We start from the raw sequence: 63,187 nt of genomic DNA on the forward strand, positions 1-63,187 counted from the left end.
AGTCACACTTTTCCTCTCTCTGTAAGTGCCAGTCCCCTTTATATCAGTGGATGAGAATCAAGGCAATACTACCATGATCCTATGGACCACAGTTTGTAAAGGACACTCGGAAAGCAGGGAAAGAAATGTTCCACCTCTGTTCTGGAGCACAAAATAATCTCTGATGCAGCATAGAGACAGAAAATTACATGCCGTTCAGATCCAAGCTTCACTGAAACTGGGGTGGCATCATATTCCCTCCTCTTGAGTACAATGCCCAGTGTTGGGCCCTGATCCTACAAACAGCGAAGCATGTGAGTAGATCCATTGACTGCAATGGGCCGACGGCGTGTGCGTCACGTGAAGCTTCTGAAAAGGGCAAAGACCTGGAGGTCTAGCGGATGAGGCTGCGACAAAACAGCCTGAAGATCCAGCTTGGAATGGAGGTTTGATGGCAGCGCTGTGAAAACGTTTACTGTGGCTGAGTACAGGCGCACAACGCAATGAAAAGGCAGGGAAGGAACGCGATTTATAGTTAACCGGCCATTTGAGATTACAGCCGCAGTCTGTGGGCCTTTTCTTCCATAAGGAATTGAGCTTTCTATGACCAGTAATCCCATTTGCAGCTCTGCACGTTAGGACAGTGATAAGGGTAATCAAGCTGTCACACTTTAATATAGATGGAGACCCTGCTGGAGTCCGATAGGGATTCCTCTTTTCCTTGTGCTGCACATTATTCATATTTATTCTCTCTATCACCGTAGCACTGCACACCCCAATCAAGCATCAGGGCCTCATTGTGCTAAGTGCTGCACAGGGAAATAACAAAGGAGACACTCCCTGCCCCAGGGAGCTGATACACAGGGTCATACAACTGGCTGGGTGAATCCTACTGACTGGTTTTATTTGCCTGCCTTCCTCTCAAGTGTCAGGTTTTGGCTACTGCAGGAGAGAGGATCCTGGGCCAGGCAGCCCGCATGGCAAAGCCTGGGCTGTCTCCCACCACTAAGGCCTGTAACGTTTTTAGTCATGCAGAAACTACAAATTAATAGAGATCAAAAACAAAAACAGCCAGCCAAAGGAGAGGGACTGTAGTTGGCGCGGGGGAGATTTCTTACCAGGGTGTGAGTGTGGGAAGGATAAAATCCCTCCTCTTAAAAGCAGAGCCGGCAGGCTTTGTGCAGAGCATTGAGCAGGCATGTGTACACCGCAGCTCAAGGGCAGACCATGGGGCTGCAGCTCAGCCCTGCTCTGGCTGCCCACTGAGCTGGAATGGTGGATGCGGCTTGTCCGAACCTACAAGGAGAGATCCGGTTCACTGGGTCCCATGCCACCTTCCCTGCCCCCGGGTCTCCTCCCCATGCACTGACTGACTGACTGGAGGCAGGTCAGAGTTGCTCTCCTTGTCGGACACAGCATGCAGGCTGCTTTGCCAGCAGTGCTCCTTGCGACTGGGCTGGGGTGATACTCTCCACCGCAGGGCGAATGTCACATGGGGCGATTGACTATACAGAGCAGGCTGTGAAATGCAACCACAGCGAACCTATTCTTAATGGAGTTAGACAAGCGTTTCGAGGGACTAGTTACAGGATACAAAATGCTGGACAGATGGGTGGATGGACCCAGCTGGCCTCCTTCCTTTTCTGCAGGGCTGAGGCAATGAAAGGAGAATGCTTTAGAGTCAAGGAGTCCCCGTTTCTTTTAAATTAAGGATACAAATAATTGACAGGCAGGAGAGCGGGAGTTAGGCACTGAAATACCTTTGAGGAGCTGGGCCTTCTGCGTACATCTATTCTGCAGCTGGTCGGGTGCTTTCCTGGCTGGGAAGGTTGACAGGTGCTAGCTCTAAAATAGCAGCATGCCAGTGACAGCATGGATCTCGGCTTGGGCTAGCTGCCTGAGAACAAAACCGTCCGACCCCCTGGGCACACACTTGGGTGGCTGGCTGGAACCGCTGCAGCCACATCGCTCTGTTTAGCAGGCTAGCTCGAGCACAGCAAGTGCGTGTCTGTCTTCCCACGCTGGGAAGCGCCCGACATGCTGCTGCGTCGCGTACCCCCGCTGCCTGAGCCCTCATCTGTTCAGTGAATGAGGACAATAGCCCTGGCCTGCCCTGCCTCCCAGGCTGCTAGCTTTGGTGAAGGCTGTGAGCTGCACCGATCCTGCGGTCGGAAGGGCAGAGTGGAGGTTTTTAAGAACAGGTAGACTTGGTCCTGCCTCAGTGCAGGGGGATGGACTTGATGACCTCTCCAGGTCCCTTTCAGCCCGACATTTCTATGATACAAGGATGTAGGATCATGAGCTGTCTTAGGGTAACTCTGTCCTTCTGATCCATTATTCAGGAATTATTTTCCCCACTGTGCTAGGCGCTGTAAAAAAACAGAACAAAAAAGAGTCTCTGTCCCAAAGAACTTCCAATATAAATATACCAGCTCCTCTCCAGCCCATTGCTTCATCACGACTCGTCTCTCTCTCTCTCTCTCCCTCTCTTTCTTTAGACATCTTTTGATAACTTCCTTTCTCCTGCTGTCAGCTCCTCCCTCACCTGTGATGTGCATGGCCATGCCAACCTGCTGCTTCTGCGCTCAGCCTTGTTTTCTTGGCGTTGCAAGGTCACTTCAACCCAACCCCGTCTCTTTGTCCACAGCCAAAACCTTTATTCTGACAAATATCCCACTGATCCTATTTCTTTAGCTTTAAATAACAATAAAGATCCACCCATAAAAAAAGAAGCTCTAAGTGCTCTGATAGTTAATGAGGTTTATGATTCTAAAAGTCACTGTCCAGCACTGAAAAATAATTACGTGGAAATAACGAATTAGCACAGCAAGCCAATAAATCCAAGCAGCAAAACAGTCCCCTTAACCTGCAGGTCCGTACCTCCACTGTCCCCCAGCCCCTGGTAAATACATAGCTTCTGCAGCATGCCTGAAAGTCCATCAAATAAAGCGTTTCAAATCTAGCATGGAACTGCGCGCACGCCATGCTGTGAAAGATTGGCTGTCACAACCAAGCATCTGTAAAGAGGAGGTGATGCATGCACAGTTCCCATCAGAAACCCACAGTGTCATCTAAGATGGCTGAATGAAATATTTCCCTCTATTCTTGTGAACCCCCCTTCACCTCCATTTATTACCCTTGAAAGTTAAGTTGTCAAAAAATGAACAATGGGAAAACGTACACTGTTCCACAAAGGAGACGATAAACCAAAAACCTTTGAAATGTTGGTTATTTACGCAAATGTGGGCACCACTAATGTGAAATATGTGGGGAAATATTGAATGGTTCTAGAGAACGCAGTAGAATCCTCTTCGTTGCACACCCCAGTGGATATCTTTCACCCTCATTAAGACCTCTTTGCATGAGGAATGCTGCAGGCTGAGGAGCTGCAGAAGCCATTGCATTATTGGAGTTGGAGGAGACATTATCTGCAGAGGGACAGGGCTGGAGTGAACCTGCTGCCTACCTAGCACTGCTCTGCAACTGTGGGGCCTCCTTCTGTTCCTCTGTCCGATCACGTCTCTGAGCAGAGCTCCTCTGGGCCACGTCCACTGACTCCTTGGCTACCGTCACGGAGCAGTGGGCGCTGTTTGGGGTTCTCTGCTCAGTGTCCCCTTCAGGTTCCCTTTGTTTAGCCCTTTGACCTCCACACCCATCCTCATTTTTTCATTCGTTGTCCCCTGTAATTAGTTGAGTCCATGTCCCATAGCTCCTCCCCTTAGGCTGGGGGCGGGGCTTTTAGCAGTGGGCAGCCTTGTGCCTGCCCACATCCTGATACTCAAATAGTACTGGCGCCAGCAGCAGCTACCAGACCCAGCCTGGCAGCTCAGCATGTGTAAGATGTTGGGGAAGGAGAACAAGCAGCGGTGAAGCAATTCCTAACACTTACCCAGCAAAACATGTATGGAGGGGATGAAAGGGCAGAGGCACAGACACACAGAAGCAGGATGAAAGAGACCTAAGCATCTTTAAATGATCAAAGGCATCCCCAGGAAGTGGAATTACCGTGCCCATTAAACATTAGACATTACCATTGACTGAAAAGTGACCCCAGTCCTGATTGTTACTCCTTCAGCTGTCAGATCCCCATAGTAAAATCCACATTGCAGTGGAGGAAGATTCGGATTGAATTCCACTGTCCCACACGTGCAGAAATTGACAATGGGAACTTAACTTTTAGAACATTGTGATCAAAACAGAGGGTCAAATTCTGCTCTCATTTACACGTGTGCAACTCCACTTACTTTAATAAGGTTGCCCCAGTGTACACAAGATTTGCCCTACAGATTGCACTTAAAACTTTGATGGTAGATCTGACTGCACTTCTACTGAGCACTGGATCATAGTGTTCATGCTGCACTACTCCCCAGGGAGCACCCAGAACTTCAGGGCATGTGCATGCTCCTACAGCACTTTATGGATGCAGATTACTTCTCACCCCCCATGCATCTAATGGGTCTGCTGGCCCACAAAGAGTCACAGCCTCACTTCCTCTGTCTCAGGAAATGTAGAGAAGGCGCCCTTGTACTTCTCTGAGTGCAGGAACTGGGAGTCTGCCAGGCCCTATCGGAGTTGAGCAAGTGGGAGGAAGATTTTTTTATACACCCACCACTGCTCACAGGCATGGCAAAGCAGAATCTACCCCTTGAAGTTTTAATGATGCCAGCTGTAGATTTGTGTTGTATTAGTTACGTGTCTCCTTCCGCGGAAGAAACCTGTGTCAAACCATAGGAAAAAGCCTCCCAAAATCTAAGATTAGAATAAATACAGGAGAACAGAACAATTGTCTTCCCAGGTGTGGGACAGCAAATACAGGTTTGAGGAGGCAAAGACTGCAATTTGTAACCACTCTTTTATCTTGCTATAAGAAGCAACAAAGAAACCAAAGACCTCACTGAAATCATTTCAGGGTGGCTGTTCTGTAGCCATCTGTTTACGCAGCTGGTAAGAATTGTTACAGATGGTCATAGAGATTCTAGGACATTATAAAATGACAAATCAAAGATGTTGTGGCACAAATTCTCTTGCAGATAAATCAGATACACAGGCAACCTTTACCAGTTTGCTTAACGGCTTTGCTGGCATTAGCTAAAGACAGCTGTTTATTAACCCTTTATGAAGAGCCCCTCTTCTCCGATTTCTGATACAAGAGAATTTAAATAGATCATAAAACTCTAGGTTTTCTTCTTTTGGTAAATTTATTCTGCAAATCTACCAGTTAATTTTATGAAAGTATGAACTCCTACGTTGTTACATAACACAGTCACATTACACTCTACAGAATACAAATAACTATGACAAAGTTACTTTTAGATACGATCTTGGCTAACAAGTAGAATTTGCAGTATCAAAAAAGAAAAATTGAGGTTAGGAAGAAAAGATAAAACAGCCTTCTGATTGTCAGACATTAGTTTCAGCCACGACAAAGTTTGTATCATTTACAAGGAGTTTAAAAAAAAACCCATGTACAATGTTTGAGTAACTTTTCCAAAATACATTTTAGTTCGATGTATCAAAAAAATTCAACCAGAAATAGATATTCCCATTTCATTGATAACAGATCAACCTGTTTGGAAACCGCTATGTTAGAATTCACTATTTGGAAATTATCAGTGCTACATGTCGTCATCAACATCCTGGCTCTGTGTCATAGGAATCTGTTCAATATGCTTGTTGATATCATATCAGGGTTCCAACCCCATTCCGATCAAATTCAGTGGAAACAAGATTGGGCCCTTCATTTAATAAATGCTGCTTATGTACTGAAAATCCTACAGAACAGCCTCTCTCCCAGAATTGAAATGACTTATTACTATGGCAAACTGGCCATTTGATTTTGGAATCTTTTTTTAAGCTCTCCAGCACATCATGTCTGTATTTCCAGGACTTGTTCCATTAGGCCATTCTTTCTTCTACATAGACACTACATGAAACAGATAGATCTGCACACACTGACTTGGTTTAGTAAGAACACAGTGTTATCTACATAAACTATTCAAATTAAAGAACAGATTCAGTTAAATCGGGAGCTGTTCTCTTATACTGATCTCACATAGATCCAGTGTCATTTTGTTGCATGCAAGCTGCCATTTTTGATGAGACGTTTGTCAATCATTATTGCGTATCTGCTGGTTCGGAAGCATTTAAAAGGAGCCTTGATTTTTTGGTTCCATCTCCAAATTGCATTTATAACATGAGTACAAAAACTTCAAGGATGCTGTCACCATATGTGGTTTGACAGAGGAGCACAGCCAGCTTCTCTGAAAGATAGGCATGGCGTAGTGGACACCCTATGGCCTGGGGGACGTCCAAGGTCGGACTACATGATCAGCCCTTCTGGCCTTAACGTCTTTGACCTGTGACATTCAAAATCAATCAAAGGGAATTCTTTCCCCCAGAATGCACAGTCAGCCTGTAGAATCACTGCCACTAGGAATCAGAGGCCAGCAGCTTAGCAGGATGTAAAAAAGGATTGGACATTGATATGACTAACAAGAATATCCAGAGTTATAACCGAAACTATTAAAGAAAAAACAAACAAGAGCTGAGAAAGGAATAAAAACCCTTAAAATGAAGAGGGGCATAAGCCAACCTTGGGGGTGAGGAAGAATCTATCACTAACGGCAGGTTATTCCAGAAATACCTATTGCAGGATCTATTCCTTTGAAGCACAGCCCACTGTCAGAAACAAGAGACTGGAGCAGATTGATTACTGGGCTGATCCAGTCAGCAATTCCTATTGTCCTAACAAACACAGGCCTCTCAATCTGTTATGTCGGTCTTGTGTTTGGCTTCAGACGCTTCTATGGAAAGAACTGAAAAATGCTAAAACTTTTAGTTCCCTAATACAGTCAGATAAATATGATTTATTTACACCGTTTATTACAAGGATGTATAACTGCAGATGACCCTGCTTTCTAGAATGGCACTTCTATGCCTGTTTGCCATCCACCTCCACTCCTGTAAACATAACCTTAAAACCTCTTACAAATCCTGAACGTTCCCTCCGGAAACCGCTAATTCAAGTCACCTTTGAATAACAGGAAGCAAAGAAACAGTTGTGGGAAGTTAAATGGTGTTCCTGTTGCCAAGTCGTTAAAATTCTATGGCAATATGCTTCCAGTAGTTGTAAGAAATTAATTTGTGGAGTGCTTACAAGCCTTACATATGTTTAAATCTCAACTGGATATAAAATACTATTTAAGAGATACACTTGTAAATGTTGAAGGGGAAAAAAAAGGAAAAGATCAGCACCAAAGGGTGAAACTAGGGATCAGATTCTCATCTACATTCCAGTTCCTAGGGACTGGATCTCCACAGCTGAGGAATCTCCTGGCATGGGAGAATCCCTAACCAGCACAGAGCAAGTGTGGCCAGCTCCTGTGCTACTCCTTCTTGCAGCTCTTGCAACAGGGTGCTTGCTGGTGACGGAAGGGGGCATGGCCAGAGGGCTTCTGCACTCGTGACTTGCGGCTGGCAGAATCAGAGAGCCACAACTAGTTCCTTTGTGGCCTCCCTCCCCTTCTGCACTCAGCAAATACTAGCCACAGCTAAGAATCTGCCTCCATGTTGTCCATCCCCCTACTTTTCTTGTTAATGTTGTTTAGAAACAATGGCCTGAGACATCTGATTTGTAGTTTGTTTGGTTTTTTTTTTTTTAGGGCCACCAACCACCAACTGCATAACTACCAGCCTGTCATCTTTTGCTCACAGCAATGTCAAACACACCACAAGCCTTTGGATTTTCTGCAGAGAGTAAAGTCAATAAGGTCATGGGAGAGATAATACCAGCAGTGCTGCTTTCCTGATAGGCACCTGGCAATCAGCACCATGTTTAAATGGCCAGTATTATGATTTAATTTCCCATAAGCTACAACGAAGTTTGGGTAAATTTCTGCAGAATCATGAAAAACCGAGATCCCTGGTTATTCCATAAACCGCTTTGAAACTACGACAATTAATTTAATCCAGATGCATAGTCTGGCACTATTCCTTACTCTAAGTACAGTACGTTTTGAAGGCAACACAGAAGCATAATACACAAAGCAGATTTGCCAAAGCCCACAGTTCTGACGGGCTGCACACATCAAGAGGCAGTTCAGAAAGAGCAGACATCTCAAATTGTCATGACGATAATGCGGGCAGAATTGAATCTGAAGGAATTCAGATTTCTATGTGTATATGAAGAAACAGTTCACAAAGGAAAGGATCCTATAGCAGGTGTTTGGCTTAGATTAGCCACCTCCAATACAGTAACTGAGGCAACCAAGAAATGGAGTGTGAATCATCCCCTTTGTGAAATGTTTCCAGTAGAGTACATTTGCTTTGCAAAATTGTTGCTAAGGAGTATTCCAAATGGGCTCATCTAATCAGGCTTTAAATCTTTACAGGACCACTTAGATGAGGAAAATACACAGATTTTGTAATAATTTTGGCACCTCATATTCTGGAAAAATAAATCATGATTTCTTGTGCACTTTTGGACTATGGTTCCTTTTCTCTTGATGCCCTACAGAAATCAGACGCAGCTTTCATAATTCCACCTCGCTAGATTCAGCAGACCTCTTCTTCGGAAGGTATAGAATGGCAGCTGTCATGGGACATGGTGTCAATGCTTTGTATTTCTGACTGAAGGTGGACCGATACCTGGACTGCTATTTCTTGACCCTGCTCATTCATGGAGCCATCATCCGAGTCCCCTGCTGGTGAATTACTGCGCTTGAGCTCTGGGTTGATGGGGTAGATTGCTTCTTGGGTAGTAAGGGCTTGGGTCTGTTTGGTTTCCTCACCAACTTCATCAGGATCATCAACTCGCACTGCTTCGAAGATCTCCTCCATGAATGCCCTACAGTTAAGGATTAGAGGCGGGAGCGGGATGCTTCTGGCAAGCTCTTCAATGTATCGAGCAAATTCCATGGTCTTAAACTGGGTGACTTTGGCCAGCTCTAAGGTTTTGGCAGATGTGATGATGGGAATGCGCTTGGCGATCTCAAAGGCCTTCTGAAGCTTCTCAGCCCCTTCTGTCCTGAAGAACTCATTAATGGCCTTCTCTGTCTTGCGGAGGTGGCTGCTCATCATACATAGACGGGTTATGTTTAAAATGAGGATGATCGTGAAAGCAACCAGACACACAATCATGTAGTAGATGCTCATGTCCCCCGATGTGAAGATAACCCGCAGAGTGACTGCGTAGTAGGAAGTGCCATCATGATTAGTGGCTGCACAAGTATACCGCCCGCGGTCACCAAAAGTTACACTGGTGATGTTAAGGATATTGTCAGTGATCAACCATCTTCCACCTAAAGATCAAAAAAACCCCAGAAGTACAGTAATGAAACACACATAATTAAGAAAATGTAACAAATTGTACTTACTCCTTTAGTGAGATACAGGCCTTGGCACTAAATAATGCATCTCTAGCATAATACAAAGATTCCTCAGTGATCACACCAAATGTGGTGGAGATTTCGTTCTGTAGCTCGTTTACCCAGAAAAGTACAACTCAAATGCTACACGTACTTTTCTACCATAGGTTTGCACTCACATCCCACTCTTTATTCCATTTTGTATTGTTCTGTACTGTGCTGATAGTGCCTTTAGACTGCCAGCTCTTCCAATATTTATTTAGCACATTTTACCTGCTGTATAGTGCTGTGTTTATTTCTTGCTCTCTATAATTAGAATGTCCAATTTTCCATCTGGGATTACTAAGCCAAAAGTTAAGTGACCCATGGAAAAAGTCACAGTCAGTAAGGGTATGTCTACTCTGCACACTAAGCCCGGGTCTGTGGACTTAGTGTTTCGAAATCCATTCTTGAGCATCCACATTGCACTGTAAACCTGGGTCTACAATTGCTGGCCCCGCCTCTCACAGCTGTGCTAACGCATCCATACTGCATTACGCAGACCTTCTGACTTGGGTCTGTGACTTGACCTGCATCCATACTGCAAAATGACAGGCTTTGGGCCCATGTCACAGTGGGACATGTACTCAGGCTCTGACTCCCCCTGCTCCCACAACAAGATCCTGAGTTCTTGCTGACCTGAGTCAGACTGAATTGCGTGTGGACGGGAGAAGGGCTTGGGCTCAAACCTGAGCCAGAGCCTGGGTTTAGTGTGAAATGGAGACATGCCCTAAGTGGCTCAGCCAGTGTTAGAACCCAGAGTTCCCCTGGAGATCCAGTCTTTTGCTTTAACCTACACAACTGTGCCTCTTCTACTGAGTTACAAAACTCCTGTAAAAATAATAATAAATAATAATAATAATAAGCCCGTGAAGCCAGCATTGTATTTCCTACATTTATTAAATTAGGGAGAAAACATTTGTTTTCATAACTCATTCTCTTCATTTACTCTGCTTTCAATTAATTGTTAGATGGTATCTAAAGATTATTTTAGCTGCCCATAAGTTGGCAAATACCCCAAATTAATATGCACAGCAGTAAAGAGATACTGTCAGGTAGCTCAGGTTCACAGTTTGACCTAACTTAAAACTTGTTATCTAATAGTGAATGTTCCCCACCTTCTATAAAGCAGTATTACACTTTCTCAGCCATTAAGTGTTTAATTTAAAAAAAGAAAAAGTATCTCCCTCTGTAGCAATGGTTAACTAGCAAAACCATTCCCTGAGCAGTTAAACATCCTGTTGATTTCCACAGAGCTGCTGGTGCATAAACCAAGAAGTAAATGTAATCAAATCATCCCTCTCTTTCAGAAAGGCCAAGAAGACATGAAAACACTGATGGCCAGCTAGAAAAGGTCAATTTGTGGAAAATTATTTTTTAATTCGTGCTCCTAAAGTGTAACATGCAACAAAGAGCAGGACAAAAATGAAAAATCGGTGATGTAGCCGATACTATGGTGCTTTAATTATGTACCTTGGAAACAAAACAGTTCTGCTGTACAAGATTAGGCATCACAGCAGGAAGGACAGCCCAGAAGTGAGGACTCTGGCCTGGGACTGGGGAGAGCCGGGTTCAATTCCCTGCCCCACCACAGGTTTCCTGTGTGACCTTGGGCAAAACACTTAATCTCTTTGTGCCTCAATTCCCCATGTGTAAATTGGGGATAAACATCTCATGATGGTTGTGAAGACAAATACATTAAAGACTGTGTGGTGTTCAAATACTATGATAGTGGGGGCCATAGAAGTACCTCAGATAGTAGCAGAGCTTACCTTCATCGCTTTGCTTGAGCAGCTGTGCTTTTGAATTGTACCAAAGGATAAATTCATACTGGCTGATGTTCAATTTACATTCAATTAAAACATTGGTCCCCTCCTTTGCTATTATATCATGATGTGCTGGAGAATACGCCAAGACTCGGAAGACTGGATGAAGGGAAGCATTCCTAGAAATGGATCTTGACCCAGGTGTAATTGTCCTGTTAGAAGCTACATTTTCCAATGCAAAAGCAGCAGCCAGACCAGTAGTAGTAACAATCAAAGCTAACAGGCAACAACTGAGCTTCATGGAAGATTAGAGAAAATTGTTGTTTTCATTTAACTTGGAGTGAGGAGTAGGATGCGTAAGATCAAGCGGTTTGCATTAAACCAAGATCAGTGAGGACGGTTTTGATTTGTTCATTGGCAGAAAATTTCTTGGAAAAATCTAAATCCTAGTGCACTTTCAAGGCCATCGATATTAATAGTGGAAATGGGAAATCCAACTGGAAAAAAAAAAAAAAAATTAGGTTTGTTAATAATACCAAGCCTGTGTGGTTTTTAAATCTCATTTCCAGTAAACAGATTTCAGACTAAAATAATTTAAACAGTCAGCTGAGTGGTTTGGCATCAGAGACGAGCTGAGGGCATGCCAAAGGAATGAGGGTAAGAAGGTATTAGCAATGATCAGTACTCCAGTCACTTGTCCTTCCATCCAGAATAAGACGTGTCAGGCAGGCTAGACATTAGGGGGAAAAAAGAATGTACGAAAAGGGCCAAAGTGATCAACATATTGGAAATGTGTCATTTCCACTGGGGTCAAAATGTGGATTGTGCACATGGCAGACAAAGAAAGTTTTCACAATAGAGGGAAAACAAAGGATGAAAATGTAATCTAAAAAAATAAATAATCTAAATTATTTCAAGTCCTGATTTTCCAAAGAATATCTGCTCAGCCTCTTGTTCTGCACCTACAAATAAGTGTGGGTGCATTTTATAGCACTTACGCAACTGATTTGCAGGGACAATCAGTAGTTAGAAGCCAAAGCTCTATAAAATGCACCCACAATCATTTGTGCCTGATAAACTGTATCTGCAATTATTTGTGGGCACAAATGGAAGGGCACTTCTGAAATCTGGCCCTAAAGTCTAGATGTTTTTCCCCATGGCAAATTTTCTTGCTGCCACATTTTGCTGACTCCACATTGTTTACCATAATCTGGTGCTGAAAATATTGCACTAAAGGCTACTACTATTCAGCAGTTATAGGATGTTTTGCATCTTGAAAGTGCTTTAAAAGCTATGAAGTGCCAAATTCTGCCCTGCATCTCCTAATGATGTTGGGGTGTTTTTAAAACAATTTTTAAAATTAAGGTAATGGATAAGATAATGGATGGCATTAGAATAAGAGACCAGTTTCAATGCTTTTATTATATATCAGTTTCCCCCCCCCCCCCACCAAGAAGCAAAGCAAGTCAGTAAATACACTGAACTCCAAGAATGAGTTGGCATGAGGAAGGTTAACATTTATATATAATTTTCATGAAACACGACCAGAAAATATTTTTGATCTAGTAAGTGTTCCTTGGACTCATCATTCCTTCCAGACTGTTACAGGGCATTGAAAATCAATTTCTGAAGGGAAAAAACACAAACTAAAATACTCTGTTATCTTCCTGGATATATTATTTCACCGTGTTGAATATCTGACTTCAATCTTTATCATCTGTTCTACCAATAACTAACGCCAAGAGGGTTGTATTTCACAAGTAGGACAGTACAAAGGAATAAATGATACATCTAATGCTTTTTACAAATAATGCAGCAGCACTTGATACATTTTTCTCATCATTTTGACATTACTAGTTATCACTGCTTATAGTACTTTAATATGCCACAGAGACAGATGATCACTGTACAAAGGATTACTCTATGAATGAATGCACTTGTTTCTAGCTCTTCAGATCCTTTATAGGATAGATTGATTAATCACATCCAGGATTCAGAAAATCAGTTACCATATACTATGCAGGCTAAGAAATTTTTATGAAAGATGATTTGCCCAAAGACCATTTGGATCTCTAATTTGGTGTCTGACAACTCTGTCCCTCCATTTTTGGTTGCTGTTGTTGTCAAAATCAATTAATTAGATAAAACAGTAGTGTTATTTGACCCTCCTTCAAGGTTCAACTGACTGGCATGTCTAAGCCTGAGGTAGAAGACATATAGTAAGCTCCAACTGTTCTTTGTGTGTAAATATCACTGAATGGCACCGAGCCTGTCTCTTCTCCCCATTCTTTTTTCTGCATGTTACACTTCTTGTTTTTTCCTTTAGGATGAGGACAGCAGCTGTGGAAGGAACTCAATTAGTGCCACACTGCTGAGCAGAAGCCATTTCCCACAGGCAAGCTGACAAGGAATAGAGCTTCCTAGTTAGTTGCATTCCACTAGTGGCATCTCTGCGAAAGTACTTATGCAAAGATACTGGTGCTGATCAAGTTCTGCTGCTGCTACAGCAGGTTGTCCCAGACACACTAACTGCAGAAGTACAAAAAATAAAATTAAATTAAAAAAAGGTATTTTAAGTTTGCTATTGGACAACCAAAGTCCCTCGCTTATGGACTTCTGCCTGCTGCCTTCATTCCTGAGATTTATTTTGATACAGCTAACGCCTTCCATACAGGGGAACTCAAGGGTCCTCTTTTAAGTACCAACATTCCAATGGAAATTTACCACTCCAGCAAGATATTCCGGGTACATTACTCAGTCCTGGAGGCACTTTGTCTCATGTATCTTTCATCTACAAAGTTTTTAATACCTTGGATCCTTCTTTCTACTCTCTTTCTTGTTCCCTGTGCTTTTCCCAATCATCTTGCCCTACTCTCCTTTCTCTCACCCCCCTTATCCATAGCACAATATTTCTCTGCCCCCAGGTGCACGCTCTGTTCCTTTGAATCATCCTTTTAAAGCTATTCCTTTTCCTCTTTATTCCTAATCAATAACTCCACAACCTTTATTTCCTTTACCACATTCCTGAGTTTATCTGGCATTATTGTGCTGGTAAGGCACGTGTCTTATTTATTTATGTCTCTGAAGCGCCATGTAACTTTACAACCCTATCGCTTTTATAATAAAGTAAATAAATAGTATTGTTAGCACTACAGTTAAAAATCTTATTTCTCTCTGGTCTGTATGTCAACTGAGAAACACATTCAGGGCTGAAACTTGGCAAGTAAACATATCAGTTTAGTAGTAAATTAATATAAAAATGCTTTTGGATTTTTTAAGTTGCACAACTGTAAACATATATAAATCAATGTTAGAAGTTCATGGGCTTAAGATTTTATATTTTTGTTCTTATATAACTGGAAAACTACTTTGCTTTAAAAAACGAGGCAAGCAGTTAGTCCATAATATGATCTAATCACTGTTGATATAATTTTTAAAAAATAAAGAAAAGTTGAACATGTACAAGACAAATGAAGAGTTTCAGAAGGATATTTTGCACAAACTCAATCAAGTGACATATCTGTTCTCATTTCTTGTATGACACATTTTTATAACACAGAAGTTCTGCTTTCTCTTTATACTTCCCTCTAATCCACAAGAAATAAAGTGCAATAAACTGTTGTATAAATGAAACAACAAACAGCAAGAAAATTCAAAGTTTATACGGACACACAATCCTTCACTCATGTTGTTTTGATGGGGTGAAGACAGAACAACAGTATGAATTAAATCCGAAGTGGTAACTTACACTTTGGATTTCATCTCACAACTTCAATGTTATTTCAACCTAGGGGTTGCATCATCCAACCCCTTACTCACATGAATAAGATACTTTCATAAGTAAGCATTATTCATGTGAGCCAAGTTTTACAGCATTGGGCCCCACTTTTGTTATATGAGGTCTGATTCAATCTAGTCAAAAAAGTGTGGAACATAGTTTCCGATCCTACACCTGTTTCCACATGTTCCCCTTACCAATTTTTGTGGTTTTACTATAATATTTTTTCTATATTTTAAAAGATTTCTCTCTTTTTCTTATTGCTGTGTGAAAGACTATACCCATAGGGTAGACAAATTGACTATAAAGGAGAAAACAGAGAAATTGACTATAAACAAAGTGCTGTCAAATGCCCAAAGTGTAAAAATAGGGGGAGGAACGGGGAGGAAGGAAAGACTTTTTCCCCCCTTCCTCTCTTTCACTTACATTAATCTTAGGAGCAGCTTATGAAAATTATAGCTGGAACTGTTTCAGATAAAAGTGCTCCAGGGATGAATGGTTTTGGAAAGGATGAGCAAAATCCAGACACTTATTTTTGAGTTAGGGACAAAAGATTTCTATTTTAAAAGCTTATAAGATCTGTTTTCTATGCAAGTGTAATTCAAAAACAGCCGAACAGTCCAAGGGGCACACGTCCTTCTTCCTGACAAATAACAACTTCTGCACAGACTTGCATGTGTTTCTCTTCACACACTGCAGGCCAGATTCTGCAAGACTAATGTCAGTGAGTTTTGATACTGACTTCAATGGGGGCAGCATGGGACCCTGTGAGTAATCCCACTGACTTCAACAGGACTACTCACAGTGCATAAAGTTAAACACGTGCTGTGTAAACTTTTGTATGACTGAAGCCCAGAAAGAAAAATAAAGGATAAGAAATGGGGGGGGGGAAGGGGGAAGGGAGAAGGTGGGAGGGTGTTTGGAACATGAAGAGTACAAAACATTCCCATTAACTTTTCAGTGGAATACTATTTATGTGACTATGGAATCACATCATAAATGGAAGAATCAATTTTAACGTTGAACTGCTATTTCTAGGTGTAATTCCAAAACTGACCAAGTGCTTGGACATGACACTGGAAATACGCAGCACAATCTGTTGAGTGATTGACAGTCACTCAACAGTGAAACATTAGTTATGCAGGTAAATGTAACTTTAATATACAATGGGCCCAAACCTGCCATCAGATAGATACACATTTGCAGCTCCCATTGAAGTCAAGTGGAGCTGTGTGTATCTGACATGTCTTATTTTGGTTCTGATAGGTGAAAAGGGAGCAAGCTGCAATTACATGACCAACAAGGTCTACATTTCCTCAGGTCCAAGTGTTTCAGATCCCAATCCTACAACTGCACTGCAAGTGGACACCCCTGTGCCTGCTGGATCAGAGCCTAAAATGATAACCTTACTGCAACATTAACATACATTTATGTAGTCTGTACAATATAGTTAGAGAGCAGATTTAGGGTGTATCTTCATTCCAGAATTAACTTGAGTGATTGTACATTTGAGTTAACTCCTCTTGAGTTAGCTCAGCTCGAGCAAGAGCAGTGCCGGTCACACTGCAAAATCACATTGGAGTTGCACAGAGGCATGTGTCAGCAACTGAAGAGTTGTGCTAACTTGAGATTTAGTCTAAACCCCTTCAAGATAAAAGCCCCACCACACTTGGATTAACTGTTTTGTGTGGACAGGATTTGAGTTTAAGACAGCACTCAGGTTATAACTCTAATTAACTCTGTAGTGAACACACATCCTTATTTTCCTTATTGAATCAGACACCAAGAGTAGTGTACAATGATTCAATCTAACAATCTCTTGACTAATGATGCTTTAGAGTCAGTGGAGATAAATTCACAAGAAAACTGCTGGAGATATTGTAATTTTCATTTTGAATGATTAAATTTAAACTATTAAATTTTCAAATTCTCTCAACTCTATTTCTAAACTGACATTAGAAACCTAAGTCAATTATTTCAGCACAGGAAATATCAAGCAACATTTTCCCTAAGAATGAGATAATTATCTTCAGTAATTGCATATGCTCTCCTCTATATGTTCAATGAATTTTCATTGAATTTTACCATTACATTCTTCAAGGTCTGATTTATTATAAATTATTTGTTGCATTTCTCTTTTTACAAACCCATTATTATTAAGCAGACAATCATCTTTCATTATCGACTGCTGGAAAAGAATGGTTTGCTAAATCCATATTACTCAACCATTACATTTTTGCAAAACAGCTGCTGAAGCCGATAATGGAATCAAAAAGAGGATAAAATGTGAAAAGTGCAAACATCACAAATTCTTCTAGAAAGTATTACTCAAGGCAATAGAAAGCAGTAGTAACTGGAATTCTTTATGTCTGAACTTGAACTTAAGCTCAACATACTTAACCTTTATTGAGCCATACTTAAAGAGTTGTGGAGGAATAAATATTCAAGATGCACACAATTATGAGAGTCAAGTCTTTGGCTATCAAACTGCAAAATTCACATGAGTTAACTGTCAATGAGCTTACTCATAGTAATTAAAGTTACAAACATGCATAAGTCTTTGTAAGTCAGGGACCTGACAGACAGTAAGTTATATAGCTCTATGTTCACTTGGATAAAACATCATTTCATATACCTAGATTAACGGGAATAAAAAAACCAAGATACACTTCCCAAACCCTAGACTGTCCTAACTAACTGGTGATTCTGCCAAACGATTTAGAGAATTTATTTTGGTGTGTGTATCAGTTTTAAAATATGCCAACTACATAATAACCAGCATTAGGACTATCGGATTGTAGTCTTGAACTCTGAATTTTCCTGTCTTTAAAGAATCATCTACAACAACAAAATATGTTGTCTTCACTTCACCCACAAACCTAGTTTTTCATTATTAGAAAATATTCTCTTATTATATATATCATCTTTGTATAGCCTGTCAAGTAGTTTGTTATAATATACATTTGAAAAAAATAAAGTTGGAATTAGTGTATGATAATAGAAATTTTTTCCCCACGTGATATATATTAGAATCTATAGTACATGGGATTTCAAAATAGACTTTAAGTAAATTGAAAATTGGGTCTCTCTTAGGCCCCACACACCTGCAAATATTTATGGTTTTGCTTAATTCTACTCACGTGTAGTCCTGAAATCAGTGTGACTTCTTACATGAAGGTAAGCACATACATCAATGTGCACAGTTTCAAGCCCAAAAAGCCTGATCAGAAGGCGCATTGCTTTCAGTGGGCTTTGAATTAGACCCTCCGTCAGTACCCAAAGCCCTGATTCAGGAAAGCACTTCAACATGTTCTTAAATTCACCTCAATTCAGGAAAGCACTTAAAGCCATGCTGAATTTTAAGCACGTTTGCTTGCTTTCCTGAATCAAGAATTAAGGTTTCAATTGAGCATGTCATTCACATGGACAGAGCCTAACACTTGTCACCTGGAGCTACACAGAGGACGATGGGGCTTTGCAGGATGACAAGGGCCTGGTTACACAGATCCGTTTACAGGAGTGAGGCCTAAGACTTAACCGTTATAATGTCTCTCCCTCTTACAAAACATGCAAGGGGAGAAGGCTCTAGAGACTGTACGCTGTCCTAGTGACAAGCTCACTCATCACAACCATGCTGGCAGAGTGTGAAATAAAGATATAGTGCAGCTTTTTTTTTTTTTTAATGGCAATTTAAAAGAAATCTGACCGTGGCTCTTTCTCTGTTTTAAAAGCACGTCAACGTCTCGAATGACATTTGAAAATGTAATAAAAAAAGAAGACAAAACCCACACAAATCCTCCCGGCAAAACATGAGGACCAGGACCCCGGAGGGGTCGGAATATCACCCCAGGACAGGCCGGCCAGGGGGATCGATGGCTCACGGGGATGCAGCAAGGCCTGCCCAGGCTGACGCCCCGTGACGTCACGACAGGGCACCCCCTTGCTGTGATGCAACACGTCCCGTGCGCTGCAGAGCCCCAGGCGGGAGGGGACCCCTGTGATCCAGTCTGAGCCCCCCTCTGGAGAGAGGGCGTCCCGGAGTTAACCCAGGAGGATGAGGGTTGGAAAGGTCCAAACCCCTGCTCGCGCCAGAGCCAGCCCCAATTAACTCCCGTCCGCCCCGGCGTCTCCAGGGCAACAGCCTGCAGCGCCACTGCAGAGCACGCCGCCGTGCCGTGACGTCATGGCCGGGCAGCGTGACGTCAGGCAGGGGGCAGCCCACAGCCTGCCCCGCCGCATTGAAGCCCCGAGCCGCGGCCGCGCAGCCTCCCCGCGCTGCCCGCACACAAAGCCGTGCATGTCACCAGCCTCCACCCCGATAACCCCCCATGACATCACTTCTACGTCACCGCGGTGACACGCTGTGTCGTCACGGCGCGGCGACATACCGAGGGGTGGGAGATGGGCTTGGCCGCCTACCCGGGGCCGCTCACACACCCTCGCGCTGGAAGAGACGCCGACGAACGGACCTTTTCTCCCCGCTGCCGCAGACTCCGTCCGGCCGCGGTCAACCCGGAAGTGCCTCTGAGGCGGAGCGGCAGCTTCCGGGTCAGCCCGGCGTGTCCTTCCGGGGTCAGCGGTGTGGTGCCCGTTTGCGCTGCAGTCTCTATGGTGCTGGTCCTCCAGTGGTGTGTGTGTGTGTCACGGGCCGGGGGGGGCACGGCGGAGACGTGGCGGGGCCGGGCTGTCACTGACAGAGACGGGGGAGGCCGGGCTGGGGCCTGACCTGCAGGTGAGGCCGGGGGTGCATGGGGAGATCCTGGGGGGAGGGGCAGCGTTGGGGGGTGCGAGGGGAGATCTGGGGGGGGGCAGCGTTTGGGGGGTGCGAGGGGAGATCCTGGGGGGCAGGGATGGGGGGTGCGAGGGGAGATCGGGGGGGAGGGGCAGGGATGGGGGTGCGAGGGGAGATCGGGGGGGAGGGGCAGGGATCGGGGGTGCGAGGGGAGATGATGGGGGTGCTAAATCCTGGGGGAGTGCTAGGGTTGCTCCTGGGAGGGGGTAGAGGTGGGGAGGGCTTGGGGAGATCCAGGGGAGGCAGGGATGGGGGTGGGAGTACGAAAGGCAAAGGGGAGACCCTGGAGGGGGATAGGAGTGGAGGTGCTAGTGGAGACCCTGGGGGGCAGGGGTGGGGGGCGCGAGGGCAGGGGAGACCGTGGAGGGGCGAGGGCAGGAGGCCGGGTTTGAGAAGAGAGCTAACAGGGACCATGGTGTCTCAAACCAGCCCATGTTCTAGTCACTGGGGTCACATTTGCCTTCGATTGGGCAGTGTGGATGACCAAGAGCGTGGACGTTGAGCCTTGGGAGAGTGTTGGAGCTCTATTGCTATTGTCAAGTTTTTTACGGCCTGTGTGTGATGGAGAACGTGTGTCTAAATCCCATGTGCAAGTCCTCGAGGCTGCGCATGTGTTTGTAAAATACCAGGAGTGTGGAAATGTAGGCAGGGGATGAAGAGACAGAGGGGGAAATGAGGTACATGCAGCAAGGATTTTGGAAATGTCATCTTAAATTGATGGAGTAGTGATTTGTCTCTTCTTTTCTACTAATGGAAAGGTGACCAGTGCTTTACAAGGTAACCAGCTGATCTGATTGCATCACCAGCAGACTTTCTGGGGCTTGTAAATAAATGTAAAATTCAGTGTTATTACGGTGATTTACCTGAGATATTTTAGTACACCAAAGTCAGGCTTTTTAAAGTCTGATTCCCATAGCAGCCATAAATTGGCATCCTTGTTTTGGTTGCCATGGCAGCCATAACTTTGAATTTCCAAATTGTTTGTACACTTTAGAAAAGCTCTGCTATAAATGCAGGACACTCAGATAAACAAGCTGCTGCTTATTCAACTGCCCACGTTTCTAATCATGCTATTCTTTCATATTTGGCAAACGCTTTTCAAAAACAGTCCACCAAAGCTGGGTTAGCGAGACAAACCATAGATAGAATTATGTGCACTTTCTTTGTACTTGTAGTGCACTTACAGATATTGCTCATTTCCTTTCCTACTGGGAGGGTATATCTATCAGATAGAGTGACTTGTCACATTTGGAAGTTTAAAGTCCTGTAGTACTGTTTTCTGTCCATCATGCATAGTGCATAGTTCAGACTGACTAAGAAAAAATTCTGCTTCCTTCCCAGACCTGAAGACGAGCTCTAGGTAACTTGAAAGCTTGTCCCTTCCACCAACAAAAGTTGGTCCCGTAAAAGATATTACCTCACCCACCTTGTTTCTCAAAAAATTAATTGAGGACGGGTTGGAGTGTATATATGGGGAGAGGAAGGGAATAACAATTTCTTCTCACTTCGTTGTTCAGGAGAACACTGTCGTATGTTAAAAGAATGTCACAAATATCCTGGCGGGTTGTTATCATCCTTGGAATTGCTTTGTTTTCTAGGAGATGTTCTAGTCATGTCTGAAAAAGTTGGCAGTGAAAGTCTGAAGGCAGGTGCCTCCCAGGAGGATGAGAATGGACAGAGAGCTGAGGAAGCTGGATCCGTTGAGGGCAGTGATAGGAAAAAGGGGGAACCTGAACCTGTGGCTCTGACTCGGAAAAGACCTGAAGCCAAACCCTCCAGCGAGCCTGCGGCTGCAGAAGAGCCACCGGATCAAGCCCTGAAAGTATGTTTCTGCGCTGGCTCTTTGAACATGCAGATTGGTAAATTACACGAACTTAGAACACAGCAGAATCCTGGTTGTGTTGGAAACGGTGATGAAGCCTTTTCACATTAGTCTGTAAATAGAGTTGTGGCAGACTACAGTTTCGCACTGAGCAATGCTGAAAATGCATTATTTTAAATGTCATTGGTTTGAATGGGTTTGGCATCAAACTGGCAAATGGGGCTCTGAATGTAGTCTCACCGCTCCCCACGCGTGGCATGAAGTCATGGCGTTATATTGGAATTGCACAGATTGGCTAGCTAAGAACTGGCTTTTTCCCATGGACATTTAGAAAAGAGTGGAACAAGTGACATTAGAACACTGACCATACTAGAAAGGTATGGGACAGGGACAAGGCCCTATGAACCTTTAAAAAAATATACTTTCTCTTTTCTACCTTCCTTCCTGCTCCCCTACGCCTACCTGAGACAGGATGCTGGACAAGATGGACCACAGCTCTGATGCAATGTGACGATTACTATGTTCACTTATTCTGGCCTTGTTGCAGGAGGATGAATTTAACCCTAGCTGAGTAATTGTTTGATAAGATCAAGGAGGCTGTCACTGGTGGATATGCTATAGGTGCTTATGCTGGCTGAAGTTCAGTGTTGTTACTACTATTAAACAAGAGGTTCACAAAGATACAGTTCAGAGGTCAGTCTGTCATTTTGCTGTCTTGTCTTTCATCCCTATTTCTCTAAATAAAGGTCTCTGATTCCACTGTTGCATCTCAGACAGGATGGGGATACTGGGGGAACTGGGGAAAGTCACTTCTCTCCACTGCCTCTGCCACCGTAGCGACAGTAGGTAAGGGCTGCTGGCATTTTGCTAATTTGATATCACTCTTTTTGCCATCTAAAGTCAGGCTTCAGTTTTCACGAATGTTTCCAGCTTATAATGTCTTGCTTGTCTATAAAGTGCGAGATTTCAGTTTTAGAAGCAAGAGTTGGCAAAAGTCAAGCACTCTGTTCAGAATATGGTGGGGGGGGAGGAGGAGGAAATCAAAGTGTGTCAAAAAGCAAAATGAGAGGTAGGGAGATATGTACAGCAGAATAACTTTCAGGCTTTTAAGGAGTTGGCACAAACAATGGCCAGCTGAGGTATTAAAAGACTTGACAAAATTCTGATACTTTCCAATCAGTGAGATACAGCATAAAAGGCTGCAATGTAACATGAATTCTTTATGCTGGTCAGTAAGCAAGCCAGACTGCAATTGCTTTTAGTATTGACTGGATAACAGTATGTGGTTAGTGCTTCTGTATCTCCCGTATACAGCACGTGGGGGTTAATCTTGTTTCTGATGCAATCATTGCTTTCTTGGTGGCTAAAGTGAATGCAGGTCTGCTTTAGGATTGAAGTAATAGCATTGTCTTCTCTAGGACAAGGTATTTCGAATGTCATTGAAAAAGCAGAGACGTCCCTGGGGATCCCCAGCCCTAGTGAAATCTCTTCAGAGGCCGAAGTTGTTACAGGAGGTCAGCTTTTATTATTAAAATAAGAACTGTAATGTTTGAATTTCTCCAAGTGTGGTTGGTATAAAAGGGACAGTCTAAAAATAGCACCATCTTACACTCAACAGATCTGCTCTGTATGTACTGAGATTGACATCTCTTTACTAAAATAATATTTCGGTGCTTATTTCTGTTACCTCTGCGGAGTCTTAGAGTTATGGCAGAGTGATCTTGACTCTCTTTCTGTTTCACATGCTGCGGCCCCCTCTTCTGTCTGAGATGTGTGCAGTTGCCTGCCTGAAACTGACAATATCTGTGTACAGTCTTAACTTTGTTGTTTGCGAGTTTTGAAAAATAAAACACCTCTTCCCCCTCCACTGCAGGAAGCCAGAGATCTGAAGCAAGCAGTACAGGCAGAGTCAATGATGGCAGTTCCTCGCCCATCAGTGGAGCTTTTGGAGTTTTATCCACTATCTCTACTGCTGTTCAAAGCACGGTGAGCGGGTGGGTGGGGAAGCAAGGCAATAGAGCAACTTATTTTTCCTTGACTCGGCAGCCTCATATCAACAAACCTTGATTCTACTCTTTATTTTCTCTGGCTTTTCGTGATGAAACTCTGAACAGGTTATCCTGGCCTTCAGGTCTGAAATTAGAGATATTTGAAAACACTCTTATACACAGTGGAAAATCCTTGGGTTTTTTTTTCACTTCCAACTGAGCATTAATCTGTAAGTGGGCTCCCCTTCTATTAAACTTTGATGCTGCAATGGCTCCGAACAAAGCAGCCTGAGAATGCAACCACATGGTAACATAGAGTATGTCACCCCAATGCTCTGCTCTCTTTTCTGGCTCCCTGTAGAATAACGGGCCAAATTCAAGGGCAGATTCCTTCCTGGAGTAACTCCACTAACTTCAGTGGAGTTTCTAGGGATGACTCCAGTCCTTCTCTACATAACCCTCTGTGGGATTGGCCCAAATTACTTGGGGAACCACCTCATCCTGGTGATCACAATAGCTATGTTCCAATAGGGCTCTTTACCCTCAGTGTGGAAGACGAGCATTGACCCATATCACTTCTGGTACAAACCATACTTTACTCATAAATTTGAACGGATTGTAGCTAGACAAACGGAAGTATTACTTACACGCTTTCCCTCAATTTGCAAATCTGCTTTCTAGGGGAAGAGTGTTATTAGTGGAGGTTTGGATGCCTTGGAATTCATTGGGAAGAAGACAATGGACGTGATAGCTGAAGGAGACCCTGGATTTAAGAAAACAAAGGGCTTAATGAACAGAAATTCCACACTATCACAGGTATTAGCTTCTCTCTGATGAGACTCTGATCGGTTTCTCTCTTTTATTCTTCCTTATGCTTTCCTTTTAAGGAACCTTCAGTTTTAGCATCCAATGAATGCTTCCTAAAATTGTTCACTCGGGTCTTCGCCTCCCTTCTCCAGTTTCTCTCTGCACTGGTTTGACACCTCTGCTTTTTCTTTTCAGGTCTTGCGAGAGGCAAAGGAGAAAGAAGAGCAGCGGACAGCTGCCGAGGTTACCATGGCTACAGAGAAGAAAGCCCATTATGGGTTACTCTTTGATGAGTTTCAAGGTCTTTCACATCTGGAAGCCTTGGAGATGCTTTCCAGAGAGAGTGATTCAAAGGTAATGGCTTTGAGCAATTTCCTCTCTATTTCATATGTGCAGCTGAGGAGGGAAAAGATTATATTTATACACAAAAAAACTTGTTCAAAGAACATTATGATGTTTGCAATGTCAAGCACTCAAAAGTTAGGAAATGTCAGAATTAAGGTTGATCGTGAAACCTTATTTGTCTCCCTTGTGTGTATGCATTATGATTCAGTCTGATTGCATGATCACATGTAATTAATTCGTCAGATCCATCTCCTCTCCCTCCTTTCACTCCCCCCCAGCTTCCAGCTCGGTGTGCTTGCCCAGCCAATTTCTGCACCCCTCAGATTCCTTGTCCCAAGACAGTCTTCCTCCTGTACACATGCCCAGATCCAGCCAGCCCAGAGCTGCAATTGAAAGGAAAGTCCTGCTCAGCGTTGGGTCTAGAGCATGCTTTTGTAGACGTAATTTTCAGCTAGAATTTTGCTGCTAGTATCTAAGAAGTCTCCAGTGAGCATTTGCAAACTGCAATTAAAAAAAAAATATAAAGGCTTATAATTGTCCAAATTTGGGCAGATTTCACAGAGGTGAGAATAGGCTCGCCCCGGACACAAGGCATACCCCTAACCCTTGCCATATTTCAAGTCTCTGCTCCAAAGAACAGGGGTGCTAGAGCATTTAAAAACAAAGTCACCAGAAATTTGTTAACATGGACAAAACGTATTTTTCCCTAGCCTCATTCCCAGAAATGGCTGGACCATTTGGCTGAAATCTTCTCAGAAAAATTCAGCCTAAGGCAGACACTTGGCGTGGAAAACTTCAGCCCAAGTGGCTAAAATTTGGCAAAGTTAAAAGCAACTGAAAACAGAGTCTTATTACAGGAAGTGTTGGGCTATCTTAATAATAGATGGTGCCACCAGCTCTGTCTACACTATGTTATTTTTTATGTAATTCTGATGGCTGGTGACTTCAGGTTGAGCAGAAAGCATGGGCAGGAAATGAAAAATCATGAGCACTAAGCCAAGTATGGTATGTTTAGTTCAGCCTGTAACAAAGGAGTCACTCTTCTGGTTTTTGTTTTCTTTAAATATGAATTTTCCCCAGCTATCAATTTTTCTCTTCCCAGCTGGGCCAATAAGCAGATGCTTCTTCAGTTACAGCAAATGCCTATGCTCAAGTAATTAGAGGCAGGTACAGCTCTCTAGTTTCACCTCAACCCCCAAGTCCATACAGTCAGAATATGTCATTCCTGATGCTTGTTTGGCTATTGTGTGTCCAACGAAGGGTTCGTGTGACCCAATTCTGTTCTTCCTAGGTTTTCTGGCATGTGGTTAGTGTTAGTGATATTTTTAACCTTAGTGATCCTACTAGGTTAACACAAATTGTATCCCACCTATTCAATTTTTGGCAAATATCTCTTGAAACATGAAACATTAGGAAGCCTGGTAAAGAATCAATTACTCCCTGATGGGGCATGGCAGAGAACTCTTTGTCCTAAAGGGACAGCTGCATTTGCTATCAGCATCTCATTAATACAGCTGAACTGTATCATTTCCATCTTGTTTCTCTTTCTTGTTGCATTTCTGAATCTTTTTATTGCTCTTAACTAGGTGAAGTCGGTTATAAATGCCCTCTCTGGAGAAGAGTTAGATACATTAAAAGTGGAGTTGGAACAGCTCAAAGAAGCATTTTCCTTAGCTGAATTTTATGACGATGAAGAGGAGGAGAAGAAGGGTAATTAAGAGGATCCCTGTTTACAGGCGGGGAAGCTGGCTTTTAAACTCCAGTTTAAAACTAACTCATCTTTGACAGCAAGGTGCGAAAGACCCAGGGTGGGTTATTCTTCAGCTGGTTGCTTGAGCCTCAACTTATCAGTAGCCGGAAACACTGTTGAGGGCCAGTGCCCTTAATCTCTGGGAGGATGGGGAGAACTCCTCCTCCTCCTGCAGGGACCCCATTGAGAAGGCAAGAGGGGAACTGATTGGCTCATCCAGCTCACCTTGGGCAGAAGAAAGGAGTTCCCTCTGATACAGGGTCTTGAGAGAGAGAAGAAAATGGCGGGGCTGGGAGGGAAGTGAAGGGAGAAACTATGTAGAAAATCCCAAGAGACAAACTTCTTCCCAACTCCCTCCTTTCCTGGAGCCAAGGGAAAGCTGTTAGTAACATTATCTGACTTTTAAAGAGGTCTTTTTTAAAAAGAAGTTTCTGCTAGTTTTGGCCACATCGTTTGGAGGGACATTGTAAAGCTCTGAAACAACCGACCCAGCAGGGAGCATCCCATTGTTGAAGCTTTCACTAATTTGAACATAAACGATTTTCTTGTTTCAATTTTACCCAAGTGGCTGAGCAAAGATGGCTTCTGTGTTCTGACTCGTGTTCAGTGTTGGGTACTCTCGAGAGCCTTATTTATAATTTTTGTCTTGGTACATGATGCATCCAATGGCTCTTTTACTGTTTTGTCAACATCTGGCTCTGCATATATAATAGGAAAACCATTGGCTTTAAATGGCCTTAAAAATTCTCTAAGGTACTGTGCAAGCAGATGTTTTCTGAAATGCAGGATTTATGTCAGCTGTGGTTGGATGCTAGCTGCAAAAATACAATTATTTTAGCAAAAAAAATCAGGACTGAGAAGATAAAGGCTAGTCCTAGTGACGTGTCTATAGGCCCTCAAAACTAAATATTGCCCTATAAATTGCATTAAGAAAGACCAAGTTTGAGGGGTTTGGATCCTTCCTGGAGTATGAGATTTAAAAATGAATTATATGCAGCCATTGGTTGTCAGCCGGTGTAGTTGAATCCTTGAGGCATGTGTGCAGAAACAAGCTGCATGGTTAAACACTATATATTTCCTGATTATTGCTTATTTGTGTAGTACAGACTATCTTATTGTAGCAATAGCCAATCTGCGTTGTTTCCTTCAGGAGACGAAGATTTCACAGAGGAAATAACTGCACTCTTCTTTGAACTGCACGTCTCTACCAAGCCAGACAAGCTAGCCACAGTGAGTTATCCTTTTGTCCTCCGATGGCTGGTGGGTATCTCTAAGGAGACCTGGTGGGATGCTGCTCAGGTTCGGAATTCCTGGTGAAGGTGTTAAAAGTATGAAGCACTTTTCTTCCCCCTGTGGATTACAGAAAAATAAGGAGCATTTGCTGTTGGAGTCCTTGATAAGATGAATTTTCTTGGTCTCCTAGTGTTAAAAATGTGCCTTCCTCAGAAGATTATATCTGTAACGACGGCCCATTCTGTTGAAACTGTGGAAAAGGAGCAAGGGCTGCCTTTGTGTATAAAATATATATAAACGTTTCTTATATGTTCTCGAATAGCTCATAAACACCTCCAAGGTTCTCAGTGCTGGAGTTATCGAGCATCTTACTTACAGTGCATACACTGGGTTATTGCTGGTCAGTTTCATGATCCATAACCCAGTGTCTGCACTCCTCTTTAGGCAACTTCCTCTCCATCAGACCAATTTATAAATTTAGAGAAAAATCTCCTTTTCTCACCCTTTTGCAATACCATTGTGGTCCACTGTGTGGCACTAACATCCACTGGAAACACTAAAAAAAACCTCTTGATCACAGTTGAGCTGTTAAAGCAGCAGATGTCGTGGGACATCATGTAAGAAACTAAAACAAGTGCCAAAAGTGTGTGTGCATAGTAGCCAGTTCTCTTCTATTTCACTCAACCCTCTGCAAAGTGCAGCAGGTAACTGCCTTGCTTGTCTCATTTCTTTCCACCAACACAAGGCTAGTAACTGTTTCTTACAAAGAAATCCAGTCTTCCACCTTTTGCAGTATGTAGGAGGATTTCATCCCAGTCATTAAGTACCATGCTGATGTGTCCTTGCCTCTTATTACACAGGCAAGGAAATCTGCTCATGCATGGATTGAAAGACTCAACATGGAAGCTCCAAAAGATGGGGAAAAGAGTGAAGAAAACAAACAGCTGGACTCAGGGGATGCTGACCAAGACGTTAAAACATCAGTAGAGGTAACTGGGCAAAGGAGAAAGAGAAAAGTAAATCTAACTCTGAAGGGGCTGGCACGTTAACCTATATTGACAACTGATTGCTTATGGCTTTCGAGCCACAGTTAGAATCTTTATGTTAACTCCTCAAGAGAGCAGAGTGGAGAGAAATCTTATTTTAAAAAGATAGCAAACCTATTGGAATGAGCTCTTTGTAACTCCTGCAGGATATTCATGCATTTGCCATTAGAAGTCTGGCTGAACTGACAGCCTGCTCCATTGAAATCTTCCACAAAACTGCAGCATTGGTCCTACATGGTGAGAAGCAAGAAGTGTCAGCCACAGGCCGAGCCAAAGTCCTTTCCCAGTAAGTCCTTTTAATTACACTATAACATATGATTAGGCTTACATCCTACTGTTGACATAGGCATAACTGTGGAGGTTCTCTCCGTAGTTCTCAGCCAGCAGTTTACATCTGATTGAATCTATGTTGTAAATTGCTACGGGCAGTATTGCCACCACTAAAAAGACCTTGACCGTCTGTCTTTCCTACGTATAGAAATTTCTCGACTGGAACACATGGAGAAAGGAAAATATTATTTGACAGCTTCCGTGTAGCTTAGAGAAGGGAATTTTGCCCTAAACTTGTGTTAGGTTAGTAAGACAGGCATTTAAAAAGAAAAAAAATTGAGCCCACAAAATGCTCTGTTTAAAATAGCTAAAAGAAAGCCATTCTCTGCATGTAAAATGATTTTTCAGTAACATTTCGCTAGCCTGTTGGCACATTAGATGCCTAATATTAAAATTATCTTGAGCAGACTTATTTCACTGATACTGCTTAAGACAAGCAGGGACTTATTTTATTAAGAAACAGTTGGCATGTGTGTAAAAAAACAAAACAAAACAACTATTTCTCTTTTCCAAACAAGGCAATACTTCTTGCTTGTAAATGAAAAAGCAAGTTAAGCATGTTCCTTTTTGAACAGGCATTCCTGTTCTCTGAAATCTGCTTCTGATTTTCAGCTTTGTTCTCTTTTCAGATATTTATTTGGAACATCTCATTTTTCATATGCTATTCTGTTGAACTGGACCTTTAAACATTTATATATATATTTTTGTTTTTAAAGAAAAATTTACATATAGTAATGGGTGGTTTGTTTTACAGATGACGATAGGAACATACTGTGAAGTAAAGGGAATTTTTTTTTTTAAAGCACTTTACAACATAATTTTCCTTTTTCCTTTCCCAGAATGACTATTGCGCTGTGTAAAGAATTGTCTTCTCTATCTAAAGAGTTCACTACATGCTTAACAACTGTAGGGGTAAGACCTACTTCTTCTTTAACAGGAATGAGATTGGTTAGTCAAGCTCAGCATCATGATGCATTCATACTGTCACGTCCCTCTTGTTCCGCTGTCCAGCTTGTCATGCTGTCTAATCTTCTATATTTTAAAAATACACAGGTGTGTCATCAGTGAGCTTCACTGCTTCCTAATTCATAAGGACCTTCTGATTTTTCACATTAGCAGCCTGTAAAGCTAATAGCTTTGCAACCTGGCTTGGAGTTCAAAGTGAACTTTACTGAAGTAAAGCCATCTAGCTCAGACACCTTTTTACATGCTTTGAGGAGACTAAGTACAGAATGGCTGGGGTGAGGAAGGTGTAATTGATGTAGGAGAATGTAACCCTCTCACATGTTGGGAGCAGAAGTGGTGGGAAAATTCCAACCCATACACAAGACCCTTTCTTCCACCACACCCCTCTATTGTCGTGGTTCATCCTAGCCTGCACTTGCTTTTGTTATAAATGTCACATTAGCTTGCTTTAATTCTGGAAGCTATCCCCAGTTGGTCTGGAAGTTCAGTGCACATCATTGTATATAGCATGCTTTTGGTGTATGCTGGGACTTTTGCAAGTCTGTATTTTCATACTGTGGTCCATATCCTCAGCTGATGTAAATCAGAGTAACTTCACTGAAGGTGAGAGGGCTGTGCTGATTTCTAAAGTAGCTGTGGACCTGTGTTTTGCTTAAAGGAAATGCAATCAAATTTTCAAGCAGGATGATATATCTCTAATCTTTTCAGGTCAAAGAGAAGGCAGATGTGCTTAACCCGTTAATCACTGGAGTGTTTCTGGAGGTCAGTTATGATACACTTACAGCTACAAATCCAAGCTAATGTTGGAACGTGGGCGCACAAATCAATCCCTATTACCATCCAGTTTTCTAAACCATGGCTTAAGACTCTGCTTCCCCAAGTGGTAATTTACAAGTCTTAATAGATATCTGAGGGAGGATGGCTAGTGTAGTCATTGCACATCTGGCACAGTGTTTGGTCAAGTATAAACATAATCCCTTCAGAACAGTGTAGAGAGGATGCAACAGAAGGGGGGGTTTCATTTAGTAAAATGTCTGCTTTTCCTGTCAGCTACTTGGCAATTCTCCTTAAAAGACCTCCCAAATTTCAGCTGGTAAACATAAGAAATTGTACCGATTCAGAGAAAACAAATTAGCTTTTCTTTCTAAACATTGTAATTTAATGAGATTTTCCGTGTTAGTGTTGCCAGGAAAACTTGATTCTTATTAATTTTTTCCAACATGCATCTTTCCTCCATTTAAATAAACTAACCATTTTTCAGAGAGAAGCAAGGTAGAATTGGAATATTTGTAAACTACCAAAAACCAAACAAATGTACCAAAATATTATACTTAGTCCTTACATGTTAATCCTGCCTTACTAATAAGACTGATCTGAAACTTTTCATAGGGATCATAATATTTAATCTTTTGAGAGAGAACTCATTCTAAATTGATGTGGTGAGAAATCCAAGTCCGTTGTGTGGATGGGAAAAGGGCTGCTGGTTTCTGTTTTTGCAGTTTGCTTTTCCTTTAGGATCTTTCACACGTTCAGAGGTATTACCTGAATGCGCTCCAGATTTCACAGTCCAGGAGGCTGTGGGGCCTTCATAGCTGCTAGAGCAGTGCAGACCTGTCAGTAGGAAACTCATCCTGTTTTTTGTTAGAAACTCAGCCCAAGTCTGTTGAAAGTTCGTAAAGCTTCCAACTGGACCAGGGATGACGTGTGTGATTTGACATGAAACTTTGTTTCAGTTGATGATTGATAGCTGTGAAAGCGAGCTTCCAACCTGGAATTTTGCGTGAACCCCTGTGGCTCAAAATGGTACACTTTGCTACAGCTGTCACTGTTACAGCAAATAGCTAGAAAGTGAGAAATTGCTGTGTTCATACCTTGGACAGGTCAGATCATTCAGTGTGTCAGTCCATATGCTTCCCAATTAAACTGATTCCCAAAGTGTGTAAACATCTAACTGAGGGCATAAGAAAGAAATGTTCCTGATTGGCATGTTCTTCCTTCCTATAGCAGGGTTTCTTATGTCTTCCCCGGGAGCAGCTGGTACTGATTATTCTCAGAGACAGCATACTGTACTAAATGGATCAGCTCTGACCTGCTATGGCAATTCTTATGAGTCGGTTGGCCACCTTTTGCCCAGTGGGATAAACTGGTTTTAAAAACTAGTCTTAACTGAAAACAATTTGTACCATCTGAGATTAGTAGCCTGCTATTGCTTATGTCTATTAATCAGCAGTGACCATATATTATACACACTTCAAGCAGTAAAGAAGACTGGTAGTGAGTGTCTCTAATGTAATTTTTGTTTTGTTTTGTAGGCTTCAAACAGTGCTTCATATATCCAAGATGCCTTTCAACTACTCCTACCTGTGCTACAGATCTCTCTTATCCAGACTCAAACTGGATTATCACAGCAGTAAATTAATCCTGCTAATTGAGCAGAAACCAGATCTGCCCACTTGACCGTTCTCTTGCCTGGGAATGGGGTGGGGACAGAAAATAAACACAGCTTTGATCACTGGTACTGCAGTGGTGATGATAAAATGCTGACTGGCCAAGTCTCAGCTGTACAATTTGTCAAGAGACATGAGGGATGTGATTAGCGTAGTCTAGGCATCTGGGCAATCTAGCAGGTTAAAAGTACAGGTTGTGTCTTAGGGTGTGTCTACTTTTAGGTCTGGCCTACACTTAAAACTTACAGCGGTGCCGCTGTATCGGTACAGCTATGCCCCTGTAAGAGCGCTTGTGTAGCCACATGTCAACAGGAGAGAGCTCTCCTGCCGACATCATAAAACCACCTAACCGAGCAGCGGTAGCTGTCGGTGGGAGAGCGTTCCCTGCCGATATAGCACTGTCCACACAAGTGCTTATGCCGGCAAAATGTATGTTGCTCAGGGAGGTGTTTTTTTCACACCCTGCTGGCATAAATGCTAGTGTAGAAAAGGCCTTTAACCGTTACAGCAGCACAGCTGCAGCACCCTAGCCGTGCCTCTGTAGTACTTGAGTGTAGATACAACCTACGCTGATGGGAGGGGTTCTCACAGCCGTGTAGGTAATCCACCCCCTCAAGGGGCAGTAACTAGGTTGTCTGTTAACAGAATTCGTCTGTTAACCTAGCTGTGTCTTTCAGGGGTGTGAAAAGCCACCTCCCTGAGAGACGTAGCTATGCCACTGTCAAGTCCCAGTGTGGCCCAACCCCTCGTTTTGGCTGACTGTTTATCACTCTTCTCTCTGTTCTGCCATCACTTATGTTAATGAGCTCTCTGAGGGAAGACTGAAGTTAAATCACTCTAGAGGAAAGACGAGGGTAACTGGTTAATGAGTATTTAACCAAACTCTCCAGCTGAGTTTTAGGGCACACACTTATGTTCCTGCGAAGTGCATACTAGATACAAGATATGGCGAGGCTTGGATTCTCAGGAGTGATTTTCAGCTTTGAAAGAACGGACTCGAAGGTCCCTGAGGCGTTGTATATACAAAAGCAGCAGCTCGCTGAAGGGTGCTAATCTCTAACATACACCTGCTGTGTCTTGTACTGAGTTCTTGATCGGGGCTTGGAGATTTTGAATAAGACTATTTCTCTTTCCTGCAAGATGTTTGCTTCTAGAAGACAAGTGTTGCACGCAGGGTTACACGTAGGCCCGTTAGTGAGAAGAAAGCTGTAACAGGGCTGATTTGTCCAGAATAACAGGGTGCTGACCCGATAGCAATAAATGAAAAGCAACCAGAAGGGGTGGGTTTGTGTTCAAGTGATTAAGACAATGTAGCAGAGAATTTCTCACTACAACTTGACACATCACTCGCTGTCTGGGTGTATAGTGGCTTGTCTCATACCACTGAAGGACTTTCTTAGGCTGTTGTATAAAAATGTCGCACTGCACTACTTCCTGTCTCAGTAAGAGGCTATTAGAATATGGCAGAGAGGAAACAGCTTGATAATGACACTGGCACTCCTCATCTGCTCCAGAAGCTGCTGTTCCACATAGGATGTCTTTTTCTTTGTGCTTGAAAAACATCTTTGTTTTGTTACTTTTTACACTCCGTCTCTTTTGAGAAAAAATAGCCTCTGCTGCACCAGCGGGGAAAGAAAGAGGTGGCTTCAGTGAAATAAGAAGGGAGTCCAGGCAGCTTACGAGTGTAGACTGTCACATCTGCTTTCCTCAATATTGGTTCATCAGTAACAATGAATCTCTAGTCCCAGCCTTAGAACTCTGCAGGTTTTAGCAGGACTTGCAAATCCCTGCTTCTGGGTTTAGTGCTACCCTGCACTCTTCTCCATTGATTCAGCTTGTTGCTAAGCAGAGATTGGTGGGGTTTTTTTTGGTTTTTTTTTTTTTTTACTATAGAAATACTCCTTTGCTAACAGCTTCTCCAATTTTATATACCTGGAAAAAATCCTTGCGTCAGTTTTGGTTGAATGATCAAATCTATGGCTGGATTGACTTTTCTAATAATAAAACCATACATGGAATAAGGATGAATGTCTGGAAAAATCTGCACTACAATAAAATATATGTATATATTTGTCCTTCTTTTGGTGGTAACATCAAGGCAAGGATTTCTCTTCCTTTCATGAGCTGCTAATAAATGCATTGCCTTGAGAATCCTACATCATATATCGGGAGAGGTGGGGGAGGAGGGTTAAAGAGATGGGGAGGAAAGAAAGAATCACCACCCCACCCCACACCCACCCTATGCTCTCTTTTTTCACATGCCATTCTATTCTGTGTGTTCTTACACTGCTTGTCACTATAGTATCTGAGCACCTGTGGACCATTTGTTCTGCGGCCAGGAGCTGAGAAAAAATGCCAATGCTGTTTGGTGTGTCATGAACTGGCAAAAACTAATCTGGCAGTATAGTTCTGGGGTGCCAAGGCTGTTGTGACCTCGCTCTGTCTTCCTTCTCCCCTGCCCTCTGACTGAGCAGCATTTCTATATCTGTATATAGGCGAGAGGCCAAAGGTCCATTCTCAACCTGGGGCTACAGTTGCTACCGATGCTATCAAGCTTCAAGTAGGCATGGGTTTATGTCATGCTCCCTTTCCCAGGCACTGACTGTGGTTTTGAGCCCCATATGTACCAGGTTTTACATTTGTACTGTGGTGTTTTAGCTCCCTCCTCCCACCTCCAGTTATCCAGAGATCCAGGCTCCTAGGTGGATGTTGTAAATTCTCGGAGATGTGCTACTGTTTCAATTATGTAGACGTTATAAGTTTAGGATTAAAAGAAAGTTTCTGCACTAACGGACTGAACGCTGTGTTGTTCTGACGTCCCTGTGCCCAAATCGCCAAACAGTGAGGTGGAATCTGTTTTAGTACCATGAAGCTGACTGAGTAGTTCCTACCGCAGTAAGAGAAAGGCAAGAAAATAGTCAGAATCAGATGTGTCCGTCTTCACTTCCCTCTTTGACTGCTGCCTCTGGTCAGGTTTAGCTACCCCTGTTCACAGGGCCTGGGATTTTAGCAAGTAGTCTGATTTCAGTGGGACTGCCTGTGGAGAAAGGCACTCAACATGATAAAGGGTGAGAGAATCAATCTCTATGGAAGCAGGATTAGCTGAACTTTAGTCTGCTAGTGCCAGAGGAATTGCATGTGATTGTCTAGACCCGGGACATCAAGTGGGAAATAAGCAATGAAAGCAAACGAGCTTTCAAGAGACAGTCCTTGAGTCTGTGCAAAATGCCAACTTCTCTGATAAAACTGACAGGTTGAGAAATACAGCAAATGATAGCAGAGCAGAATGAATCACGGAGAACGAGTTTGATGAGGCGGCAGCAGCAGCTTTTAAAATACATACAGCGTTCCAGTAAAAAACACCCCAAACAGCTCAACTTCTTTAAGGAATCAGGGAGCAGGCCTGGCAGACTATATATTCAACAGGAATGTACCACAGGACCAAATAACCAAAGGTATAATAGCATCATTCCTGCTCATACAAGTAGTCGAACTTGTTTACCCAAGAAAGCAGACAAATCCTTTGAGTAGGTGCTTGCATTGGATCTATAGCTGACTGCACTATTTGCAAATGAACAGAGATCCTATTACTCAGCCTTGGCTGGTGCCTGAACTTAATGAGAGCTAGAAGTAATTTGAGAGCTCCTGGTGCTGTTCTTTGGGGAGGTGAGAGGTTTTCTGGACGAGATAAGCGTCCCATAACATGGAGGCAGTGAGCAGGCCATGGGGAAAATGTAATTATATTCTTTCATTCAGTGTGATTCGGTTACACATGGGCTTAGAAAACTGCCTCCCACCAGCTGCTGTGCTAATGTAAAAGAAAAAAAAAAACTATTCTGTGCTGGGTGGAATTATGGCTATTTCCTCCAAGCGCTGGCCCGGCTCTATCCCTGATTGTTGATTTGTTTTAGTATTATTAAAATCCAAATGTGGCTCACCAGAAAACTCTTTTATGCACCCGGGGAGAGCAGTCAACTTCCAGCTGGCTTGCAAAGAAAGAAACAAAGCGCTGCCATGTGAGCAAAACCTCAGTGAGCTGCCCCAAGCGGCTCAGATAAACAATTAAATGGCATGACTCAGAACTGAGGAGAGATGCTCAAACAGCAGCTGTGGGGGGTCGAGAAGCTGAAGTCTTTCTCCAAGGGTTTTAGAGTCCAGCCTGGAGCTGGTAAAGGCACGGATCTCCATGACGAGGTCACCACCAGAAGAAAAAGTCACCATCTCTGTGTGCGCTGAAGATGACAGAAGGCATATTAAGCTGCTGCTGCCACCTGAGAATTGCAATGAACGGGGCTGGCTCCCATTGGATGCCGAGATTGTAAACTGAGTCCCCAGGCTCTCTTCTTTCAGCTGAGACATTTTAGATGCACCTCTGGAACTCACCAGCTCCATGCCATAAATGCTCAAAGTGGGTCACAATTTCCCTGTAGCCCTCCTTCTCCCCTTCGGGGGACACACTCCACTGCAGGCTCCCATGGGTTCAAGCGTGGTCTTCTGCCATGGCAGGATCGGCCTTTTTTATATTTCATATCTAAACTGTCCTAGTCGCTGTAAGAAACACTCAGGGGCAATGGCCAGGAATAACCAAATGTAAAGCGGAGTTAATCACATTATATTGATGGGTTCTTTACAATGCTGCTAAGCATGATTCCTGCGGGGCGGGACGTGTTGGAAGGTATTGGCCTGGAGGGCGAGCAGTTCAGTTCCAGAGGCATATCCGATGTTGCTGGGTTGGATCGGTAGGAGAATAAACTGTAAATTAGAGCTGAGCGCTGCAGAGTCAGCACAGCGAGCCAGCTGGGGAATATCATCGGGGCAGGGCAATGTCCCTGAAGTTAAAGGCTAGCTGAATGGCTCTGATCTGCTCCCTCCATGGAGGGCCATGCTGGAGATGGCCTGGGCTGGAGTACAATACGGTCTGGCTGGTGGGTGTCCTGCTGCTTGCAGAATCCAGGAGGCACCTGGACACGCCCCTCTCACTTCTGTGTCTGCGCTCAGCTCAGAACTGGGGCCACGGTTCAGACTGAATTACTTACTTGGTGAACTGAAGCATCTGGGTGCGAATCCCAGGGCAGCGGCGGGGGGCAAAAAAACTGACTTTGTTTGAAGACTGAGCTTGATAAATGTATGGCGGGGATGGTAGGATGAGCTTGCCCACGCTGGCATATGGCCCGTCCACTAATTATCTCCAGTGGCCGGAGTTGTGTGTGACCCGCTGTGCCTAGGGTAGCCCACCTGAAAATGTGAAGCGTCGCACGCGGCGAGGGCCCTGAATCACTGCAGATAATTCTTTCCCGGGTGTCTGGCTGGTGGGTCTTACCCACGTGCTCTGGGTCTATCTGATTGCCAGGTCTGGGGTGGAGAAGGAATGTTCTCCTAGGTCAGACTGGTTAAAGTCCCTGGTGTTTTTGCCTTCCTCGGCAGCGTGGGGCATGGGTCATTTGCTGGTTTGAACAAGAGTAAATGATGGATTCTCTGTAACTTGAAGTCTTTAAACAAAGATTTGAGGATGTCAGTAACTCAGCCAGAGTTACAGAGTTACAGGCCTATTGCAGGAGAGGGCGGGTGAGGTTCTGTGGCCTGTGACGTGCAGACGGTCAGACTAGATCAGTGGGCTCCCAAGTTTTATAGCCGTGTCCCCCTGACTCTGGACTCTGGATGGTCAGGAGCTGGGGCCGGGAGCGGGGCTCTGATTGGGGCTGGGAGCCGAGGCCAGGTCCGGGGGCCACAGTCAGGGCCAGGGCTGGAGCTGGGAAGAGGGCCGTGGTTGGGGCTGGGGCCGGAGCTGCACTGGGGTCACAGTGGGGAATGGGGCCACAGTCCAGGGCCAGAATGGAGCTAGGAGCAGAGTAGGACTAGGTGTTACTCCATCCTTCCCCCCCCCATGGGGGCTGGCCCGGGGCCTGCCCCACTGCGCCCCCTTTCTGTTCCTCCACACCCCCCTAGCAGGACGCACCCCACAGTTTGGGGACCACTGGACTAGATGATCACGATGGTCCCTTCTGGCCTTAAAATCTATGAGTCTATGCATTTTCCCCAACCAATTTTTCTCGTTATTCAAACCAGCAAAGGTAATTCCCACCACCCAGGGGTGCAGGAGGGCTGGGTTAATTCATTCTTGTAATGTGCTTTGCCGCTCCACCGCCCCTAAGGCTCTCAAAGCATCGTCAGGGTTATTTCATTGAGGCAATGCTGTTGGAGATGAGGCCATTGCTTTGAAGAGGAAAAGCAGGGCGGAGCCTATCCCGGAGATGTTTGATGCTGGGGTTTGTCTACACTGATGGCAGCAAATTCACTGCCGTCAAATCGGTTTATCCGGCTCGATGGAGCGGAAGGGAAAACCCGCTCAATCGATCCAGAGGCCGATTTAATAAAACCACCTCCCCAGAAAGCGTCGTGCCGCCTTGCCGGGTACACGTTTCCCTTCGGCGCAGCGGAGACGGTGCGCTAAATGGGAGTTATGAAGTCGACCGGTGTTACGCTAGCTACTCCGTCTAGCTGCATTACTCCTGTTGACTGCTGCCGAATTTCGCCAGCAGTGTAGACCAGGCCTGATACCTGACTGGTATTGGCTAACTATGATTAAGGTTAAGATTTTGTCATGCTTATTTTAAGTAAAAGTCAGGGAGAGCTCGCGGGCAATAAACGAAAATGCACCGAAGCTGCGACCTCGCCCCGGCTTTTACTCAAAGTAACTATTGATGACAAAATGGGGCTGACTGGGAGGGGGTGTGGGATGAGAACAGCAGGGCAGGGTCTCCCCCCCACTGCCTGCAGAGGTTGGGAGCTGGGGCCCAGGGCTCGGAGATCTAGGCGGATCCCCCCCACTGCCCTGTGGGGTCTGCGGCTCGGAGCTGCAGAGGGCCCCACCACACGCAGCGGCTGGGACTCCAGAGTTGCTGACAGCGTCAGGCAGCTCCAGGGACCCCCCGCCCCATAGCATTCCAAACAGAGGTTTCCAGAAAGGGCTGTTTTGGTTTTGGACTGAGTGTTAGAAGCCCCTTCCTGCTCCCACTGCGCTCCGGATCAAACACGAACTGTCCATGTGGTGGGTGTTTTCCAACCTACACTGCATCCCCGACCTGCCTCGTGTGGGTCCGAAATTCCTGAATGACTCAGTGTTAGGCAGGCAGTTCATTGTGCGCCTGGGCTGGTTCACTGGTATCGTGGGATGCCAGGGGAGGATGGTGGAACCAGTTTTTCTGCTCTGGCAGGGGAACTGGGGAGGAGACAGAACAAAATGACAAGACAGGAATTGCAGAGCTGCCTGCTAGTGAGAAACTTGGGAAGCCGCTTGTCTTTTTCCCTGCCAGGTAAGGCCACTTTCTTCTTCTCCTTTGTGTCTTTCTGAGGAGTTACGCTCTGGCTTTGCTACATGGGAACTTTGAGCAGTGAGGAAACGGGGAGGGTGATCTGAGGTGCGTGAACACAGTTTGTACTGTAGTTTAGTCTGCAGAAGAGAAAAGTGAGGGGGGATTTGATAGCAGCATTTAACTAGCTGAAAGGGGGTTCCAGGGAGGATGGGGCTAGGCTGTTCTCGGTGGTGGCAGACGACAGAACAAGGAGCAATGGTCTCAAGTTGCAGTGGGGGAGGTCTAGGTCGGATATTAAGAAAAAGTTTTTCCCTAGGAGGGTGGTGAAGCACTGGAATGGTTTACCTAGGGAGGTGGTGGAATCTCCATCTTTAGAGGTTTTTAAGCTGCAGCTTGACAAAGCCCTGGCTGGGATGATTTAGCTGAGGTTAATCCTGCTTTGAGCAGGGGTTTGGACTAGATACCTCCTGGGGTCCCGTCCAACTCTAATATTCTATGATTCTACTTGGGGAAAGTGCTGAGTTGCAGGTCCCACTCGGTATGATTTCAGGCACAGGCATTTTTGCTTTGAATCCTGTTCCAAAGCACTCCCGAAGGGGGGATATTGCCAGCGCTTCATTTGTAATGAAAGAGGGGTCGGTGCCCAAGCAATATTTTTACATTCATAACTGATGCGGCAAGCCCAGAGGTCCCGGGGCTCTGAACTGCCAGGCCTAGAGGTGCCGGGGCTCAGGCCTAGCACAGATTAAACACGGAATATTTCAGTTAAGAAACCAGTCCACCTGGGCAAGACTACAGCAGGTGTGAGTGTTATAATTTGCAAGTTCTTTGTGCCCACAGGCAATAGGTAAATACAGATGAACATATTTGCATAGGCGCTACGAATATGCAGCTTTGTTTTATTTGAGCTACAGTGCATGCTGGTTTGACCTTTTCTTTTGGTTCATTCAACCTCAAGGGGAAAATGCAATTTGCCAATGGCATGGTTATTGTCGCTGTCCGCCCACCCGCTCGCTGTGTAATCCAATAGTCTGGGGAAGTGCCTGCTGCCTTCTGAAAAATTATTTTGCAGAAAGTGGGGTGAGCAAGACTGGGAAAGAACTTAGGTTAGAGCCAGCCAAACCGGATCTGGCTTTGGAAATGGGTTAGAACGTCTATTGCTTTCAGCCTCCACCCACACTGCATGTTGCAAACAGTCAAATTCACTGCAAACGTGCATCGAAGCGAACGTATGCCTAAATGCTTGATGCTGAGATGATCCCGTTCACCGGGGCGAGGGGATTGTGTCCTCCTCTAGAGATCTACCAGGACTGACCTTTCCCAAACGAGTGGAGACCTTGAGAGGTGATATGGGTGACCCAGATGTACATGTGCAGCACAGCTGTGAGCAGCTTTTGGCCTTTCCTTTTTGCTCACCACCAGCAGCTTTCATTCTCTGCTGATACGATATGTGGCTGTACGGGAGGCAGGACTCGGCAGGAAAAGGAGGACTCTGTGACTGGCTCAGTCTGCTCGCTGCACCTGCTTCCCAGGTGGCTGCCATGATAGTAACTCAAACTCAAAATGACACTGTAATGCTGTCACCCTGGGAGACCTCCAAACAAGTAATCACCCCCTTAACACCCAGAGGCTCATTGACGTTACGGCCAGAAGGGACGGTTGTGATCACCTAGTCTGATGAACTGCATAACACTGGCCAGAGAGTCTCCCCTGCTAATTCCTGCAATAAGTCCATAACTTCTGGCGGGGCTGGAGCAGATCTTGTAGAAAGCCATTCACCCTTGATTTAAAGACTTCACGTGATGGAGAATCTGCCACAGCCCTGAAGTTGTAACAATGGTTAATTCACCCTCATTGTTGAGACATGACTGATTTCTGTGACCTGTCCGAGCCTAGAGTAGCCCATCTGAAAATGCCCAGGTTAGGGCAGGCGGCAAAAGGAGAGCAGATTCTCCCAGAACTGGTGGGTAACACTGAAGTTAGATTCCCCGACCAGTCACAAACAGTGCTCCTGATTTCCCACACTGGTTACCAAGAAGCTACAGCAAGAAATATCACAGACAGTCTCATTAATGCTGTATGCACAGGGTTTCCATTAACCTGGGAAACGAACCATTCCAGAAGGTGTTAAAACATTCAGGGCTCGTCTTTAACCTGCAAGTTAAAGGAAAGGTGAGTGTTGGGGACCCCGAAACCATCATTTTAATGCCAAAAAGCTCAGATCCACACTGATAATCACATAGCATTGTAACCTCTCTGTTTACTGCTGTCCCTGCCTGGGGATGTCTCTTTTCCAGATATTCTGAATCTACGTGGGAGAGCCAGGTAGCTGCTGCGGAATGTCTTCCATCTTAAAAAGTGAGTGGCCAGGCATTCAGGCAGGGACACCCCTGCTGAATGTAGTTGCGAGCTTGATGTGGGATGAAGCAGTGTCGTGGAAGCTAACGCTCTCTTCATCCCACCTGCTTCCGGCCCAGAGTCCCACCCAGCCTCACATTCCCACGGGGCTCTTCACTCAGCACATCGCTAACTGCACGTAGCCCTGTGCTGTAGTCACTGAAAGGAGCAGGGAGGTGTCTACGCGGAATCTCCTTTGGGAGGACCCTCTGCCGGTTCATCTTTCCACACCTCAGCAAACCCTGCCCTTACCCTTGCCCAGTAAATATTCCACTCTCCTGCCCGTTGCCCAGACTTGGAACATTTCCCCTGCACTTCGGCTCTTATGTCGGCCTCCGATTCCATGTGCTCTGCCCACCCCTCTTGTCGGAGAGACTGTGCCCAGGGGAAGGCGAGAGGAAAGTCTTGCTCCTCCGCGGCCTTGCACACTGCAGAGGGGATGGTGTTCAGGGCAAATGGAGTCGCTGCGTTCCTGCAGGAAGCTAACCTGGGAAGGCATTGTCCTCTCTGTGAAGGCCGATGAGGCTCCGTTCTCTGCTTGCCCTGTCCCTTCTTTGCAAAGGCACTAGATGAAAACGGGGAGGGTGTGCACAGAGAATGGGCGTGTGCGATGGTGGCGGGACGGGGGGGGAGGCAGCTCATTTCCAGTTTATTTCTTATGTTCCTAATAACTCAGGCTTCCAGTTTTCAGCCAGCCACTGCAAGAGCCGGGAAGGAATTTTCCTCCCCCGCCCCCCCAATGTATTCTAGAAGGGTTTTTCTGGGTTTTTTTTAAATCTCCTTCCTCTGAAGCATCAGGGCTGGCCACGGCTGGAGATGGCACATTGGCTGGGGAGGGCAGGACTCCAAGGAGGCACCTGGGTGAATCTCTCTCTCTCTCTCTGGCTGGTTCTTGCTCACATACTCAGGGTCTAACTGATGCCATGTGTGGGGTCAGGAAGGACTTTTCCCCCAGGTCACATTGGCAGGGACCTTGGAGAGTTTTCACCTTCCTCTGCACTGGGTGGGTACGGGTCACATGCCAGGATTACCTGGGTTTGTCGCCTTTAATTATTTCCCTGCCGTCGTGGCGGCCTGGAACACGGATGAACCTCGGTGCCTCCTATTCTCTATCTGTGGCACATTATAGCCTAGTCTCCTGCGGGCTGTGGTCTCATTTTGGGGGCTGGGTTTAGTGTGCAGGTGCAGGGCGGTGTTGGTGGCCGGTGCTATTCAGATCAGACTAGATTATCTGGCTCCCTTCTGGCCTGAAACTCTGTGACTTGATGACATTCTTAAACACAATTCCTCCTCTTGGTAATGAGGCCCAGTTCCCCTCTTGGGCTTCACTTGGAAGCCGTGCGCAATGCTGGCAGTGGTGCAGGATTGGGCGTCCCATGCCCTTCTTGTCCTTTCACCCCTTTCTACCTTGTCCTTCAATGAGTAACACTGTGCATGGCGGCTGCGTGGGATGAGCTCCCTCTAGAACTGCTGTGGAATGACCCGTCCGCTCATTCTCCTCCTTAGTGTTTGGAAGAGAAGACAAGAAGGAGAAAGAAAAAGAGGAGAAAGACAAGAAGGAAGAGAAGGAGAAAGACAAGAAAGATGGAGACAAGAAAAAGAAGAAGAAGGAGAAAAAGGTGAGGAAGTAGTGGAGAATTCCTGCGTTCCATGTGTTGTCGGGGCATTTTGGATTCCCACCGCCGTGGTGTGATGGAAGCTGCCATTTCAGTATCTCAGAACCATGACAGAATAACAAATTAAAACCTATTTGACTCCATTTCAGACAGCTTCCCTCCCCCAGCGTCCCCTCCAAACCCAGCCGAGTACAAGCCCCTACTGTCATTGCATGTTGGGCACGTGAGCGATGGCGATTCAGCCACCCTGGCTGCACGTCCCTCGGTGTTCATCGGATAATTCGATGCTGTGATCATCCTGGGTGGAATTCTGTGGGCAGGCTGCACGGTCGTAATGTTCCCTTTGGGCCTTATCATCTTGGAATCTCTGTGCATGCCACGTCGCCCTTTGGACAGGGTTTGGTTTCCCACCTCGCCGGGCGGTGGCACTGTGTGCGTTACCGCCGCAAAACAGTTCCGCAAGCGGCCTCAAGTTTCTCAGGGAAGGGAGGGGAGAGTCAGGTTGTCAGATCATTGTAATGTCTCCTCCCCTGCCGATGCACTTACGGGGAACAGAGGAAGCGAGCGTGAACGTTGGCATCTGTTGTAAATGCAACAAAACAAAATGCAAGTGATCGCTCTTCCTCTACCTCGCCTGCCAACAGTCGATGAGCCAGGACGCCTCTGGACAGACATTAACCCCTGCTGGGAAGGAAGCTGTGTTCCCAGTGCAGTGGTGCTGCCCCATTGTAATCCTGACTCCTTTCTCTCCTTTGCACCTTAGCGAGATGGAGATGGAGGAGACAGCAGCAGCAGCAGCAGCTCTGACAGTGATTCTGAAGAGGTAACCATGAACTGATCAGGGCCTACCAGATCTACTGGGGGGGAGGGGTTGTTTCTCCCTTGCTTTAGATTAGAACATCCTCGTCCAGCCTGGGTCTAGTCACTGCGGTGGCAGAATACATTTTTTTCCCTTCCCCCCTCACCCTTTCTGAGATCTCAGCGTCTCCTGGCCCCTGCCAGCCCAGGGAAGGAGTGACAAAATCACATGGGAGCATGTAAGGAAGCCCTGCTGCTGCCATGTCAGTGCTGCAGCTGGAGTTGGCAAGTGGGTCTGGGGACTTCTCTGCCTCCCTTTCCTGGAGGTGTGTTGTGCCAGGGATGGGCATAGATGGGCATGGGAATAATTCAGTGTGGGGTGACTTTGAAAATAACCCCCTACCCTGGGCAAGTCAGATCTGCTCTGGGAGCTTCTGCGAGTCAGCTCCCAACACAAGCCCCAGTCTGTCTCTGGTCCTCGATGTGAATGTTCACAACACATCTGCAATCTCCGAATCTTGTGAGCTGCTGGAACAGAGACTCCACCCCTAAGGTTTTCCTACTGGCTGCCAGGTCAGTGATCCAATTCCCGCACCATGCCCCAGACACGCTCCTGAGCTGAGCAATGTTATCACTCTTAGAAGCCCTGGGCTCAGGCCATGGCATCCCCAAAGCCACGGGTTATAAAGCCTGGCTGAAGGACAGCTGGTCGCGTCCTGTAAACAGCTGTCCAGGCGCCCGTCCCGACCCAGGGGAAACCTCGTGGTCTGGCTCACATAGCCATCAAAAGAGGATTTGCCACGGTCACGCTTCCCGGCATGACCGCAGTGGGCTCCCTTCTGCCCTCGGGCTCCTCTGTGTGCCCCTCCCACGGCAGCCACAAAGTTGGGTGTCCGGGAGAGTCGCGTGTCTCCATCTGAGGGCAAAGTTTGGCTAGCGGGTGATGCAAGGCCGTTGGTTCCAGATGGGGACGAGCGTGGTTCCGTGATTATCCCTGCGGATGCCACGAGCGTGAGCAAGAGAGAGGGACGAGGAAACACACCTCAGCTGCCAAAGCCCTGACACGCCCTGGGGCTTCTCTTTTACTTACCCCTTAGGGTCACCATGGCGACAAGAAGAAAAGGGAGAAGGATAAAGAATAAGTTCTTCGGCACCAGCGGAGGCCACATTTGTGTTTCCTGCCTTCGCACAGGGGCTGGGGAGAAGGAGAAGGGAAGGGAACCATCCATGAAAAAATGCACCTGGAGTTGAGTTTATTTCATCCAAATAAATTTGTTTTAGTACTAAAAAGACAGACTCTGTTTATTGAGCAAAGTCGAACTTCCCCCCATGCACTCAGCTGTCATTTCTCTCTTTTACTAATAATAAACTCAGACCATTTTCAGAGCTCTGTACTCATAGTTGGCACTGGACAGGGAGCCAGGTGATTCGGGTGCTGTCCCTGGCTCTGACCTACCGTGTGACCTTGGTCATGTCATCTCACCTCCCTGCTCCCCTGGTTCCCCCTCTCCCCTTTGTCTGCTTGTTAGCTCTTCAGGGTCGGGATTGCCGATTGCTCTGTATAAGTACAGCACCTAGCACAATGGGGCCCTGATCTCAGCCAGGATCTCTCCTATAATACAAATAATAATGACGTAAGCTCCGGCAGCACCAATGGGGATATTACCAATACACCAAGACTGAATTTAGCCCATGGACTCTTGTAGCACAGCTCAGCTCTGGGTTTCCTTGCAGATGGAATGACTGTGCACTGTCCCCTAAAGGCTGTGCGATGGGTGAATATTGTTATCCCCAGGTTATGGCTGGGGTCTCTGAAATACAATGATCGCCTGAGACCCTGGAATGATCCAGGGATGCACCTAAGCGCCTCTGCTGCCCAGTGGGTGTGCTCAGTCCACTGAACTAGGTTGCCTTTGGCTTTTGCATTTGTTACCTTTTCCCCTGTTCAGTTACTGGTTCCTCCCCATTCTGGCATTCACACAGCTCCTGCGGGAACACCCAACCGGGGGCAGCTCCTTGGAAATTCAGACCTCACGGCCTGTTACGGATCTGTCAGCAAGAGACACCAAAGCACAAGACAGATGTTTCCGAAGGGCTCTGAACACTCAGGACTAACAGGCTGTTAAAACCAAATCTGGTTTGAAATTTACTCTTTTAAAGTGAAAAAACGGGTACATTTCTCATTTGTTTCTCTTTGAAAACTTGAATGTGGCCCAGCAGCTGGGTGATTATTCAGATTCTATATAGGGCAATCTTCAACCCAAGGTGACACACGTGGCTAAGAGCCAAGCCGCCCCACTTTTGCCAGCGTTTGATTGATTTATAATGGCAACAGAGCCAATGTCTGATCACCACCACCCAGGACCATGGAGTTGCCATTAAAAATGATGTTTCTGCTCCATCTACTGGCGAAATGGATTTCTTGCAGCTAATCTAAATGTTCCATAACCATTACTCCCCTGCCCCGCCCCGGCTGTTTCGTAAGGCTTCCCTGGCAAGCCACATGGCCGTGCAGTCTCTGAACGACAATAAAAAGGCCTGAAGCTGCGGAGCAAGCTGCTGGCACTTGTTGAGTTTTTCCTGCGCTATAATTGTATTCTTTGATGTGAAGCAATAGTTGTTTACCCTGGGAGCGTGTATCTTCATGAACACGCGGTGTGTGTTCGGGACATTCTATTCATATCATTCATGCACAGGATTGGCTGCTGCACAGATCTTACCTAACATGCCACGGACGTTTTCAAACGGGGAGCACTGCTAGAGAGCTCTGCCGGCTTTGCAAGGCAGCTGCTGGCGGCACGCTTGAACCCCATCTGCGGCAGGAGCAAGTATGCAGGAGCAGCAGCCTGAACTAGGTTCCCTGTTCCCTCCTAGTTGAATTCAGATACTATAAAGTCTTATGCACCTGCTTAATTTATGCTCTGTGAGCAATACACTGGAGCCAGGCCTAACGGTTGTGTTGACTACAGGCTTGTCTACCTGGGGGAATTGACTGGATTCGCTACTGTGGAATAAACTGTTCCACAAGCGCTATTCCAGAATAGCAGTCCACATAGAGAGCTAACCCAGAATAGCCACTGCACTTTAAATTCACACCCTATCTTCCTTCCAAATAACTTCCTTGTGTAGATAAGTCCTTGCTTCAAGACTCTCCACAGCCCTTACAGGCGGTGAGCAGCCAGGAGCAGCTGAGGTGTCATAGGCTCCAGATCCCCCCCTTCCCCTTCTCTGTTCCCAGTACTGCCCTATGCTGAGGCGATTCAGGGCAGCACCATCGCGCCTCACTGTGGCAGGCAGGGATAGTTTCCACTTGCTCACTGCCTTTCCTGTGTTGTAAAGAGGCCTTCGAGTAAGAGAGCGAGGCCCTAGATATTAACACCAAATGCAGTTATTTAGACTAGGAAGTCTTAAGGGAAGAGATCATATTTCTGTCATGCAATTGTACAGCACTAGCACATTGGGGTCCAGATCCCATTAGTCCATAGGCACTACTGCAATCCAACTAAATAGCACTGATAATAATGAATTGAAGAAATACGTTTCATACATACTAAAGCAAGCTCTCTAAAAATGTGGAATATCACTTTGCTTATTTTACAACAAGTATATTTTAAATGTACTTTGATCAACAAAGGGGAAATAAAAGGATTTATTGCTAAAGTGAATTTAGGACAAACAAGTGTTTAAAAGCCAGGATCACTGAGGCTTTTTTTAAACCAGAGAACACAGCTTTAAATCTTCAAACAGCTTCAAACAGTCACAGCAAACAGCAGGAAATAAAGAACACTGCACTAATTATAGACTTCGGTGAAAAAAATAACACAATATTATAGGGTGGGGGGAAAAAAGGATCTGAATTGCTTTCTCAATACACTGCAAGTGGCTGTAATTTACTAAGCAAACACCAACTCTAAACTTTGTGCTTTAGTTATATTTAGGCTTGGATGGATTTGATTTGAAATTTCGGTAACGTCAATTTCACCATACACACACAAAGAGACAAAAAATATTTCCCTTGATGATAATCAAAATATACAGAGAGGCAAAGTAAGTAAAATGCTGCTTGAGAACTTAAGACTTTGAGTTAAGGATACTGACTTTGTATATTTTGACATGTGATGCTGACAATTTGTGTTTTAGTGGTTATAAAGTTTGAACTTTGACTCCCAGCAGCTACTGTCATAAAATAACTATTGTCTCCTCCCTCCCACTGTCTGATCCTTCCATAATTTTGTACAACCGTGAAAATTCAAATGGATAAAAATAAAAACAAATGCTTAAAAATAAACTGATGTTATCTGTCAAAATTACTGCAAAAACAATAGCCTTCTCCCAAGCCTAATTCTATGTTTCCAGGTTAACACAAAACCCTCGGTATATCAGGTCAGTCTCTGCTTCCATTTCAGCTTTCAGTTCGGCGGTGTAGGGCCCATGGCAAAGGTCTGGCCTAAAGCCAAATATCTGATACAGTTCTAGCATCTTATGTTCAGCTGAGGCCATGGCCAACAAGGTTCTGTGGGAATACTGTCTGTGCAGCCTAAAGAATTAAGGGCTTCAGTGTGACTTTGCTTTATGCACCCATGAGGATACCCCCGCCTGCTGTGTAGCCGGGAATGGATTCTCCAGAATCATAGACCCCGTGAGCAAGAGAGTGCAGGAACTGCACCTTTGGTATGTCCTTCTGGGAACAACTGGGTGGGGAGGGGGCAGGGAGGGGCCGGCAGCTGGTTGTGCCATGGCTCTACACCCCCATTTCCCAGCCAACAGTGCGGCCAGCTGCGTACTATTCTCTCCTGCCCCACAGTGCAAGGGGGGTAAGGACGTGGCAGGCAGAGTCCCTGCTTGGGGCTGGGCGGATTCCCCCCACCCCACCTGTAATTCCAGCTGTGCCTAATTGCTGTCAAAATCCTCCGTTAAATGTATACAGCGTTGTGTACAATACAAGTGTTGTGGGGAAAGTGCTGGCAGGACGGGGCCCTTAATTGGTTTTGTTTTGAGAAACCCAGCGCATTTCAAAGGCCGCTCATGCTCTGTATGCTGTATAACTTCTGTTGTTAAAGGCTTTTGCTATGGCAAGCAGTGTAAGGTTTCCTGGACGGAGGCACCACCGTGTCAGTAATTACTTTTTCTAGGAGCCATGGATGTACATGTCCTCCTCCCTCAGGGACGGAACCTGTCCCAAATTCCCAGCAGCCCAATGGCCGTGGACTCCCTGGAGGTACAATAGAGCTGCCAGATTATGGCAAGTGCAGAATACCATCAACGTTTTATTACCGTTCATTATTTGCATAGCAGTGGCACCTCAGAGCCCCAATCACAGACCCGGGCCCTCTGTGCTAGGTGCTGTACAGACACAGTATGTGCAGCCCAGATTATTACTGCCCAAGAAAAAAGCAAAATCATTCACTGGCTTTGCCTTCATTCAGAAAAATTCTCTCCCAAAAATGACAGATGCCCTCTTTCCCCATATGCCAAGGATTATTGTGGAAGTAGCTAGCTCCATCATTTCCATGAGCATGTTACTGGGGCATGACCCATGCATTTGGTTCAAATCAGAATGATTTCTTCAGTGATTTGCAAACAAGAGGGATAATATTTAAAATGAACGGATGTCCTAGTTTACCCATGCAAGTAAACCTGGGCTTGAATCCAGCTGAGGACAATGGGATTTAAACACTTGCTTAGAGTTAGCTATGCACATAAGAGTTTTGCTGGATAAAGAGGCATAGCTGAATTAGGCCCTGAATATGCAAAAAAAAAAAACCCAAGCAAAACATTTTGCACTTGCCCAGATGGTACCGAGTTTTGCATGTACTTTTGTACCATCAGGCTATAGTGTAGGATACAGAGAACCCCCCCAACCATTTGGTAAACTCAGTTAGCGCCTGCCCTCTAGATCTCTGATCAAGAAAGGTTAACCTTTAACTTAGGCTCATTTAGTACCCAGCTCTTTTATGATGCTTTTCAGGAGCAGCTCTCAAAGTGCTTTGCAAAGAAGGTCAGTATTATTATCCCCTTTTTACAGATCAGGAAACTGAGGCAGAGAGAGGGAATTGACTCACCCACCAGACCAGGAGATTAAAACCACGGCTCCTGACTCCCAATCCAGTGCTCCATCCACTAGACCACATTGCCTCATTCATCATTGCACTTAATCACACGTTGAAGTGCCTGAGTGGTCCCACTGGGATGCCTCAAGGTTAAGCCAGTGCTTAAGTGCTCTGCTGAATCCGGGCCTTAGAGAGAAGGACCTTTGCAGAAGAGAACGAATCTAGCAACCAAGAGACCATGTTATGTAAGGCTCTTGGGTGGAGTGCAGGAAGGAAAACAAGGGCAACCGGCAGAGCCATAGTTACTTAAGTCCCATCGTGTGTACATCTGTTTACTCATATTTATATAACACTAGGGTTATCGCACTAGGGCTCTCTCTTCAGGAGTGATATGGGGGATATAGACTTGTCACTGGGTCAGGCATCTCCCTAGCCTTGACGCATGCGCCGTCACACCCAGCCTCAGCCACGGAGGTTTCTCTTTTTAACCCAGGCTATTGGACACACAGAAAATAGGCTGAACTCTCTGTCCTCGGCTGCCGGCTTCAGGGGTGCATCTTCCAGGGGTCTCTGGCTCCAGAGCCCCTGGACCAAGCCCGAAGCATCACAGGCGCTAGCTCCATCCCAGCATGGCTTTTCCTCCCCAGAGCTCAGCCTGTCTCAGTCCTTTTTCCTCCAGTTGCCCATAAGCAGCCCTTTATAGGCCCAGGGGTGGATCAGCCCTCTTTAATTAGCTGGACTGGGCTCACCTGCCCTGGTCCAGGGGGGCTGGGCTTAGTTTATCCACAGGCAGCAGCCACCCTGTGGCATGTCTCTAGCTGGGAAGTCCGAGAGGGCTCCTGGGGGCAGCTGGCTAGTGTCAAGTCTTGAAGAAGCCCTGCAGGAAAATCACCAGTGCCGTCCGAGCAGTCTTAGTCCGGTACTAGACTGTGTGTAAAGAGGAATCGCTGTGAACGTTCAGGATTCATTTAATTGAATGACCTCCCGTTCTCTGCTTCTCATCCCTCTTTCTGTCTAGGGCCCTCAGAGGGTCTGTTACCAGAGTATCTGTGTGTCTCACAATCTCTAAAGTCTTTCTCCTCACAACGCCCCTGTGCATAGGCCAGTGCTATTACCTCCCTGTTGGAGATGGGGAACCGAGGCCTAGAGAAGCTAAGAGACTTGCCCACGGTCACAGGATGTCTGTGGCAGAGCTCTCCCTGATCGTTGCAAAGCGATGCCCGACTGCACGGCTGTGGAAGCTGCTGTTGAGCTGGGGCTCCCGAATCCAGTGCTGGCCATTGTGTCATTTGGAGGCGGCTGACTGACTGCTGCAGGGCCCGTGGATGGTGGATCAAGGGGCCCGGTGGGGAGATCTCCACAGACATGGGTAATTTAGGATGAACATCTACATTTTGGAACCCTTATCGGAGACACTTCCAACCCTGCAGAGGTCTCCCATGTTACCATCTTCCCAGTGCGAAGTGCGCCTTTATAGAATTTGCCGTGCAGTTTGACTGGTTTTTATGAGGACACTCATTTACAGCGTCCTCCTCTTCGTAGCCTTATGATGCCAGCACTGGGGGTTGTATGTATTTTACAGCCAGTGCCATTTTAAAAGCAGGGGTAGGGTTATTTGGAGGGGAAAAAGGGGAGGTCAGCCTGGGCGTCCCAATCTCTGAAGGTGTGAAATTTGCCCGATGAACAGGCCGTGAATCAAAAAACCCAACAGCACAAGCGCTTTGCCTGGGTCTCGGCCCCAAAGTTGATGTGGCTGAATAACGGCTGAGTTTGGCTCCTCCTTTACATACACAAACTGTCTTCGCTTGGGGGGCAGAGAGCGAGGTCATTTCCCGTTGCTGACCACTGAAACCGGCTTCATTCTGGGAGGCCCCGCCGCAGCTGCTGCTCAGCGGCCTGACTGAGCTCTCCTTTGCTCCTTGAGAGCACGCTGACTGCTCTCCACTTGCAGGGACCAGCCAGCACAAAGGTTCCACTCAGGGATGCTTTGGCCATACATTGGAATCACAAAGAAGGGAGATCTGCCCCAACGTCACAGGTGTGTGAATCTGCCAGAACCTTTTCTTGTTTCCCTCCCTGCTTGGTAGAATACAAAACCAGGCACCCGGGTGAATGGCTCTGGGATGAAAGGGAGGTTCTGCCTCAGTATATTCAAATGTGTGGTATTTGAAGATTTGAGGGTCTCCTACTTCCTTTCTAGCTTCACTGATTGCAGCTGATTCTCCTCTGCTGCAAGTGTCTCACAGACCCTCAAAGCAAACCTCCCTTTGGCTAAATACTTCCAGTGCAATCAGAACAGTTACAGTCACTTTGTAGCAGCAGATGACTGAGCTCTGCAAACGAAAAGGTACATGGCAATTTGCCAAAAATAAAACATCCATTTTTTTTCTGGTTTCTCTAAAGTAACTCTTAACGGAGGCATAAAATGATCAATGTTCTCATCAGAATGCTTTGCTCTGAGAGTCTCAGCCTCTGTGTTATTACCCACTATAAACTCTGTTTAATTAAAGATAGGTCATTTCCCTCTCTTGTGATGAAAACACCAAGTCTTTTTTATTGTCTGAGCTAAACAACAAGAAAAAAGAGAGAACTCACTTCTTGTAGCTGAAGAATGTTTCAGAACCTGAAATCTCTGCTGTCTTTTTAGCTCATACCCTGTGATGACATCCCCCGCACATAATATATCTTTCTAAGGTTTCTGAGTACAAGAATCCCTAAATTACACTGTTTTTGTTAAGTACCAACTATAAGATGCCCCAAAGGTTTTCTCCACTTAACTGTGTCCAGGGCTCATTTTTGTCAACCTTTCTAGGAGAATTTGATATACCGTTTAACAAATTGTCTTTTCCCTACAGTTCATTATCTGATTCCCGAATCTGATCTTTTGGAAGAATGGAGACGTCTCATGATTTCTAAAGGTTACTAACACACTTTTTAAATTCACAAAGGAATGATGTCAGGTATGTTGCCATTGCTGAAATACCCTGGAAGGAAAGCAGACTTCCAGATCTGTCTTCTGGGCAAGGTTTCACTATGACAAGAAGCTGACCCTCAGTGGAAAAAAACCAACAGGGTCCCTTTTAAAAGACGACTGCTTGGTGTGTTATGAAAGCTAGCCTGCTGGTGAGCGATCTGATTGAAGAGAGCCATGAGTCACTTATACAAGCATGACTCACCTGAAGTCTAAAGTACAGGGAAAAGAACATGCAAATAAAACAGGCAAAAAAGCAGAACCACAAAGGAAAATGAGCCAGGGTTGCAAAAGCTGCAATGTTCTGCGAATGCACATTCAGGCTTCAGAAATCAGAGGATTCCGCCCTGGCCACTCCTGCCATTACTAGCCACAGACTCCGCGGTGGATATTTATGGTTTGAACAGGGACACACAGGCAGCCTGGCTTGTCCTCCTGTGAGATCTGATGTAGCTCCCGGTCACGCTGGTGTGTATGTTAATACTACAGCTGGCGGAAAGGGAAGGGGTTGGGGTTTTTTTTTTCGTGCCATCCCAAGCAAACGATTCTTCACCTGGAAATGTGGCTTTTCCTTGGAATTTCAGTCCAGTTAATATGTTCTCCCCCTTCCCTCCCACTGCATCGGGCTAAAGCACAAGACGGCACATTCGCGCGGCACTTCATGCGCGTGGAATTCCGCCCAGCCGCAGAAGCGGGGCAGCAGCCGTCGCTCAATCGTTTCTTTTGCACGGAGACAGGAGGCCGTGGGAGACCGTGAGCAGAGCAAAACCTCAGGGCAAGCTGTGCCACATTCACACTGGGGAGCACTTCCTCCCCCCAGGGGCCTGGATGGAGTCAGTGAGGGTTCTGGGGTGAGGAAGGGCCCGCCAAGGGAATAAGGCTTGGGAAATCTAGCGCTCACTGGGCCAACTTCACCAGGATGACTCCACTGACTTCAATGGAGTTACTGCAGATTTACACCTCAGAGAAGTAAACACCATGTTTGGCCCGTTATTTATGCATATCTCTGACCACACACACATTCTGTATGCGATGGAGATGAACGGGAGGGTCCGATTGATGCTGGGGACCCCACTACTCCTGTCCGCTCCTGGCTCAGGGGATCACAGAGGTGGCTTTGCTCCCCTCCACCCCAGTCCTACCATGAGCCCTTCGTGTTTAATGGCTCACCTGGAAAACGAGCCATTCCATGGCAATCGAAGCAGGTGGCTTTAATGGAGACATCACTCCAGCCAAAGACTTTGCCATCTGCTCAGTCTGCTAGTTACGTCCTCCGCCCGCCCACCATTCACAAATTCATTACACAAAGCCCAAAGGGGGCTGAGTGAGCACATGTGCTGTCTGCTGACGCTTACTCTGTTGGGAAATCCTGAGGCCTTTGGCAGACGAGCAGGAGCCTAGCAGAAACAGACGACCGGAACGGCAATGCAGCGCACGCCACCTCCCCAGAGATGGCCAGGAGCAAAGAGAAAGCGACGAGTGGTTGAAAACAAGCACGGGAATCAGATTTTCTGAATGGAACCTGGGCTCCAGAACTCACTGGCCTGGCCGCCTTCCGGAAGGGTTGCATTGTGTCTCTAAATAATATTGAATTCGTTGCCTTCCTATGAATTGTTACCGTGCATCATTTGCTCAATACTAGACTGGATTGTAACAGCCCTGACACAGCCATGCAGCCGAGCCCTCTCTCTTCACTCCATGCTTTCGAGTGTGATTCTGGGGGGAGAGCATTGGCTACTTTTCCAATACTTCCCGCTTGGAGCAAGTAGGTGGGGCAGGAAGTGGGGTTTGAGAGGACCCCTGGCTTCCTCTCCTTAATTTCCAGAGTAGCCGGCAGGGTGCAGAGGGGCTAGTGAGCTGCTCCACGGGAAGTGACATCCTTCTTCCCTGGAGGAAGAGGAAGAGGAAGGGAGGAACTGCAATTTTCTGAGCCATGACTTGGTCCCTGGTCTGCTCCCAGGGTGGTGCAATGAAAGTTCCAGTCCAGCCCACGGTCTCTGTGTCTTTTGTGTCTCTGTACAAGGACGTGTTTTAGTATTTGCCTCTGGATGCTGCTCCTCAGGAAATAATAATAATAAAAGCCCCACAAACTGCTCAGCCTGCCTTGCATTGTCAGGAGCTGGAGTAAGGTCTCTTTTATTGCTTCTTCAGCAGGTGCAGGTAAAAGTGAAGCAGAAGGAGCTGAAGATCGTGCACCGTGAAGCATGTGAAGATGGACGGACGGTAGAGGAAATATCCAGGATTAATGGCTCATTTCACTGTTCTGTGCGGTCCAGCAAAACTCATACTGACTTTGCCTTGATTGTCTTAACCTGGGCTTGTCTCAGCAGAGCACCAGCCTCGTCTGCAGCAAGGGAAGCAAAGATTAGACAAGTCAGGTCAGTTCAATAGGCCACTTAGCCCAGTACTGTGCCTCTAGGAGCGCCTGCAACCTGGTGCTTTGGAGAGGATGAAAAGTCCCATAATGCACCTCACTTGCTGTACCTATGATGGGGGCTCTGGGGAGCGCCTCGTCCACTCCTACAGGCGCTGTCCTCCTCTGTGTGGCATGAAGTTCGAAGTCCCCTTTGCTTGGTTTGCACGTGGTTATTAATGGTAACAACCCAGCTACGCTCTCTGTGCTGACGACTCTCCGGCCTCACTGGCCTTGTTACCGATCCGCTGCCCCAGGGTTTATTTCCATTGCCCTGATTTTTATTAAAGCCAAACTCAAGGGAACAGTGAAGGACCTGCCCAAACCAAACCAACACAAGAGCACCTCCCAATTTCCTCCCCTGTCCTGTAAGCGTGTTGTGAGCTGTTCCAGGGGATTCCCAACTCAGCAGCGGCACTGTCCCAGCCGCCTCACATCCTGCATCCAGTGACCCCACAGCACCTACGCACCTCGCAGGCTTTCTTCACAGGCCCATAATCATTCCGTGGCGTTTTACAGCTGGAAAGGGATGCAGGTTCCGGTGGATGGTGGGACGATTGTGTGGGCCATGTGCTGAGTTGCGGACCAAAGAAATTAAGGCTCACTGGATTAGATGCCGAAGGCAGCCCTCTGTCTGTTCAGTCAGCTGTGGTCAGATTGTCATCCAGCCAAACCCCAGCCTGTCATCCGAGCTCTGCACAGCGGGCATTGCTGGGCATCTGTGTTCAACACACACCCTTTCCTGGACTTCCCACACAGCTCAGTCCTGCTAGCGCCATCTGCGCAGGCCGGGCGTGCCATTGCCTTTGCTGGCCCTGGGGACATATGTATACAACCAGATCTGCCGCTTCCTGAGCTCCAGGGCCTCCCCCGGGATGATCCTCAATCTATTTAGGTTCTTACCCATGCCCCATGACGGCAGCGTCTCTGACGTATTCATGGGTATCGCCTCTCAACAGCTCTGTGAGGCAGGGATGTGCTATCACCCCCACTTTACAGATAGGAAACTGAGGCACATAGCGAAAGATCAAGTGTCTGGCCTGCTTCTGTTGTCACGCTGGTGTAAATCAGGAGTAGCTCTTCTCAAACCAGTGGAGTCTCACCAGCATGGAAGTTGGCGGGGGGGGGGGGGGGGGGAAGAGAGAAGAATGGGGTCCTGTTCTTAATATTTCATTTATGATTTGCTGGGCTGCAGGCTGCCTGGCTAATCGAGATTAACGGGGACCTTTGCTGACAGCCCTGAGCACTTGCTCACTGGTTTGTGCTGATCCCGCTAGGGCTAGGATGAGGGTTTCAGAGTTGGACCATCCATAGCTCCTCCTGACCCGACTGGCTTGTGCTGTTGTGGCACATGCTCCGAACGATCTCTTAGCTAAAAACAGCCTCCAAATATCGTTGGAGCTCAACACGGGGGTGCCTGAGAGCCTCTCACGCCTTGCCTTCCAGAGTCCCATGTGGAGATGGCTGCTCTGGGATAGGCCTGCTGAAATGCACACCTGGCTCAGGGACAACTGACTATATCGCAGGCAAAAACCTGTGCAGAAACAGAGTGAAGTGATGGCAAAACACCCCCCCAGCCTGTCCCCGTGCAGACAGGAAAATAGCCTTGAGATTCATGGTCCCAAGCCCCAACTGATGACTTCAGTGGCTCTGCAATGATTTGTATCCGGCCCCTTAGTGCAGCGAGAACAGGAGTTGAAGAATTGTCTTTTATTATGTGTATGTACAGCTCCTGGCACTGCGGGTGCCGGACACAGCAAGGCATCACTGCATAAAAGAGAAACTCCAATGACATACACAAGATGATCTAGTCAGGGTAACCAATTACAAAGACGAAAGAACCACTAGAAGCATCTGAAGTGTCTGTATGCATCAGAGCAGGGCAAATACCGCAAACACATTTCATAACCATCTCCCTGAACTGAATAATGAGTCATCTGCGGCCATGCTTGGAGGCCTGCTGTGTTCGCTTTCCAGGAACTCTCGAGAGGTCACATTTTTATTCACACGAATGCCCCCGGAGAGCATGTTCTAAGCTGGAGTATTCACACCCAAAGAGCTATGTTTAATAATAGAGTGGAGGCACCTTCAAAGAGCAGGGGGACAAAATTCCTGCAAGTCCCTCACCAGATCCCTGGTACAGAGGCAGTTAAATGAGCTAGACGTGGCGTGACATACTGCACCCCATGTACACCCTTAGGGTGTGACTGTGTAACATTCATGTTCACCCTGATAGTGGAACTGTGTATTGTTTAATGCAAAGTATGTCATGTAAGATGTTTTTGGAATGCTTATGACATACTGAACATTATTGTTATGCAAGAAACATATTACCAATGTCATGCGTATGGTTATGAAGTTCTGCTATATAATATTCCCAAATATGTGTCTCATATGGCTTGAGGCAGATTTAGGCAAACACTAAAATCAGGGAGGTCGTTCACACCTCACTAAGGCATGCATAAAACAACCCAACTCTTCCAGGAGCAATGGACTAACTTAAGCACCGGTATTCATTTGATTCAAGAGGAGGAAGCCATGCCGGACATGGTTTGTCACCTGACCCCAGGGGGTGGCGAAGGAACATGATAAAAAGGGAGACGTTTTGCTCTCTCTCTCTCTCCCATTCCACCTATGAACAATATCAAGCTACTGAAGCATTGACCACAGGGGAGGGCCTGGCTGAAGGAGTCAGCCAGCCTGTGGTGAGCATCATCTCACTTTGGAGGGTTAAGCTTAGTTTAGAACGTGATTTGCTTTTATTTCATCCTGATCAAATCTGATCTGATCAAATTCCTCTGGCTTACGATCACTTAAAATCTTTCTGTACTTAATAAATGTATTTGTTTTATTTAAAGCAGTGCATGCGGTTTGGGTGTGTGTAGAGACTTCATTTAACGTGACAGAGCTGGTGCATGTCGCTTTCTTTGATGAATTGACAAACTAATATGAGCTTGCAAGGTTCAGTGGGCAACACTGAACATTGTGAAATGGAAGTTCCTAGGGTTGCATCTGGGACTGGGGGCGTTTACTGAGGTCATTCTACTGCATAATCCCATGACTGGCTGGCCGGAAGCACTCGCTCACTAAGTGAAGGTCCGCTTGCTTGCAGGACGCTGTGCATAGGCTGACCCAGGAATGGGGGTTCACACAGCGGAGCAAGTGCAAGACGGTCTCCAGGATTGGGTTGACATAGCTATACACCAGTCCAGAGGGGAATGTCACATGTGGATCTGAGCTGTGTTCTTCGCAGGATCTCAGATGAATGCACCGTTCCTCTGCAGGGTTGGGAGGGGACAAAATGAAATTTAAGATCAGCAACCATTAAACCTGATGTTTTTTCTTGGAATGATGCCACTTCAGGCAAAGTCTGTATGATTTAGCAAGGGAAAAGATTAATATTTTCTTTAATTCCCTAATCCTGTGTATCTGATCCCTCTCACTGAGAAGGTCAGAGCTGCAGTGGCTTCTTTGAGTTCTCCTCCAGTCGATAGAGAGATCCAGGGACTTGAAACAATACCACTGAACATACATGAATATTAACAGCTAATCAACTGCTCAAATTTGGAATACCTAATATCAAACTCTTGTAGCAAACTGTCTGCAATCAGCCCGAGAGAATAACATTCACATAAAAAGTCAAGTGGTTTCACATTGTCATGATACATGGAATGCCAGCCCTTTGCAAAGAAGAGGCGTTTATTAAAGAAAACAGCTGCAACTATAGACACAATCAAATAGGCTTCCACACAGCTGCTGTCCTCATTTGTCTTCTTTGTGTACCAAGGCTTGGCTGGATCTCTAACTGGCAGTCAGAGAAATCTAGTGGTTGAATTATGTAGTGCAAGTAACTGTGTCATTACACAAAGAAAAAATACATTTCAGGGAAGTGTGATCTGCTTGCAGACATCCTGGCAGTGGAGAAAAGGGCTAAATTAATCATGGAAATTATCTGCTGCAAATTATTTGCATGTATTGGGATTAAAATAATTGGGTAAGCCAACTGTTAAATTAACCCTTAAAGACAATGGTTATGGAAACTGTAGTTTTCTGATTTCCAGTGCCATCAAAATGGGGAAGGCGGCTCTTTCATTGCTGAACCGTATCTTCAGTCTAGTTTACTCCTCGGAAATGCAATCGACCAAATAGATGCCATGAGGTACTCGGATATGATGGTGATCAGGGCCATACAAGATGATAGCAGCTAGATGGATTATGTGAGGATAGATAGATCCCATAGCTTATTTCCTGAATAAAGATACAGACATAGGGATATCTTTCCTAAAAAGTGACTGAAAATGTATTTCTATAGTATGTATTTCAGTTCATAAATACCTATTTATCTGTTCACCGTGCTCTAATCACTGAAGACTCCTGTGACATCTACATTCACAGGAAGTGCCTTTAGCTTTGTGCTGTCACCTCTGCCCTCATTCCTTTTAATCACGAATTTGCTAAATATCTACAGCAAGTTATGATATCAGATTTCACATACAAACGTAGGGGCCAAATTCATTTCTGGTGTCACTCCATTGATTCCAACGCTGCATCAGTGAATAATCTGGACCGTGCTCTCCTGGACAATAGCATTAGCGCACACTGACTGTGCCGACAACATCTGGGGAGAAAGGAGTCAGTCGAGATGCTAATGATTACGCAGAGTTCTCTACCTTAAATTGACTCTGGACTGTGCCTTGTGTAACAATGTCCTGCTGTGCTTTGCAAGTATCACCTAGTAAATCAATATAATTTGTATTGTGTAACCACTGTGCAAAACAGGAAGTCCTCAGTTGGTTAATGACAGCAAGGTCACCCCTAGGTATTTAAGGTGGTTTTTAAACTTACATTGAGTCAGTGCAAAAAAAAGTCAGGAATTTGGCGTCAGGAAAGTAGCTGCATTTGACTTTCTATGGTATGACGAAAAGGTTGGGTCTAGGGGAAACGGAAACAAAGCTTCTCGGGCAGCAAGGAATGCTCTGAGTTCTGGCTGATCACCCTGCTGTTCCATCCCTGACCAGCAGGAAGAAATCAGCTGTGAAGGGGACAGGGCCAGAGATGCAGACATTTTTAAAGGGACCTTTTTCATATGGAGAGGGTCTCCCTGAGAGAGGCTGTATCACTGACAGCACAATGCATAAGTCAAGCTTGATGGGTCTAGCTAATCTATGGCTTTGGAGTCTGAGTTAAGATCTGTTGAAATACTACCCTCTTGCTAAATGACCGGCGAGCAGAAGGGAAGGTTCTTTTGTTATAGATCTTCCATTGAAAACCCAGGCATAGCCTTAGGTTTGGGGCTATTAATGACATCGCCAGCAACATGGATATTTCCTTATGCGTTCAAAGGCATGGACTATCCAACAGAGGCAGGTCAATATTAGGGACGATCGTTCCTTTGCTCTTCATGAATCTCTCCTCCCGCCCACCCCACCAACAGGGGCCTAAACATACCTCGCAGGAGGAAAAAATGCAGCTGAAAAAATGTATCTTGGGATCCAAGCTGGTTATATTCTCAGTAGTTACCCTGGTTATTTGGGCGAGCCGATAAATGAAGCACTATTGGTAGCAGATCCCTGGTATCCGACCTTTACAGAAAGGATTTGATGTTCTAGGGTTGCTTGAGGTTTCACATTGAAAAGGTTCTAACCCTGGAACTGCATTAAAGAATCAGCGTGTTGGTGTATGTTGCCATGGTGACTGAAACGATAAAGACACCTCACAGCGCCTTCGTGCGCCACGCTAAGTGTAACTTTAAATGCCAAAGGGCACAATCCACCCGGTTATAAAACACTGGCATTACATACACACTGAGAAAAGATCTGGTGAGCTCATTTCATGCACTCGAAACCTGTTACTCAGTTGCTTCACAGGGTTGGTCTGGGCTGGTCTGCTATGGTTATTTCTAATTCATCCAATGAAGTTAGCCCCCTTTTTTTTGCTTTTGCAACACCTGGGCACAGGTAGACGTTTCCGCACGTTGGGTCATTATTTCTCTATATCTGATGAGTATCTTTTTGATTTATTTTTTTACTCAAAGTAAACCCACCAGGCACAGAAACTCCCCCTCCTCCAAGCAGGTTGTATGTGCAAAACTGCTTCATATAATGTACCATTTGCTGAGCTGCAAGGAGCACAAGAAAGGTAATATGGCTCAGTCATCTCCTCTGGAATGCATTATATAAAACTGCCTTTGCCACATAATTACACTGTGGAGTGACAGGAGACTAGATTGATCGTTCAGCTGGTTTTGAAAGATTCTCCCAGCGCCTTCCTGCCCCACACAGACACGAAGATATGTGGAAAAAAAATGGAATTTGACCATGTATATATGATATATTTCTAATTCAATTCCAGAGGCGGGGAAGCATGGATTGATGACTACAGATCTGAAGTCAATTCCCAGCTCTGGTGCAGACTTCTGTGTGGCCTTGAGGAAGTCTCTTAATCTACCCCTGTGTCAGTTTCCCATCTGGATAACAATATTTATCCCTTCCCCTCCCCCCCGTCTGTCTTGTCTCTTTAAATTGCAAGCTTTGGACCAGGAGTTGTCTGCTCCTGCCATACTCAGTCTTACAGTAGCGGGCATAATGACACGGGGGTTACAGCCGGGAGGAAGGCGGGGGGCTCCAGGTACAGCTGCGGTGCAAACCGAGCGTGCAAAACCACCGGGAAACAAACGCTGCCCCCTCGTCCTCCAGCTAGGGAAGGGTTTTCCTGGCTCGCTGAGCGCGTCTCGGGCCGGGCACGCCTCAGCCCGCATTTACATGCGTTGCTCCGGAGGGAGTCAGGCCCGGCTTTGCAAGCGGACCCCTTGGCACCAGCCGCCGGGCTGCCCCGTCTCCCCCCCTCCCGCGGCAAACTCCAGCCAGCCGCTCAGCTCGGCTCGGCCCCTTATGAAACCAGCTCGCTGCAAAGGTCTGTTTCACAACAGGGCGGGCCCGCCTCCGACGGGCGCAGGCGCCGGGGCCGCATCACATGGGGGCTGCTCCAAATTTTACGTAAGGTCGGGTTTTGTGTGTGTGTGTGTGTGTGTGTGTGCGTGCAAGAAACCAACGCGTTGGGAAACCGGGCGGGGGTGCAACGCCCCCTCCCCCGACAAATCGCTCCTCGGGGCTGCTCCAGCCCCAGGGGGAAGAAGTGACTGCACCCACCTGCCCCCCCCCCCGCCTTCCTCCCAGT

General features: G+C 45.8%; 3 protein-coding genes across 6 annotated transcripts; 2 read left to right on the top strand and 1 right to left on the bottom strand.

Annotated features, from left to right (window-relative positions):
* Nucleotides 1–7,398: 7,398 nt before the first annotated feature.
* Nucleotides 7,399–19,429, bottom strand: MFAP3 (microfibril associated protein 3). Its single transcript, XM_067566647.1, has 3 exons — nt 19,316–19,429; nt 11,156–11,646; nt 7,399–9,278 (listed from the first exon to the last, which is right to left on the bottom strand). The coding sequence occupies exons 2-3, from the start codon at nt 11,448–11,450 to the stop codon at nt 8,533–8,535; spliced, it is 1,041 nt and encodes a 346-aa protein (XP_067422748.1). The 5' UTR covers nt 11,451–11,646; nt 19,316–19,429; the 3' UTR covers nt 7,399–8,532.
* A 151-nt stretch (nt 19,430–19,580) lies between these two features.
* On the top strand, nt 19,581–34,524 carry FAM114A2 (family with sequence similarity 114 member A2). 3 transcript variants are annotated; one of them, XM_067566597.1, is made up of 14 exons: nt 19,581–19,659; nt 21,318–21,541; nt 22,288–22,387; nt 22,960–23,055; nt 23,415–23,527; nt 24,211–24,345; nt 24,532–24,690; nt 26,268–26,391; nt 27,582–27,661; nt 28,525–28,653; nt 28,857–28,996; nt 29,880–29,952; nt 30,715–30,768; nt 32,319–34,524. In XM_067566597.1, the coding sequence occupies exons 2-14, from the start codon at nt 21,332–21,334 to the stop codon at nt 32,418–32,420; spliced, it is 1,515 nt and encodes a 504-aa protein (XP_067422698.1). In that variant the 5' UTR covers nt 19,581–19,659; nt 21,318–21,331; the 3' UTR covers nt 32,421–34,524. The 3 variants fall into 3 exon arrangements, with proteins under 3 accessions (XP_067422698.1, XP_067422700.1, XP_067422699.1); XM_067566599.1 differs by having other exon boundaries at nt 22,960–23,049; nt 23,412–23,527; XM_067566598.1 differs by lacking the exon at nt 19,581–19,659 and adding an exon at nt 20,476–20,496.
* A 5,202-nt stretch (nt 34,525–39,726) lies between these two features.
* Nucleotides 39,727–45,808, top strand: LOC137165179 (protein FAM133-like). 2 transcript variants are annotated; one of them, XM_067566323.1, is made up of 5 exons: nt 39,727–39,766; nt 42,064–42,124; nt 43,670–43,782; nt 44,543–44,602; nt 45,675–45,808. In XM_067566323.1, exons 2-5 carry the CDS (start codon nt 42,106–42,108, stop codon nt 45,717–45,719), a joined length of 237 nt encoding a protein of 78 aa, XP_067422424.1. In that variant the 5' UTR covers nt 39,727–39,766; nt 42,064–42,105; the 3' UTR covers nt 45,720–45,808. The 2 variants fall into 2 exon arrangements, with proteins under 2 accessions (XP_067422424.1, XP_067422425.1); XM_067566324.1 differs by lacking the exon at nt 39,727–39,766 and having other exon boundaries at nt 42,051–42,124.
* The last annotated feature ends 17,379 nt before the right edge of the window (nt 45,809–63,187 follow it).

The sequence above is a fragment of the Emydura macquarii genome, unplaced genomic scaffold (genome assembly GCF_026122565.2).
Source record: "Emydura macquarii macquarii isolate MOO-44397 ecotype Brisbane River unplaced genomic scaffold, CSIRO-AGI_Emac_v2 contig_2768, whole genome shotgun sequence".
Classification (NCBI taxonomy): domain Eukaryota; kingdom Metazoa; phylum Chordata; order Testudines; family Chelidae; genus Emydura; species Emydura macquarii.

Excerpts from the sequence above, each read along its gene's own strand:
- MFAP3 (XM_067566647.1), bottom strand. The coding sequence starts at position 11,450 with ATGAAGCTCAGTTGTTGCCTGTTAGCTTTGATTGTTACTACTACTGGT. Across the intron at positions 9,279-11,155 it reads GCTCAAGCAAAGCGATGAAG|GTGGAAGATGGTTGATCACT; the intron begins GTAAGCTCTGCT and ends TTTGATCTTTAG.
- FAM114A2 (XM_067566597.1), top strand. The coding sequence starts at position 21,332 with ATGTCTGAAAAAGTTGGCAGTGAAAGTCTGAAGGCAGGTGCCTCCCAG. Across the intron at positions 23,056-23,414 it reads GGCCGAAGTTGTTACAGGAG|GAAGCCAGAGATCTGAAGCA; the intron begins GTCAGCTTTTAT and ends CCTCCACTGCAG. Across the intron at positions 28,654-28,856 it reads ACGTTAAAACATCAGTAGAG|GATATTCATGCATTTGCCAT; the intron begins GTAACTGGGCAA and ends TAACTCCTGCAG.
- LOC137165179 (XM_067566323.1), top strand. Across the intron at positions 43,783-44,542 it reads AGAAGAAGAAGGAGAAAAAG|CGAGATGGAGATGGAGGAGA; the intron begins GTGAGGAAGTAG and ends TTTGCACCTTAG. Across the intron at positions 44,603-45,674 it reads CTGACAGTGATTCTGAAGAG|GGTCACCATGGCGACAAGAA; the intron begins GTAACCATGAAC and ends CTTACCCCTTAG.